Below are 72,089 nucleotides of genomic sequence, written 5' to 3' on the forward strand. Positions count from 1 at the left end.
AACAGAGTTAAACCATACTTTTGATTGCGCAGTTCTGAACACTCTTTCTGTAGAAAATGCAAGTGGACATTCGGAGCGCTAAGAGGGTAATAGTGGAAAAAGGAATATATTCAAATATAAACTACACAGTAGCATTCTGTGAAAATTCTTTCTGTTCTGTGCATTCAACTAACAGAGTTGAACCTTACTTTTGATTGAGCCGTTCTGAAACACTCTTTCTGTAGAAACTGCAATTGGACATGCTAAGCACTAAGAGGCTTACATTGGGAAAATGAATATCTTCAAATAAAAACTACACAGATGCATTCTGTGAAACTTATTTCTGAGCTGTAAATTCAGTTAACAGAGATAAAACATATTTTTGATTGAGCAGTTATGAAACACTCTTTCTGTAGAAAATGCAAGTGGAGATTCGGAGCGCTAAGAGGGTAATAGTGGAAAAATGAATGTCTCCAAATATAAACTACACAGAATCATTCGGTGAAACTTCTTTCTGATCTGTGCATTCAGCTAACAGAGTTAAACCATACTTTTGATTGAGCAGATCTGAACACTCTTTCTGTAGAAAATGCAACTGGACATTTGGAGCGCTAAGAGAGTAGTAGTGGAAAAAGTAATATATTCAAATATAAACTACACAGAAGCATTCTGTGAAACTTCTTTCCGATCTGAGCATTCAGCTAACAGAGTTAAACCATACTTTTGATTGAGCAGTTTTGAAACACTCTGTCTGTAGAAAATGCAACTGGACATTCGTAGCGCTAAGTGGGTAATAGTGGAAAAAAGAATATATTCAAATATAAACTACACAGAAGCATTGTATGAAACTTCTTTCTGTTCTGTGCATTCAACTAACAGAGTTGAACCTTACTTTTGATTGAGCCTTTCTGAAACACTCTTTCTGTAGAAACTGCAATTGGACATTCTGAGCGCTAAGAGGCCTATATTGGGAAAAATAATATCTTCAAATAAAAACTACACAGAAGCATTGTGTGAAACTTATTTCTGATATGTTCATTAAGCTAACAGAGTTAAACCACACTTTTGATTGCGCAGTTCTGAACACTCTTCTGTAGAAAATGCAAGTGGACATTCGGAGCGCTAAGAGGGTAATAGTGGAAAAAGGAATATATTCAAATATAAACTACACAGTAGCATTCTGTGAAAATTCTTTCTGTTCTGTGCATTCAACTAACAGAGTTGAACCTTACTTTTGATTGAGCCGTTCTGAAACACTCTTTCTGTAGAAACTGCAATTGGACATGCTAAGCGCTAAGAGGCCTATATTGGGAAAAAGAATATCTTCAAACAGAAACTAAACAGATGCATTCTGTGAAACTTATTTCTGATCTGTAAATTCAGTTAACAGAGATAAAACATATTTTTGATTGAGCAGTTATGAAACACTGTTTTTGTAGAAAATGCAAGTGGAGATTCGGAACACTAAGGGGGTAATAGTGGAAAAAGGAATGTCTTCAAATATAAACTACACAGAATCATTCGGTGAAACTTCTTTCTGATCTGTACATTCAGCTAACAGAGTTAAACCATACTTTTGATTGAGCAGATCTGAACACTCTTTCTGTAGAAAATGCAACTGGACATTTGGAGCGCTAAGAGCGTAGTAGTGGAAAAAGGAATATATTCAAATATAAACTACACAGAAGCATTCTGTGAAACTTCTTTCTGATCTGAGCATTCAGCTAACAGAGTTAAGCCATACTTTTGATTGAGCAGTTTTGAAACACTCTGTCTGTAGAAAATGCAACTGGACATTCGTAGCGCTAAGAGGGTAATAGTGGAAAAAAGGTTATGTTCAAATATAAACTACACAGAAGCATTGTATGAAACTTCTTTCTGTTCTGTGCATTCAACTAACAGAGTTGAACCTTACTTTTGATTGAGCCGTTCTGAAACACTCTTTCTGTAGAAACTGCAATTGGACATTCTCAGCGCTAAGAGGCGAATATTGGGAAAAAGAATGTCTACAAATAAAAACTACACAGAAGAATTGTGTGAAACTTCTTTCTGTTCTGTTTGTTCAACTAAAAGAGTTGAACCTTAGTTTTGATTCAGCCGTTCTGAAACACTCTTTCTGTAGAAAATGCAAGTGGAGATTCGGAGTGCTAAGAGGGTAATAGTGGAAAAAGGAATGTCTCCAAATATAAACTACAAAGAATCATTCTGTGAAACTTCTTTCTGTTCTGTGCATTCAGCTAACAGAGTTAAACCATACTTTTGATTGAGCAGATCTGAACACTCTTTCTGTAGAAAATGCAACTGGACATTTGGAGCGCTAAGAGAGTAGTAGTGGAAAAAGGAATATATTCAAATACAAACTTCACAGAAGCATTCTGTGAAACTTCTTTCTGATCTGAACATTCAGCTAACATAGTTAAACCATACCTTTGATTGAGCAGTTTTGAAACACTCTGTCTGTAGAAAATGCAACTGGACATTCGTAGCGCTAAGTGAGTAATAGTGGAAAAAAGAATATGTTCAAATATAAACTACACAGAAGCATTGTATGAAACTACTTTCTGTTCTGTGCATTCAACTAACAGAGTTGAACCTTACTTTTGATTGAGCCTTTCTGAAACACTCTTTCTGTAGAAACTGCAATTGGACATTCTGAGCGCTAAGAGGCCTATATTGGGAAAAATAATATCTTCAAATAAAAACTACACAGAAGCATTGTGTGAAACTTATTTCTGATATGTTCATTAAGCTAACAGAATTAAACCATACTTTTGATTGCGCAGTTCTGAACACTCTTTCTGTAGAAAATGCAAGTGGACATTCGGAGCGCTAAGAGGGTAATAGTGGAAAAAGGAATATATTCAAATATAAAATACACAGTAGCATTCTGTGAAAATTCTTTCTGTTCTGTGCATTCAACTAACAGAGTTGAACCTTTCTTTTGATTGAGCCGTTCTGAAACACTCTTTCTGTAGAAACTGCAATTGGACATGCTAAGCGCTAAGAGGCCTACATTGGAAAAAAGAATATCTTCAAATAAAAACTACACAGATGCATTCTGTGAAACTTATTTCTGATCTGTAAATTCAGTTAACAGAGATAAAACATATTTTTGATTGAGCAGTTATGAAACACTCTTTTTGTAGAAAATGCAAGTGGAGATTCCGAGCGCTAAGTGGGTAATAGTGGAAAAAGGAATGTCTTCAAATATAAACTACACAGAATCATTCGGTGAAACTTCTTTCTGATCTGTGCATTCAGCTAACAGAGTTAAACCATACTTTTGATTGAGCAGATCTGAACACTCTTTCTGTAGAAAATGCAACTGGACATTTGGAGCGCTAAGAGCGTAGTAGTGGAAGAAGGAATATATTCAAATATAAACTACACAGAAGCATTCTGTGAAACTTCTTTCTGATCTGAGCATTCAGCTAACAGAGTTAAACCATACTTTTGATTGAGCAGTTTTGAAACACTCTGTCTGTAGAAAATGCAACTGGACATTCGTAGCGCTAAGTGGGTAATAGTGGAAAAAAGAATATGTTCAAATATAAACTACACAGAAGCATTTTATGAAACTTCTTTCTGTTCTGTGCATTCAACTAACAGAGTTGAACCTTACTTTTGATTGAGCCTTTCTGAAACACTCTTTCTGTAGAAACTGCAATTGGACATTCTGAGCGCTAAGAGGCCTATATTGGGAAAAATAATATCTTCAAATAAAAACTACACAGAAGCATTGTGTGAAAGTTATTTCTGATATGTTCATTAAGCTAACAGAGTTAAACCATACTTATGATTGCGCAGTTCTGAACACTCTTTCTGTAGAAAATGCAAGTGGACATTCGGAGCGCTAAGAGGGTAATAGTGGAAAAAGGAATATATTCAAATATAAACTACACAGTAGCATTCTGTGAAAATTCTTTCTGTTCTGTGCATTCAACTAACAGAGTTGAACCTTACTTTTGATTGAGCCGTTCTGAAACACTCTTTCTGTAGAAACTGCAATTGGACATGCTAAGCGCTAAGAGGCCTACATTGGGAAAAAGAATATCTTCAAATAAAAACTACACAGATGCATTCTGTGAAACTTATTTCTGATCTGTAAATTCAGTTAACAGAGATAAAACATATTTTTGATTGAGCAGTTATGAAACACTCTTTCTGTAGAAAATGCAAGTGGAGATTCGGAGCGCTAAGAGGGTAATAGTGGAAAAAGGAATGTCTTCAAATATAAACTACACAGAATCATTCTGTGAAACTTCTTTCTGATCTGTGCATTCAGCTAACAGAGTTAAACCATACTTTTGATTGAGCAGATCTGAACACTCTTTCTGTAGAAAATGCAACTGGACATTTGGAGCCCTAAGAGACTAGTAGTGGAAAAAGGAATATATTCAAATATAAACTACACAGAAGCATTCTGTGAAACTTCTTTCTGATCTGAGCATTCAGCTAACAGAGTTAAACCATACTTTTGATTGAGCAGTTTTGAAACACTCTGTCTGTAGAAAATGCAACTGGACATTCGTAGCGCTAAGTGGGTAATACTGGAAAAAAGAATATGTTCAAATATAAACTACACAGAATCATTGTATGAAACTTCTTTCTGTTCTGTGCATTCAACTAACAGAGTTGAACCTTATTTTTGATTGAGCCGTTCTGAAACACTCTTTCTGTAGAAACTGCAATTGGACATTCTGAGCGCTAAGAGGCCTCTATTGGAAAAATAATATCTTCAAATAAAAACTACACAGAAGCATTGTGTGAAACTTATTTCTGATATGTTCATTAAGATAACAGAGTTAAACCATACTTTTGATTGCGCAGTTCTGAACACTCTTTCTGTAGAAAATGCAAGTGGACATTCGGAGCGCTAAGAGGGTAATAGTGGAAAAAGGAATATATTCAAATATAAACTACACAGTAGCATTCTGTGAAAATTCTTTCTGTTCTGTGCATTCAACTAACAGAGTTGAACCTTACTTTTGATTGAGCCGTTCTGAAACACTCTTTCTGTAGAAACTGCAATTGGACATGCTAAGCACTAAGAGGCTTACATTGGAAAAAGAATATCTTCAAATAAAAACTACACAGATGCATTCTGTGAAACTTATTTCTGAGCTGTAAATTCAGTTAACAGAGATAAAACATATTTTTGATTGAGCAGTTATGAAACACTCTTTCTGTAGAAAATGCAAGTGGAGATTCGGAGCGCTAAGAGGGTAATAGTGGAAAAATGAATGTCTCCAAATATAAACTACACAGAATCATTCGGTGAAACTTCTTTCTGATCTGTGCATTCAGCTAACAGAGTTAAACCATACTTTTGATTGAGCAGATCTGAACACTCTTTCTGTAGAAAATGCAACTGGACATTTGGAGCGCTAAGAGAGTAGTAGTGGAAAAAGTAATATATTCAAATATAAACTACACAGAAGCATTCTGTGAAACTTTTTTCCGATCTGAGCATTCAGCTAACAGAGTTAAACCATACTTTTGATTGAGCAGTTTTGAAACACTCTGTCTGTAGAAAATGCAACTGGACATTCGTAGCGCTAAGTGGGTAATAGTGGAAAAAAGAATATATTCAAATATAAACTACACAGAAGCATTGTATGAAACTTCTTTCTGTTCTGTGCATTCAACTAACAGAGTTGAACCTTACTTTTGATTGAGCCTTTCTGAAACACTCTTTCTGTAGAAACTGCAATTGGACATTCTGAGCGCTAAGAGGCCTATATTGGGAAAAATAATATCTTCAAATAAAAACTACACAGAAGCATTGTGTGAAACTTATTTCTGATATGTTCATTAAGCTAACAGAGTTAAACCACACTTTTGATTGCGCAGTTCTGAACACTCTTTCTGTAGAAAATGCAAGTGGACATTCGGAGCGCTAAGAGGGTAATAGTGGAAAAAGGAATATATTCAAATATAAACTACACAGTAGCATTCTGTGAAAATTCTTTCTGTTCTGTGCATTCAACTAACAGAGTTGAACCTTACTTTTGATTGAGCCGTTCTGAAACACTCTTTCTGTAGAAACTGCAATTGGACATGCTAAGCGCTAAGAGGCCTATATTGGGAAAAAGAATATCTTCAAACAAAAACTACACAGATGCATTCTGTGAAACTTATTTCTGATCTGTAAATTCAGTTAACAGAGATAAAACATATTTTTGATTGAGCAGTTATGAAACACTGTTTTTGTAGAAAATGCAAGTGGAGATTCGGAACACTAAGGGGGTAATAGTGGAAAAAGGAATGTCTTCAAATATAAACTACACAGAATCATTCGGTGAAACTTCTTTCTGATCTGCACATTCAGCTAACAGAGTTAAACCATACTTTTGATTGAGCAGATCTGAACACTCTTTCTGTAGAAAATGCAACTGGACATTTGGAGCGCTAAGAGCGTAGTAGTGGAAAAAGGAATATATTCAAATATAAACTACACAGAAGCATTCTGTGAAACTTCTTTCTGATCTGAGCATTCAGCTAACAGAGTTAAGCCATACTTTTGATTGAGCAGTTTTGAAACACTCTGTCTGTAGAAAATGCAACTGGACATTCGTAGCGCTAAGTGGGTAATAGTGGAAAAAAGGATATGTTCAAATATAAACTACACAGAAGCATTGTATGAAACTTCTTTCTGTTCTGTGCATTCAACTAACAGAGTTGAACCTTACTTTTGATTGAGCCGTTCTGAAACACTCTTTCTGTAGAAACTGCAATTGGACATTCTCAGCGCTAAGAGGCGAATATTGGGAAAAAGAATGTCTAAAAATAAAAACTACACAGAAGAATTGTGTGAAACTTCTTTCTGTTCTGTTTGTTCAACTAAAAGAGTTGAACCTTAGTTTTGATTCAGCCGTTCTGAAACACTCTTTCTGTAGAAAATGCAAGTGGAGATTCGGAGTGCTAAGAGGGTAATAGTGGAAAAAGGAATGTCTCCAAATATAAACTACAAAGAATCATTCTGTGAAACTTCTTTCTGTTCTGTGCATTCAGCTAACAGAGTTAAACCATACTTTTGATTGAGCAGATCTGAACACTCTTTCTGTAGAAAATGCAACTGGACATTTGGAGCGCTAAGAGAGTAGTAGTGGAAAAAGGAATATATTCAAATACAAACTTCACAGAAGCATTCTGTGAAACTTCTTTCTGATCTGAACATTCAGCTAACATAGTTAAACCATACCTTTGATTGAGCAGTTTTGAAACACTCTGTCTGTAGAAAATGCAACTGGACATTCGTAGCGCTAAGTGAGTAATAGTGGAAAAAAGAATATGTTCAAATATAAACTACACAGAAGCATTGTATGAAACTTCTTTCTGTTCTGTGCATTCAACTAACAGAGTTGAACCTTACTTTTGATTGAGCCTTTCTGAAACACTCTTTCTGTAGAAACTGCAATTGGACATTCTGAGCGCTAAGAGGCCTATATTGGGAAAAATAATATCTTCAAATAAAAACTACACAGAAGCATTGTGTGAAACTTATTTCTGATATGTTCATTAAGCTAACAGAATTAAACCATACTTTTGATTGCGCAGTTCTGAACACTCTTTCTGTAGAAAATGCAAGTGGACATTCGGAGCGCTAAGAGGGTAATAGTGGAAAAAGGAATATATTCAAATATAAAATACACAGTAGCATTCTGTGAAAATTCTTTCTGTTCTGTGCATTCAACTAACAGAGTTGAACCTTTCTTTTGATTGAGCCGTTCTGAAACACTCTTTCTGTAGAAACTGCAATTGGACATGCTAAGCTCTAAGAGGCCTACATTGGGAAAAAGAATATCTTCAAATAAAAACTACACAGATGCATTCTGTGAAACTTATTTCTGATCTGTAAATTCAGTTAACAGAGATAAAACATATTTTTGATTGAGCAGTTATGAAACACTCTTTCTGTAGAAAATGCAAGTGGAGATTCGGAGCGCTAAGAGGGTAATAGTGGAAAAAGGAATGTCTTCAAATATAAACTACACAGAATCATTCTGTGAAACTTCTTTCTGATCTGTGCATTCAGCTAACAGAGTTAAACCATACTTTTGATTGAGCAGATCTGAACACTCTTTCTGTAGAAAATGCAACTGGACATTTGGAGCCCTAAGAGACTAGTAGTGGAAAAAGGAATATATTCAAATATAAACTACACAGAAGCATTCTGTGAAACTTCTTTCTGATCTGAGCATTCAGCTAACAGAGTTAAACCATACTTTTGATTGAGCAGTTTTGAAACACTCTGTCTGTAGAAAATGCAACTGGACATTCGTAGCGCTAAGTGGGTAATACTGGAAAAAAGAATATGTTCAAATATAAACTACACAGAATCATTGTATGAAACTTCTTTCTGTTCTGTGCATTCAACTAACAGAGTTGAACCTTATTTTTGATTGAGCCGTTCTGAAACACTCTTTCTGTAGAAACTGCAATTGGACATTCTGAGCGCTAAGAGGCCTCTATTGGAAAAATAATATCTTCAAATAAAAACTACACAGAAGCATTGTGTGAAACTTATTTCTGATATGTTCATTAAGATAACAGAGTTAAACCATACTTTTGATTGCGCAGTTCTGAACACTCTTTCTGTAGAAAATGCAAGTGGACATTCGGAGCGCTAAGAGGGTAATAGTGGAAAAAGGAATATATTCAAATATAAACTACACAGTAGCATTCTGTGAAAATTCTTTCTGTTCTGTGCATTCAACTAACAGAGTTGAACCTTACTTTTGATTGAGCCGTTCTGAAACACTCTTTCTGTAGAAACTGCAATTGGACATGCTAAGCACTAAGAGGCTTACATTGGGAAAAAGAATATCTTCAAATAAAAACTACACAGATGCATTCTGTGAAACTTATTTCTGAGCTGTAAATTCAGTTAACAGAGATAAAACATATTTTTGATTGAGCAGTTATGAAACACTCTTTCTGTAGAAAATGCAAGTGGAGATTCGGAGCGCTAAGAGGGTAATAGTGGAAAAATGAATGTCTCCAAATATAAACTACACAGAATCATTCGGTGAAACTTCTTTCTGATCTGTGCATTCAGCTAACAGAGTTAAACCATACTTTTGATTGAGCAGATCTGAACACTCTTTCTGTAGAAAATGCAACTGGACATTTGGAGCGCTAAGAGCGTAGTAGTGGAAAAAGGAATATATTCAAATATAAACTACACAGAAGCATTCTGTGAAACTTCTTTCTGATCTGAGCATTCAGCTAACAGAGTTAAGCCATACTTTTGATTGAGCAGTTTTGAAACACTCTGTCTGTAGAAAATGCAACTGGACATTCGTAGCGCTAAGTGGGTAATAGTGGAAAAAAGGATATGTTCAAATATAAACTACACAGAAGCATTGTATGAAACTTCTTTCTGTTCTGTGCATTCAACTAACAGAGTTGAACCTTACTTTTGATTGAGCCGTTCTGAAACACTCTTTCTGTAGAAACTGCAATTGGACATTCTCAGCGCTAAGAGGCGAATATTGGGAAAAAGAATGTCTACAAATAAAAACTACACAGAAGAATTGTGTGAAACTTCTTTCTGTTCTGTTTGTTCAACTAAAAGAGTTGAACCTTAGTTTTGATTCAGCCGTTCTGAAACACTCTTTCTGTAGAAAATGCAAGTGGAGATTCGGAGTGCTAAGAGGGTAATAGTGGAAAAAGGAATGTCTCCAAATATAAACTACAAAGAATCATTCTGTGAAACTTCTTTCTGTTCTGTGCATTCAGCTAACAGAGTTAAACCATACTTTTGATTGAGCAGATCTGAACACTCTTTCTGTAGAAAATGCAACTGGACATTTGGAGCGCTAAGAGAGTAGTAGTGGAAAAAGGAATATATTCAAATACAAACTTCACAGAAGCATTCTGTGAAACTTCTTTCTGATCTGAACATTCAGCTAACATAGTTAAACCATACCTTTGATTGAGCAGTTTTGAAACACTCTGTCTGTAGAAAATGCAACTGGACATTCGTAGCGCTAAGTGAGTAATAGTGGAAAAAAGAATATGTTCAAATATAAACTACACAGAAGCATTGTATGAAACTACTTTCTGTTCTGTGCATTCAACTAACAGAGTTGAACCTTACTTTTGATTGAGCCTTTCTGAAACACTCTTTCTGTAGAAACTGCAATTGGACATTCTGAGCGCTAAGAGGCCTATATTGGGAAAAATAATATCTTCAAATAAAAACTACACAGAAGCATTGTGTGAAACTTATTTCTGATATGTTCATTAAGCTAACAGAATTAAACCATACTTTTGATTGCGCAGTTCTGAACACTCTTTCTGTAGAAAATGCAAGTGGACATTCGGAGCGCTAAGAGGGTAATAGTGGAAAAAGGAATATATTCAAATATAAAATACACAGTAGCATTCTGTGAAAATTCTTTCTGTTCTGTGCATTCAACTAACAGAGTTGAACCTTTCTTTTGATTGAGCCGTTCTGAAACACTCTTTCTGTAGAAACTGCAATTGAACATGCTAAGCGCTAAGAGGCCTACATTGGGAAAAAGAATATCTTCAAATAAAAACTACACAGATGCATTCTGTGAAACTTATTTCTGATCTGTAAATTCAGTTAACAGAGATAAAACATATTTTTGATTGAGCAGTTATGAAACACTCTTTTTGTAGAAAATGCAAGTGGAGATTCTGAGCGCTAAGTGGGTAATAGTGGAAAAAGGAATGTCTTCAAATATAAACTACACAGAATCATTCGGTGAAACTTCTTTCTGATCTGTGCATTCAGCTAACAGAGTTAAACCATACTTTTGATTGAGCAGATCTGAACACTCTTTCTGTAGAAAATGCAACTGGACATTTGGAGCGCTAAGAGCGTAGTAGTGGAAAAAGGAATATATTCAAATATAAACTACACAGAAGCATTCTGTGAAACTTCTTTCTGATCTGAGCATTCAGCTAACAGAGTTAAACCATACTTTTGATTGAGCAGTTTTGAAACACTCTGTCTGTAGAAAATGCAACTGGACATTCGTAGCGCTAAGTGGGTAATAGTGGAAAAAAGAATATGTTCAAATATAAACTACACAGAAGCATTTTATGAAACTTCTTTCTGTTCTGTGCATTCAACTAACAGAGTTGAACCTTACTTTTGATTGAGCCTTTCTGAAACACTCTTTCTGTAGAAACTGCAATTGGACATTCTGAGCGCTAAGAGGCCTATATTGGGAAAAATAATATCTTCAAATAAAAACTACACAGAAGCATTGTGTGAAAGTTATTTCTGATATGTTCATTAAGCTAACAGAGTTAAACCATACTTATGATTGCGCAGTTCTGAACACTCTTTCTGTAGAAAATGCAAGTGGACATTCGGAGCGCTAAGAGGGTAATAGTGGAAAAAGGAATATATTCAAATATAAACTACACAGTAGCATTCTGTGAAAATTCTTTCTGTTCTGTGCATTCAACTAACAGAGTTGAACCTTACTTTTGATTGAGCCGTTCTGAAACACTCTTTCTGTAGAAACTGCAATTGGACATGCTAAGCGCTAAGAGGCCTACATTGGGAAAAAGAATATCTTCAAATAAAAACTACACAGATGCATTCTGTGAAACTTATTTCTGATCTGTAAATTCAGTTAACAGAGATAAAACATATTTTTGATTGAGCAGTTATGAAACACTCTTTCTGTAGAAAATGCAAGTGGAGATTCGGAGCGCTAAGAGGGTAATAGTGGAAAAAGGAATGTCTTCAAATATAAACTACACAGAATCATTCTGTGAAACTTCTTTCTGATCTGTGCATTCAGCTAACAGAGTTAAACCATACTTTTGATTGAGCAGATCTGAACACTCTTTCTGTAGAAAATGCAACTGGACATTTGGAGCCCTAAGAGACTAGTAGTGGAAAAAGGAATATATTCAAATATAAACTACACAGAAGCATTCTGTGAAACTTCTTTCTGATCTGAGCATTCAGCTAACAGAGTTAAACCATACTTTTGATTGAGCAGTTTTGAAACACTCTGTCTGTAGAAAATGCAACTGGACATTCGTAGCGCTAAGTGGGTAATACTGGAAAAAAGAATATGTTCAAATATAAACTACACAGAATCATTGTATGAAACTTCTTTCTGTTCTGTGCATTCAACTAACAGAGTTGAACCTTATTTTTGATTGAGCCGTTCTGAAACACTCTTTCTGTAGAAACTGCAATTGGACATTCTGAGCGCTAAGAGGCCTCTATTGGAAAAATAATATCTTCAAATAAAAACTACACAGAAGCATTGTGTGAAACTTATTTCTGATATGTTCATTAAGATAACAGAGTTAAACCATACTTTTGATTGCGCAGTTCTGAACACTCTTTCTGTAGAAAATGCAAGTGGACATTCGGAGCGCTAAGAGGGTAATAGTGGAAAAAGGAATATATTCAAATATAAACTACACAGTAGCATTCTGTGAAAATTCTTTCTGTTCTGTGCATTCAACTAACAGAGTTGAACCTTACTTTTGATTGAGCCGTTCTGAAACACTCTTTCTGTAGAAACTGCAATTGGACATGCTAAGCACTAAGAGGCTTACGTTGGAAAAAGAATATCTTCAAATAAAAACTACACAGATGCATTCTGTGAAACTTATTTCTGAGCTGTAAATTCAGTTAACAGAGATAAAACATATTTTTGATTGAGCAGTTATGAAACACTCTTTCTGTAGAAAATGCAAGTGGAGATTCGGAGCGCTAAGAGGGTAATAGTGGAAAAATGAATGTCTCCAAATATAAACTACACAGAATCATTCGCTGAAACTTCTTTCTGATCTGTGCATTCAGCTAACAGAGTTAAACCATACTTTTGATTGAGCAGATCTGAACACTCTTTCTGTAGAAAATGCAACTGGACATTTGGAGCGCTAAGAGAGTAGTAGTGGAAAAAGTAATATATTCAAATATAAACTACACAGAAGCATTCTGTGAAACTTTTTTCCGATCTGAGCATTCAGCTAACAGAGTTAAACCATACTTTTGATTGAGCAGTTTTGAAACACTCTGTCTGTAGAAAATGCAACTGGACATTCGTAGCGCTAAGTGGGTAATAGTGGAAAAAAGAATATATTCAAATATAAACTACACAGAAGCATTGTATGAAACTTCTTTCTGTTCTGTGCATTCAACTAACAGAGTTGAACCTTACTTTTGATTGAGCCTTTCTGAAACACTCTTTCTGTAGAAACTGCAATTGGACATTCTGAGCGCTAAGAGGCCTATATTGGGAAAAATAATATCTTCAAATAAAAACTACACAGAAGCATTGTGTGAAACTTATTTCTGATATGTTCATTAAGCTAACAGAGTTAAACCACACTTTTGATTGCGCAGTTCTGAACACTCTTCTGTAGAAAATGCAAGTGGACATTCGGAGCGCTAAGAGGGTAATAGTGGAAAAAGGAATATATTCAAATATAAACTACACAGTAGCATTCTGTGAAAATTCTTTCTGTTCTGTGCATTCAACTAACAGAGTTGAACCTTACTTTTGATTGAGCCGTTCTGAAACACTCTTTCTGTAGAAACTGCAATTGGACATGCTAAGCGCTAAGAGGCCTATATTGGGAAAAAGAATATCTTCAAACAGAAACTAAACAGATGCATTCTGTGAAACTTATTTCTGATCTGTAAATTCAGTTAACAGAGATAAAACATATTTTTGATTGAGCAGTTATGAAACACTGTTTTTGTAGAAAATGCAAGTGGAGATTCGGAACACTAAGGGGGTAATAGTGGAAAAAGGAATGTCTTCAAATATAAACTACACAGAATCATTCGGTGAAACTTCTTTCTGATCTGTACATTCAGCTAACAGAGTTAAACCATACTTTTGATTGAGCAGATCTGAACACTCTTTCTGTAGAAAATGCAACTGGACATTTGGAGCGCTAAGAGCGTAGTAGTGGAAAAAGGAATATATTCAAATATAAACTACACAGAAGCATTCTGTGAAACTTCTTTCTGATCTGAGCATTCAGCTAACAGAGTTAAGCCATACTTTTGATTGAGCAGTTTTGAAACACTCTGTCTGTAGAAAATGCAACTGGACATTCGTAGCGCTAAGTGGGTAATAGTGGAAAAAAGAATATGTTCAAATATAAACTACACAGAAGCATTGTATGAAACTTCTTTCTGTTCTGTGCATTCAACTAACAGAGTTGAACCTTACTTTTGATTGAGCCGTTCTGAAACACTCTTTCTGTAGAAACTGCAATTGGACATTCTCAGCGCTAAGAGGCGAATATTGGGAAAAAGAATGTCTACAAATAAAAACTACACAGAAGAATTGTGTGAAACTTCTTTCTGTTCTGTTTGTTCAACTAAAAGAGTTGAACCTTAGTTTTGATTCAGCCGTTCTGAAACACTCTTTCTGTAGAAAATGCAAGTGGAGATTCGGAGCGCTAAGAGGGTAATAGTGGAAAAAGGAATGTCTCCAAATATAAACTACAAAGAATCATTCTGTGAAACTTCTTTCTGTTCTGTGCATTCAGCTAACAGAGTTAAAACATACTTTTGATTGAGCAGATCTGAACACTCTTTCTGTAGAAAATGCAACTGGACATTTGGAGCGCTAAGAGATTAGTAGTGGAAAAAGGAATATATTCAAATACAAACTTCACAGAAGCATTCTGTGAAACTTCTTTCTGATCTGAGCATTCAGCTAACAGAGTTAAACCATACCTTTGATTGAGCAGTTTTGAAACACTCTGTCTGTAGAAAATGCAACTGGACATTCGTAGCGCTAAGTGAATAATAGTGGAAAAAAGAATATGTTCAAATATAAACTACACAGAAGCATTGTATGAAACTTCTTTCTGTTCTGTGCATTTAACTAACAGAGTTGAACCTTACTTTTGATTGAGCCTTTCTGAAACACTCTTTCTGTAGAAACTGCAATTGGACATTCTGAGCGCTAAGAGGCCTATATTGGGAAAAATAATATCTTCAAATAAAAACTACACAGAAGCATTGTGTGAAACTTATTTCTGATATGTTCATTAAGCTAACAGAATTAAACCATACTTTTGATTGCGCAGTTCTGAACACTCTTTCTGTAGAAAATGCAAGTGGACATTCGGAGCGCTAAGAGGGTAATAGTGGAAAAAGGAATATATTCAAATATAAACTACACAGTAGCATTCTGTGAAAATTCTTTCTGTTCTGTGCATTCAACTAACAGAGTTGAACCTTTCTTTTGATTGAGCCGTTCTGAAACACTCTTTCTGTAGAAACTGCAATTGGACATGCTAAGCGCTAAGAGGCCTACATTGGGAAAAAGAATATCTTCAAATAAAAACTACACAGATGCATTCTGTGAAACTTATTTCTGATCTGTAAATTCAGTTAACAGAGATAAAACATATTTTTGATTGAGCAGTTATGAAACACTCTTTTTGTAGAAAATGCAAGTGGAGATTTGGAGCGCTAAGTGGGTAATAGTGGAAAAAGGAATGTCTTCAAATATAAACTACACAGAATCATTCGGTGAAACTTCTTTCTGATCTGTGCATTCAGCTAACAGAGTTAAACCATACTTTTGATTGAGCAGATCTGAACACTCTTTCTGTAGAAAATGCAACTGGACATTTGGAGCGCTAAGAGCGTAGTAGTGGAAAAAGGAATATATTCAAATATAAACTACACAGAAGCATTCTGTGAAACTTCTTTCTGATCTGAGCATTCAGCTAACAGAGTTAAACCATACTTTTGATTGAGCAGTTTTGAAACACTCTGTCTGTAGAAAATGCAACTGGACATTCGTAGCGCTAAGTGGGTAATAGTGGAAAAAAGAATATGTTCAAATATAAACTACACAGAAGCATTTTATGAAACTTCTTTCTGTTCTGTGCATTCAACTAACAGAGTTGAACCTTACTTTTGATTGAGCCTTTCTGAAACACTCTTTCTGTAGAAACTGCAATTGGACATTCTGAGCGCTAAGAGGCCTATATTGGGAAAAATAATATCTTCAAATAAAAACTACACAGAAGCATTGTGTGAAAGTTATTTCTGATATGTTCATTAAGCTAACAGAGTTAAACCATACTTATGATTGCGCAGTTCTGAACACTCTTTCTGTAGAAAATGCAAGTGGACATTCGGAGCGCTAAGAGGGTAATAGTGGAAAAAGGAATATATTCAAATATAAACTACACAGTAGCATTCTGTGAAAATTCTTTCTGTTCTGTGCATTCAACTAACAGAGTTGAACCTTACTTTTGATTGAGCCGTTCTGAAACACTCTTTCTGTAGAAACTGCAATTGGACATGCTAAGCGCTAAGAGGCCTACATTGGGAAAAAGAATATCTTCAAATAAAAACTACACAGATGCATTCTGTGAAACTTATTTCTGATCTGTAAATTCAGTTAACAGAGATAAAACATATTTTTGATTGAGCAGTTATGAAACACTCTTTCTGTAGAAAATGCAAGTGGAGATTCGGAGCGCTAAGAGGGTAATAGTGGAAAAAGGAATGTCTTTAAATATAAACTACACAGAATCATTCTGTGAAACTTCTTTCTGATCTGTGCATTCAGCTAACAGAGTTAAACCATACTTTTGATTGAGCAGATCTGAACACTCTTTCTGTAGAAAATGCAACTGGACATTTGGAGCCCTAAGAGACTACTAGTGGAAAAAGGAATATATTCAAATATAAACTACACAGAAGCATTCTGTGAAACTTCTTTCTGATCTGAGCATTCAACTAACAGAGTTAAACCATACTTTTGATTGAGCAGTTTTGAAACACTCTGTCTGTAGAAAATGCAACTGGACATTCGTAGCGCTAAGTGGGTAATACTGGAAAAAAGAATATGTTCAAATATAAACTACACAGAAGCATTGTATGAAACTTCTTTCTGTTCTGTGCATTCAACTAACAGAGTTGAACCTTACTTTTGATTGAGCCGTTCTGAAACACTCTTCCTGTAGAAAATGCAATTGGACATTCTGAGCGCTAAGAGGCCTATATTGGGAAAAAGAATATCTACAAATAAAAACTACACAGAAGAATTGTGTGAAACTTCTTTCTGTTCTGTTTGTTCAACTAAAAGAGTTGAACCTTAGTTTTGATTGAGCCGTTCTGAAACACTCTTTCTGTAGAAAATGCAAGTGGAGATTCGGAGCGCTAAGATGGTAATAGTGGAAAAAGGAATGTCTTCAAATATAAACTACACAGAATCATTCGGTGAAAATTCCTTCTGATCTGTGCATTCTGCTAACAGAGTTAAACCATACTTTTGATTGAGCAGATCTGAACACTCTTTCTGTAGAAAATGCAACTGGACATTTGGAGCGCTAAGAGCGTAGTAGTGGAAAAAGGAATATATTCAAATATAAACTACACCGAAGCATTCTGTGAAACTTCTATCTGATCTGAGCATTCAGCTAACAGAGTTAAACCATACTTTTGATTGAGAAGTTTTGAAACACTCTGTCTGTAGAAAATGCAGCTGGACATTCGTAGCGCTAAGTGGGTAATAGTGGAAAAAAGAATACGTTCAAATATAAACTACACAGAAGAATTGTATGAAACTTCTTTCTGTTCTGTGCATTCAACTAACAGAGTTGAACCTTACTTTTGATTGAGCCGTTCTGAAACACTCTTTCTGTAGAAACTGCAATTGGACATTCTGACCGCTAGGAGGCCTATATTGGGAAAAAGAATGTCTACAAATAAAAACCACACAGAAGAATTGTGCGAAACTTCTTTCTGTTCTGTTTGTTCAACTAAAAGAGTTGAACCATAGTTTTGATTGAGCCGTTCTGAAACACTCTTTCTGTAGAAAATGCAAGTGGAGATTCGGAGCGCTTAGAGGGTAATAGTGGAAAAAGGAATGTCTCCAAATATAAACTACACAGAATCATTCTGTGAAACTTCTTTCTGATCTGTGCATTCAGCTAACAGAGTTAAACCATACTTTTGATTGAGCAGATCTGAACACTCTTTCTGTAGAAAATGCAACTGGACATTTGGAGCGCTAAGAGAGTAGTAGTGGAAAAAGTAATATATTCAAATATAAACTACACAGAAGCATTCTGTGGAACTTCTTTCTGATCAGAGCATTCAGCTAACAGAGTTAAACCATACTTTGATTGAGCAGTTTTGAAACACTCTGTCTGTAGAAAATGCAACTGGACATTCGTAGCGCTAAGTGGGTAATAGTGGAAAAAAGAATATGTTCAAATATAAACTACACAGAAGCATTGTATGAAACTTCTTTCTGTTCTGTGCATTCAACTAACAGTGTTAAACCTTACTTTTGATTGAGCCTTTCTGAAACACTCTTTCTGTAGAAACTGCAATTGGACATTCTGAGCCCTAAGAGGCCTCTATTGGCATAAATAATATCTTCAAATAAAAACTACACAGAAGCATTGTGTGAAACTTATTTCTGATATGTTCATTAAGCTAACAGAGTTAAACCATACTTTTGATTGCGCAGTTCTGAACACTCTTTCTGTAGAAAATGCAAGTGTACATTCGGAGCGCTAAGAGGGTAATAGTGGAAAAAGGAATATATTCAAATATAAACTACACAGTAGCATTCTGTGAAACCCCTTTCTGTTCTGTGCATTCAACTAACAGAGTTGAACCTTACTTTTGATTGAGCCGTTCTGAAACACTCTTTCTATAGAAACTGCAATTGGATATGCTAAGCGCTAAGAGGCCTAAATTGGGAAAAAGAATATCTTCAAATAAAAACTACACAGATGCATTCTGTGAAACTTATTTCTGATCTGCAAAATTCAGTTAACAGAGATAAAACATATTTTTGATTGAGCAGTTATGAAACACTCTTTTTGTAGAAAATGCAAGTGGAGATTCGGAGCGCTAAGAGGGTAATAGTGGAAAAAGGAATGTCTTCAAATATAAACTACACAGAATCATTCGGTGAAACTTCTTTCTGACCTGTGCATTCAGCTAACAGAGTTAAACCATACTTTTGATTGAGCAGATCTGAACACTCCTTCTGTAGAAAATGCAACTGGACATTTGGAGCGCTAAGAGCGTAGTAGTGGAAAAAGGAATATATTCAAATATAAACTACACAGAAGCATTCTGTGAAACTTCTTTCTGATCTGAGCATTGAGCTAACAGAGTTAAACCATAGTTTTGATTGAGCAGTTTTGAAACACTCTGTCTGTAGAAAATGCAACTGGACATTCGTAGCGCTAAGTGGGTAATAGTGGAAAAAAGAATATGTTCAAATATAAACTACACAGAAGCATTGTATGAAACTTCTTTCTGTTCTGTGCATTCAACTAACAGAGTTGAACCTTACTTTTGATTGAGCCGTTCTGAAACACTCTTTCTGTAGAAACTGCAATTGGACATTCTGAGCGCTAAGAGGCCTATATTGGGAAAAAGAATGTCTACGAATAAAAACTACACAGAAGAATTGTGTGAAACTTCTTTCTGTTCTGTTTGTTCAACTAAAAGAGTTGAACCTTAGTTTTGATTGAGCCGTTCTGAAACACTCTTTCTGTAGAAAATGCAAGTGGAGATTCGGAGCGCTAAGAGGGTAATAGTGGAAAAAGGAATGTCTCCAAATATAAACTACACAGAATCATTCTGTGAAACTTCTTTCTGATCTGTGCATTCAGCTAACAGAGTTAAACCATACTTTTGATTGAGCAGATCTGAACACTCTTTCTGTAGAAAATGCAACTGGACATTTGGAGCGCTAAGAGAGTAGTAGTGGAAAAAGGAATATATTCAAATATAAACTACACAGAAGCATTCTGTGAAACTTTTTATGATCTGAGCATTCAGCTAACAGAGTTAAACCATACTTTTGATTGAGCAGTTTTGAAACACTCTGTCTGTAGAAAATGCAACTGGACATTCGTAGCGCTAAGTGGGTAATAGTGGAAAAAAGAATATGTTCAAATATAAACTACACAGAAGCATTGTATGAAACTTCTTTCTGTTCTGTGCATTCAACTAACAGAGTTGAACCTTACTTTTGATTGAGCCTTTCTGAAACACTCTTTCTGTAGAAACTGCAATTGGACATTCTGAGCGCTAAGAGGCGTATATTGGGAAAAATAATATCTTCAAATAAAAACTACACAGAAGCATTGTGTGAAACTTATTTCTGATATGTTCATTAAGCTAACAGAGTTAAACCATACTTTTGATTGCGCAGTTCTGAACACTCTTTCTGTAGAAAATGCAAGTGGACATTCGGAGCGCTAAGTGGGTAATAGTGGAAAAGGGAATATATTCAAATATAAACTACACAGTAGCATTCTGTGAAAATTCTTTCTGTTCTGTGCATTCAACTAACAGAGTTGAACCTTACTTTTGATTGAGCCGTTCTGAAACACTCTTTCTGTACAAACTGCAATTGGACATGCTAAGCGCTAAGAGGCCTACATTGGGATAAAGAATATCTTCAAATAAAAACTACACAGATGCATTCTGTGAAACTTATTTCTGATCTGTAAATTCAGTTAACAGAGATAAAACATATTTTCGATTGAGCAGTTATGAAACACTCTTTTTGTAGAAAATGCAAGTGGAGATTCGGAGCGCTAAGATGGTAATAGTGGAAAAAGGAATGTCTTCAAATATAAACTACACAGAATCATTCGGTGAAAATTCCTTCTGATCTGTGCATTCTGCTAACAGAGTTAAACCATACTTTTGATTGAGCAGATCTGAACACTCTTTCTGTAGAAAATGCAACTGGACATTTGGAGCGCTAAGAGCGTAGTAGTGGAAAAAGGAATATATTCAAATATAAACTACACCGAAGCATTCTGTGAAACTTCTATCTGATCTGAGCATTCAGCTAACAGAGTTAAACCATACTTTTGATTGAGAAGTTTTGAAACACTCTGTCTGTAGAAAATGCAGCTGGACATTCGTAGCGCTAAGTGGGTAATAGTGGAAAAAAGAATACGTTCAAATATAAACTACACAGAAGAATTGTATGAAACTTCTTTCTGTTCTGTGCATTCAACTAACAGAGTTGAACCTTACTTTTGATTGAGCCGTTCTGAAACACTCTTTCTGTAGAAACTGCAATTGGACATTCTGACCGCTAGGAGGCCTATATTGGGAAAAAGAATGTCTACAAATAAAAACCACACAGAAGAATTGTGCGAAACTTCTTTCTGTTCTGTTTGTTCAACTAAAAGAGTTGAACCATAGTTTTGATTGAGCCGTTCTGAAACACTCTTTCTGTAGAAAATGCAAGTGGAGATTCGGAGCGCTTAGAGGGTAATAGTGGAAAAAGGAATGTCTCCAAATATAAACTACACAGAATCATTCTGTGAAACTTCTTTCTGATCTGTGCATTCAGCTAACAGAGTTAAACCATACTTTTGATTGAGCAGATCTGAACACTCTTTCTGTAGAAAATGCAACTGGACATTTGGAGCGCTAAGAGAGTAGTAGTGGAAAAAGTAATATATTCAAATATAAACTACACAGAAGCATTCTGTGGAACTTCTTTCTGATCAGAGCATTCAGCTAACAGAGTTAAACCATACTTTGATTGAGCAGTTTTGAAACACTCTGTCTGTAGAAAATGCAACTGGACATTCGTAGCGCTAAGTGGGTAATAGTGGAAAAAAGAATATGTTCAAATATAAACTACACAGAAGCATTGTATGAAACTTCTTTCTGTTCTGTGCATTCAACTAACAGTGTTAAACCTTACTTTTGATTGAGCCTTTCTGAAACACTCTTTCTGTAGAAACTGCAATTGGACATTCTGAGCCCTAAGAGGCCTCTATTGGCATAAATAATATCTTCAAATAAAAACTACACAGAAGCATTGTGTGAAACTTATTTCTGATATGTTCATTAAGCTAACAGAGTTAAACCATACTTTTGATTGCGCAGTTCTGAACACTCTTTCTGTAGAAAATGCAAGTGTACATTCGGAGCGCTAAGAGGGTAATAGTGGAAAAAGGAATATATTCAAATATAAACTACACAGTAGCATTCTGTGAAACCCCTTTCTGTTCTGTGCATTCAACTAACAGAGTTGAACCTTACTTTTGATTGAGCCGTTCTGAAACACTCTTTCTATAGAAACTGCAATTGGATATGCTAAGCGCTAAGAGGCCTAAATTGGGAAAAAGAATATCTTCAAATAAAAACTACACAGATGCATTCTGTGAAACTTATTTCTGATCTGCAAAATTCAGTTAACAGAGATAAAACATATTTTTGATTGAGCAGTTATGAAACACTCTTTTTGTAGAAAATGCAAGTGGAGATTCGGAGCGCTAAGAGGGTAATAGTGGAAAAAGGAATGTCTTCAAATATAAACTACACAGAATCATTCGGTGAAACTTCTTTCTGACCTGTGCATTCAGCTAACAGAGTTAAACCATACTTTTGATTGAGCAGATCTGAACACTCCTTCTGTAGAAAATGCAACTGGACATTTGGAGCGCTAAGAGCGTAGTAGTGGAAAAAGGAATATATTCAAATATAAACTACACAGAAGCATTCTGTGAAACTTCTTTCTGATCTGAGCATTGAGCTAACAGAGTTAAACCATAGTTTTGATTGAGCAGTTTTGAAACACTCTGTCTGTAGAAAATGCAACTGGACATTCGTAGCGCTAAGTGGGTAATAGTGGAAAAAAGAATATGTTCAAATATAAACTACACAGAAGCATTGTATGAAACTTCTTTCTGTTCTGTGCATTCAACTAACAGAGTTGAACCTTACTTTTGATTGAGCCGTTCTGAAACACTCTTTCTGTAGAAACTGCAATTGGACATTCTGAGCGCTAAGAGGCCTATATTGGGAAAAAGAATGTCTACGAATAAAAACTACACAGAAGAATTGTGTGAAACTTCTTTCTGTTCTGTTTGTTCAACTAAAAGAGTTGAACCTTAGTTTTGATTGAGCCGTTCTGAAACACTCTTTCTGTAGAAAATGCAAGTGGAGATTCGGAGCGCTAAGAGGGTAATAGTGGAAAAAGGAATGTCTCCAAATATAAACTACACAGAATCATTCTGTGAAACTTCTTTCTGATCTGTGCATTCAGCTAACAGAGTTAAACCATACTTTTGATTGAGCAGATCTGAACACTCTTTCTGTAGAAAATGCAACTGGACATTTGGAGCGCTAAGAGAGTAGTAGTGGAAAAAGGAATATATTCAAATATAAACTACACAGAAGCATTCTGTGAAACTTTTTATGATCTGAGCATTCAGCTAACAGAGTTAAACCATACTTTTGATTGAGCAGTTTTGAAACACTCTGTCTGTAGAAAATGCAACTGGACATTCGTAGCGCTAAGTGGGTAATAGTGGAAAAAAGAATATGTTCAAATATAAACTACACAGAAGCATTGTATGAAACTTCTTTCTGTTCTGTGCATTCAACTAACAGAGTTGAACCTTACTTTTGATTGAGCCTTTCTGAAACACTCTTTCTGTAGAAACTGCAATTGGACATTCTGAGCGCTAAGAGGCGTATATTGGGAAAAATAATATCTTCAAATAAAAACTACACAGAAGCATTGTGTGAAACTTATTTCTGATATGTTCATTAAGCTAACAGAGTTAAACCATACTTTTGATTGCGCAGTTCTGAACACTCTTTCTGTAGAAAATGCAAGTGGACATTCGGAGCGCTAAGTGGGTAATAGTGGAAAAGGGAATATATTCAAATATAAACTACACAGTAGCATTCTGTGAAAATTCTTTCTGTTCTGTGCATTCAACTAACAGAGTTGAACCTTACTTTTGATTGAGCCGTTCTGAAACACTCTTTCTGTACAAACTGCAATTGGACATGCTAAGCGCTAAGAGGCCTACATTGGGATAAAGAATATCTTCAAATAAAAACTACACAGATGCATTCTGTGAAACTTATTTCTGATCTGTAAATTCAGTTAACAGAGATAAAACATATTTTCGATTGAGCAGTTATGAAACACTCTTTTTGTAGAAAATGCAAGTGGAGATTCGGAGCGCTAAGATGGTAATAGTGGAAAAAGGAATGTCTTCAAATATAAACTACACAGAATCATTCGGTGAAAATTCCTTCTGATCTGTGCATTCTGCTAACAGAGTTAAACCATACTTTTGATTGAGCAGATCTGAACACTCTTTCTGTAGAAAATGCAACTGGACATTTGGAGCGCTAAGAGCGTAGTAGTGGAAAAAGGAATATATTCAAATATAAACTACACCGAAGCATTCTGTGAAACTTCTATCTGATCTGAGCATTCAGCTAACAGAGTTAAACCATACTTTTGATTGAGAAGTTTTGAAACACTCTGTCTGTAGAAAATGCAGCTGGACATTCGTAGCGCTAAGTGGGTAATAGTGGAAAAAAGAATACGTTCAAATATAAACTACACAGAAGAATTGTATGAAACTTCTTTCTGTTCTGTGCATTCAACTAACAGAGTTGAACCTTACTTTTGATTGAGCCGTTCTGAAACACTCTTTCTGTAGAAACTGCAATTGGACATTCTGACCGCTAGGAGGCCTATATTGGGAAAAAGAATGTCTACAAATAAAAACCACACAGAAGAATTGTGCGAAACTTCTTTCTGTTCTGTTTGTTCAACTAAAAGAGTTGAACCATAGTTTTGATTGAGCCGTTCTGAAACACTCTTTCTGTAGAAAATGCAAGTGGAGATTCGGAGCGCTTAGAGGGTAATAGTGGAAAAAGGAATGTCTCCAAATATAAACTACACAGAATCATTCTGTGAAACTTCTTTCTGATCTGTGCATTCAGCTAACAGAGTTAAACCATACTTTTGATTGAGCAGATCTGAACACTCTTTCTGTAGAAAATGCAACTGGACATTTGGAGCGCTAAGAGAGTAGTAGTGGAAAAAGTAATATATTCAAATATAAACTACACAGAAGCATTCTGTGGAACTTCTTTCTGATCAGAGCATTCAGCTAACAGAGTTAAACCATACTTTGATTGAGCAGTTTTGAAACACTCTGTCTGTAGAAAATGCAACTGGACATTCGTAGCGCTAAGTGGGTAATAGTGGAAAAAAGAATATGTTCAAATATAAACTACACAGAAGCATTGTATGAAACTTCTTTCTGTTCTGTGCATTCAACTAACAGTGTTAAACCTTACTTTTGATTGAGCCTTTCTGAAACACTCTTTCTGTAGAAACTGCAATTGGACATTCTGAGCCCTAAGAGGCCTCTATTGGCATAAATAATATCTTCAAATAAAAACTACACAGAAGCATTGTGTGAAACTTATTTCTGATATGTTCATTAAGCTAACAGAGTTAAACCATACTTTTGATTGCGCAGTTCTGAACACTCTTTCTGTAGAAAATGCAAGTGTACATTCGGAGCGCTAAGAGGGTAATAGTGGAAAAAGGAATATATTCAAATATAAACTACACAGTAGCATTCTGTGAAACCCCTTTCTGTTCTGTGCATTCAACTAACAGAGTTGAACCTTACTTTTGATTGAGCCGTTCTGAAACACTCTTTCTATAGAAACTGCAATTGGATATGCTAAGCGCTAAGAGGCCTAAATTGGGAAAAAGAATATCTTCAAATAAAAACTACACAGATGCATTCTGTGAAACTTATTTCTGATCTGCAAAATTCAGTTAACAGAGATAAAACATATTTTTGATTGAGCAGTTATGAAACACTCTTTTTGTAGAAAATGCAAGTGGAGATTCGGAGCGCTAAGAGGGTAATAGTGGAAAAAGGAATGTCTTCAAATATAAACTACACAGAATCATTCGGTGAAACTTCTTTCTGACCTGTGCATTCAGCTAACAGAGTTAAACCATACTTTTGATTGAGCAGATCTGAACACTCCTTCTGTAGAAAATGCAACTGGACATTTGGAGCGCTAAGAGCGTAGTAGTGGAAAAAGGAATATATTCAAATATAAACTACACAGAAGCATTCTGTGAAACTTCTTTCTGATCTGAGCATTGAGCTAACAGAGTTAAACCATAGTTTTGATTGAGCAGTTTTGAAACACTCTGTCTGTAGAAAATGCAACTGGACATTCGTAGCGCTAAGTGGGTAATAGTGGAAAAAAGAATATGTTCAAATATAAACTACACAGAAGCATTGTATGAAACTTCTTTCTGTTCTGTGCATTCAACTAACAGAGTTGAACCTTACTTTTGATTGAGCCGTTCTGAAACACTCTTTCTGTAGAAACTGCAATTGGACATTCTGAGCGCTAAGAGGCCTATATTGGGAAAAAGAATGTCTACGAATAAAAACTACACAGAAGAATTGTGTGAAACTTCTTTCTGTTCTGTTTGTTCAACTAAAAGAGTTGAACCTTAGTTTTGATTGAGCCGTTCTGAAACACTCTTTCTGTAGAAAATGCAAGTGGAGATTCGGAGCGCTAAGAGGGTAATAGTGGAAAAAGGAATGTCTCCAAATATAAACTACACAGAATCATTCTGTGAAACTTCTTTCTGATCTGTGCATTCAGCTAACAGAGTTAAACCATACTTTTGATTGAGCAGATCTGAACACTCTTTCTGTAGAAAATGCAACTGGACATTTGGAGCGCTAAGAGAGTAGTAGTGGAAAAAGGAATATATTCAAATATAAACTACACAGAAGCATTCTGTGAAACTTTTTATGATCTGAGCATTCAGCTAACAGAGTTAAACCATACTTTTGATTGAGCAGTTTTGAAACACTCTGTCTGTAGAAAATGCAACTGGACATTCGTAGCGCTAAGTGGGTAATAGTGGAAAAAAGAATATGTTCAAATATAAACTACACAGAAGCATTGTATGAAACTTCTTTCTGTTCTGTGCATTCAACTAACAGAGTTGAACCTTACTTTTGATTGAGCCTTTCTGAAACACTCTTTCTGTAGAAACTGCAATTGGACATTCTGAGCGCTAAGAGGCGTATATTGGGAAAAATAATATCTTCAAATAAAAACTACACAGAAGCATTGTGTGAAACTTATTTCTGATATGTTCATTAAGCTAACAGAGTTAAACCATACTTTTGATTGCGCAGTTCTGAACACTCTTTCTGTAGAAAATGCAAGTGGACATTCGGAGCGCTAAGTGGGTAATAGTGGAAAAGGGAATATATTCAAATATAAACTACACAGTAGCATTCTGTGAAAATTCTTTCTGTTCTGTGCATTCAACTAACAGAGTTGAACCTTACTTTTGATTGAGCCGTTCTGAAACACTCTTTCTGTACAAACTGCAATTGGACATGCTAAGCGCTAAGAGGCCTACATTGGGATAAAGAATATCTTCAAATAAAAACTACACAGATGCATTCTGTGAAACTTATTTCTGATCTGTAAATTCAGTTAACAGAGATAAAACATATTTTCGATTGAGCAGTTATGAAACACTCTTTTTGTAGAAAATGCAAGTGGAGATTCGGAGCGCTAAGATGGTAATAGTGGAAAAAGGAATGTCTTCAAATATAAACTACACAGAATCATTCGGTGAAAATTCCTTCTGATCTGTGCATTCTGCTAACAGAGTTAAACCATACTTTTGATTGAGCAGATCTGAACACTCTTTCTGTAGAAAATGCAACTGGACATTTGGAGCGCTAAGAGCGTAGTAGTGGAAAAAGGAATATATTCAAATATAAACTACACCGAAGCATTCTGTGAAACTTCTATCTGATCTGAGCATTCAGCTAACAGAGTTAAACCATACTTTTGATTGAGAAGTTTTGAAACACTCTGTCTGTAGAAAATGCAGCTGGACATTCGTAGCGCTAAGTGGGTAATAGTGGAAAAAAGAATACGTTCAAATATAAACTACACAGAAGAATTGTATGAAACTTCTTTCTGTTCTGTGCATTCAACTAACAGAGTTGAACCTTACTTTTGATTGAGCCGTTCTGAAACACTCTTTCTGTAGAAACTGCAATTGGACATTCTGACCGCTAGGAGGCCTATATTGGGAAAAAGAATGTCTACAAATAAAAACCACACAGAAGAATTGTGCGAAACTTCTTTCTGTTCTGTTTGTTCAACTAAAAGAGTTGAACCATAGTTTTGATTGAGCCGTTCTGAAACACTCTTTCTGTAGAAAATGCAAGTGGAGATTCGGAGCGCTTAGAGGGTAATAGTGGAAAAAGGAATGTCTCCAAATATAAACTACACAGAATCATTCTGTGAAACTTCTTTCTGATCTGTGCATTCAGCTAACAGAGTTAAACCATACTTTTGATTGAGCAGATCTGAACACTCTTTCTGTAGAAAATGCAACTGGACATTTGGAGCGCTAAGAGAGTAGTAGTGGAAAAAGTAATATATTCAAATATAAACTACACAGAAGCATTCTGTGGAACTTCTTTCTGATCAGAGCATTCAGCTAACAGAGTTAAACCATACTTTGATTGAGCAGTTTTGAAACACTCTGTCTGTAGAAAATGCAACTGGACATTCGTAGCGCTAAGTGGGTAATAGTGGAAAAAAGAATATGTTCAAATATAAACTACACAGAAGCATTGTATGAAACTTCTTTCTGTTCTGTGCATTCAACTAACAGTGTTAAACCTTACTTTTGATTGAGCCTTTCTGAAACACTCTTTCTGTAGAAACTGCAATTGGACATTCTGAGCCCTAAGAGGCCTCTATTGGCATAAATAATATCTTCAAATAAAAACTACACAGAAGCATTGTGTGAAACTTATTTCTGATATGTTCATTAAGCTAACAGAGTTAAACCATACTTTTGATTGCACAGTTCTGAACACTCTTTCTGTAGAAAATGCAAGTGTACATTCGGAGCGCTAAGAGGGTAATAGTGGAAAAAGGAATATATTCAAATATAAACTACACAGTAGCATTCTGTGAAACCCCTTTCTGTTCTGTGCATTCAACTAACAGAGTTGAACCTTACTTTTGATTGAGCCGTTCTGAAACACTCTTTCTATAGAAACTGCAATTGGATATGCTAAGCGCTAAGAGGCCTAAATTGGGAAAAAGAATATCTTCAAATAAAAACTACACAGATGCATTCTGTGAAACTTATTTCTGATCTGCAAAATTCAGTTAACAGAGATAAAACATATTTTTGATTGAGCAGTTATGAAACACTCTTTTTGTAGAAAATGCAAGTGGAGATTCGGAGCGCTAAGAGGGTAATAGTGGAAAAAGGAATGTCTTCAAATATAAACTACACAGAATCATTCGGTGAAACTTCTTTCTGACCTGTGCATTCAGCTAACAGAGTTAAACCATACTTTTGATTGAGCAGATCTGAACACTCCTTCTGTAGAAAATGCAACTGGACATTTGGAGCGCTAAGAGCGTAGTAGTGGAAAAAGGAATATATTCAAATATAAACTACACAGAAGCATTCTGTGAAACTTCTTTCTGATCTGAGCATTGAGCTAACAGAGTTAAACCATAGTTTTGATTGAGCAGTTTTGAAACACTCTGTCTGTAGAAAATGCAACTGGACATTCGTAGCGCTAAGTGGGTAATAGTGGAAAAAAGAATATGTTCAAATATAAACTACACAGAAGCATTGTATGAAACTTCTTTCTGTTCTGTGCATTCAACTAACAGAGTTGAACCTTACTTTTGATTGAGCCGTTCTGAAACACTCTTTCTGTAGAAACTGCAATTGGACATTCTGAGCGCTAAGAGGCCTATATTGGGAAAAAGAATGTCTACGAATAAAAACTACACAGAAGAATTGTGTGAAACTTCTTTCTGTTCTGTTTGTTCAACTAAAAGAGTTGAACCTTAGTTTTGATTGAGCCGTTCTGAAACACTCTTTCTGTAGAAAATGCAAGTGGAGATTCGGAGCGCTAAGAGGGTAATAGTGGAAAAAGGAATGTCTCCAAATATAAACTACACAGAATCATTCTGTGAAACTTCTTTCTGATCTGTGCATTCAGCTAACAGAGTTAAACCATACTTTTGATTGAGCAGATCTGAACACTCTTTCTGTAGAAAATGCAACTGGACATTTGGAGCGCTAAGAGAGTAGTAGTGGAAAAAGGAATATATTCAAATATAAACTACACAGAAGCATTCTGTGAAACTTTTTATGATCTGAGCATTCAGCTAACAGAGTTAAACCATACTTTTGATTGAGCAGTTTTGAAACACTCTGTCTGTAGAAAATGCAACTGGACATTCGTAGCGCTAAGTGGGTAATAGTGGAAAAAAGAATATGTTCAAATATAAACTACACAGAAGCATTGTATGAAACTTCTTTCTGTTCTGTGCATTCAACTAACAGAGTTGAACCTTACTTTTGATTGAGCCTTTCTGAAACACTCTTTCTGTAGAAACTGCAATTGGACATTCTGAGCGCTAAGAGGCGTATATTGGGAAAAATAATATCTTCAAATAAAAACTACACAGAAGCATTGTGTGAAACTTATTTCTGATATGTTCATTAAGCTAACAGAGTTAAACCATACTTTTGATTGCGCAGTTCTGAACACTCTTTCTGTAGAAAATGCAAGTGGACATTCGGAGCGCTAAGTGGGTAATAGTGGAAAAGGGAATATATTCAAATATAAACTACACAGTAGCATTCTGTGAAAATTCTTTCTGTTCTGTGCATTCAACTAACAGAGTTGAACCTTACTTTTGATTGAGCCGTTCTGAAACACTCTTTCTGTACAAACTGCAATTGGACATGCTAAGCGCTAAGAGGCCTACATTGGGATAAAGAATATCTTCAAATAAAAACTACACAGATGCATTCTGTGAAACTTATTTCTGATCTGTAAATTCAGTTAACAGAGATAAAACATATTTTCGATTGAGCAGTTATGAAACACTCTTTTTGTAGAAAATGCAAGTGGAGATTCGGAGCGCTAAGATGGTAATAGTGGAAAAAGGAATGTCTTCAAATATAAACTACACAGAATCATTCGGTGAAAATTCCTTCTGATCTGTGCATTCTGCTAACAGAGTTAAACCATACTTTTGATTGAGCAGATCTGAACACTCTTTCTGTAGAAAATGCAACTGGACATTTGGAGCGCTAAGAGCGTAGTAGTGGAAAAAGGAATATATTCAAATATAAACTACACCGAAGCATTCTGTGAAACTTCTATCTGATCTGAGCATTCAGCTAACAGAGTTAAACCATACTTTTGATTGAGAAGTTTTGAAACACTCTGTCTGTAGAAAATGCAGCTGGACATTCGTAGCGCTAAGTGGGTAATAGTGGAAAAAAGAATACGTTCAAATATAAACTACACAGAAGAATTGTATGAAACTTCTTTCTGTTCTGTGCATTCAACTAACAGAGTTGAACCTTACTTTTGATTGAGCCGTTCTGAAACACTCTTTCTGTAGAAACTGCAATTGGACATTCTGACCGCTAGGAGGCCTATATTGGGAAAAAGAATGTCTACAAATAAAAACCACACAGAAGAATTGTGCGAAACTTCTTTCTGTTCTGTTTGTTCAACTAAAAGAGTTGAACCATAGTTTTGATTGAGCCGTTCTGAAACACTCTTTCTGTAGAAAATGCAAGTGGAGATTCGGAGCGCTTAGAGGGTAATAGTGGAAAAAGGAATGTCTCCAAATATAAACTACACAGAATCATTCTGTGAAACTTCTTTCTGATCTGTGCATTCAGCTAACAGAGTTAAACCATACTTTTGATTGAGCAGATCTGAACACTCTTTCTGTAGAAAATGCAACTGGACATTTGGAGCGCTAAGAGAGTAGTAGTGGAAAAAGTAATATATTCAAATATAAACTACACAGAAGCATTCTGTGGAACTTCTTTCTGATCAGAGCATTCAGCTAACAGAGTTAAACCATACTTTGATTGAGCAGTTTTGAAACACTCTGTCTGTAGAAAATGCAACTGGACATTCGTAGCGCTAAGTGGGTAATAGTGGAAAAAAGAATATGTTCAAATATAAACTACACAGAAGCATTGTATGAAACTTCTTTCTGTTCTGTGCATTCAACTAACAGTGTTAAACCTTACTTTTGATTGAGCCTTTCTGAAACACTCTTTCTGTAGAAACTGCAATTGGACATTCTGAGCCCTAAGAGGCCTCTATTGGCATAAATAATATCTTCAAATAAAAACTACACAGAAGCATTGTGTGAAACTTATTTCTGATATGTTCATTAAGCTAACAGAGTTAAACCATACTTTTGATTGCGCAGTTCTGAACACTCTTTCTGTAGAAAATGCAAGTGTACATTCGGAGCGCTAAGAGGGTAATAGTGGAAAAAGGAATATATTCAAATATAAACTACACAGTAGCATTCTGTGAAACCCCTTTCTGTTCTGTGCATTCAACTAACAGAGTTGAACCTTACTTTTGATTGAGCCGTTCTGAAACACTCTTTCTATAGAAACTGCAATTGGATATGCTAAGCGCTAAGAGGCCTAAATTGGGAAAAAGAATATCTTCAAATAAAAACTACACAGATGCATTCTGTGAAACTTATTTCTGATCTGCAAAATTCAGTTAACAGAGATAAAACATATTTTTGATTGAGCAGTTATGAAACACTCTTTTTGTAGAAAATGCAAGTGGAGATTCGGAGCGCTAAGAGGGTAATAGTGGAAAAAGGAATGTCTTCAAATATAAACTACACAGAATCATTCGGTGAAACTTCTTTCTGACCTGTGCATTCAGCTAACAGAGTTAAACCATACTTTTGATTGAGCAGATCTGAACACTCCTTCTGTAGAAAATGCAACTGGACATTTGGAGCGCTAAGAGCGTAGTAGTGGAAAAAGGAATATATTCAAATATAAACTACACAGAAGCATTCTGTGAAACTTCTTTCTGATCTGAGCATTGAGCTAACAGAGTTAAACCATAGTTTTGATTGAGCAGTTTTGAAACACTCTGTCTGTAGAAAATGCAACTGGACATTCGTAGCGCTAAGTGGGTAATAGTGGAAAAAAGAATATGTTCAAATATAAACTACACAGAAGCATTGTATGAAACTTCTTTCTGTTCTGTGCATTCAACTAACAGAGTTGAACCTTACTTTTGATTGAGCCGTTCTGAAACACTCTTTCTGTAGAAACTGCAATTGGACATTCTGAGCGCTAAGAGGCCTATATTGGGAAAAAGAATGTCTACGAATAAAAACTACACAGAAGAATTGTGTGAAACTTCTTTCTGTTCTGTTTGTTCAACTAAAAGAGTTGAACCTTAGTTTTGATTGAGCCGTTCTGAAACACTCTTTCTGTAGAAAATGCAAGTGGAGATTCGGAGCGCTAAGAGGGTAATAGTGGAAAAAGGAATGTCTCCAAATATAAACTACACAGAATCATTCTGTGAAACTTCTTTCTGATCTGTGCATTCAGCTAACAGAGTTAAACCATACTTTTGATTGAGCAGATCTGAACACTCTTTCTGTAGAAAATGCAACTGGACATTTGGAGCGCTAAGAGAGTAGTAGTGGAAAAAGGAATATATTCAAATATAAACTACACAGAAGCATTCTGTGAAACTTTTTATGATCTGAGCATTCAGCTAACAGAGTTAAACCATACTTTTGATTGAGCAGTTTTGAAACACTCTGTCTGTAGAAAATGCAACTGGACATTCGTAGCGCTAAGTGGGTAATAGTGGAAAAAAGAATATGTTCAAATATAAACTACACAGAAGCATTGTATGAAACTTCTTTCTGTTCTGTGCATTCAACTAACAGAGTTGAACCTTACTTTTGATTGAGCCTTTCTGAAACACTCTTTCTGTAGAAACTGCAATTGGACATTCTGAGCGCTAAGAGGCGTATATTGGGAAAAATAATATCTTCAAATAAAAACTACACAGAAGCATTGTGTGAAACTTATTTCTGATATGTTCATTAAGCTAACAGAGTTAAACCATACTTTTGATTGCGCAGTTCTGAACACTCTTTCTGTAGAAAATGCAAGTGGACATTCGGAGCGCTAAGTGGGTAATAGTGGAAAAGGGAATATATTCAAATATAAACTACACAGTAGCATTCTGTGAAAATTCTTTCTGTTCTGTGCATTCAACTAACAGAGTTGAACCTTACTTTTGATTGAGCCGTTCTGAAACACTCTTTCTGTACAAACTGCAATTGGACATGCTAAGCGCTAAGAGGCCTACATTGGGATAAAGAATATCTTCAAATAAAAACTACACAGATGCATTCTGTGAAACTTATTTCTGATCTGTAAATTCAGTTAACAGAGATAAAACATATTTTCGATTGAGCAGTTATGAAACACTCTTTTTGTAGAAAATGCAAGTGGAGATTCGGAGCGCTAAGATGGTAATAGTGGAAAAAGGAATGTCTTCAAATATAAACTACACAGAATCATTCGGTGAAAATTCCTTCTGATCTGTGCATTCTGCTAACAGAGTTAAACCATACTTTTGATTGAGCAGATCTGAACACTCTTTCTGTAGAAAATGCAACTGGACATTTGGAGCGCTAAGAGCGTAGTAGTGGAAAAAGGAATATATTCAAATATAAACTACACCGAAGCATTCTGTGAAACTTCTATCTGATCTGAGCATTCAGCTAACAGAGTTAAACCATACTTTTGATTGAGAAGTTTTGAAACACTCTGTCTGTAGAAAATGCAGCTGGACATTCGTAGCGCTAAGTGGGTAATAGTGGAAAAAAGAATACGTTCAAATATAAACTACACAGAAGAATTGTATGAAACTTCTTTCTGTTCTGTGCATTCAACTAACAGAGTTGAACCTTACTTTTGATTGAGCCGTTCTGAAACACTCTTTCTGTAGAAACTGCAATTGGACATTCTGACCGCTAGGAGGCCTATATTGGGAAAAAGAATGTCTACAAATAAAAACCACACAGAAGAATTGTGCGAAACTTCTTTCTGTTCTGTTTGTTCAACTAAAAGAGTTGAACCATAGTTTTGATTGAGCCGTTCTGAAACACTCTTTCTGTAGAAAATGCAAGTGGAGATTCGGAGCGCTTAGAGGGTAATAGTGGAAAAAGGAATGTCTCCAAATATAAACTACACAGAATCATTCTGTGAAACTTCTTTCTGATCTGTGCATTCAGCTAACAGAGTTAAACCATACTTTTGATTGAGCAGATCTGAACACTCTTTCTGTAGAAAATGCAACTGGACATTTGGAGCGCTAAGAGAGTAGTAGTGGAAAAAGTAATATATTCAAATATAAACTACACAGAAGCATTCTGTGGAACTTCTTTCTGATCAGAGCATTCAGCTAACAGAGTTAAACCATACTTTGATTGAGCAGTTTTGAAACACTCTGTCTGTAGAAAATGCAACTGGACATTCGTAGCGCTAAGTGGGTAATAGTGGAAAAAAGAATATGTTCAAATATAAACTACACAGAAGCATTGTATGAAACTTCTTTCTGTTCTGTGCATTCAACTAACAGTGTTAAACCTTACTTTTGATTGAGCCTTTCTGAAACACTCTTTCTGTAGAAACTGCAATTGGACATTCTGAGCCCTAAGAGGCCTCTATTGGCATAAATAATATCTTCAAATAAAAACTACACAGAAGCATTGTGTGAAACTTATTTCTGATATGTTCATTAAGCTAACAGAGTTAAACCATACTTTTGATTGCGCAGTTCTGAACACTCTTTCTGTAGAAAATGCAAGTGTACATTCGGAGCGCTAAGAGGGTAATAGTGGAAAAAGGAATATATTCAAATATAAACTACACAGTAGCATTCTGTGAAACCCCTTTCTGTTCTGTGCATTCAACTAACAGAGTTGAACCTTACTTTTGATTGAGCCGTTCTGAAACACTCTTTCTATAGAAACTGCAATTGGATATGCTAAGCGCTAAGAGGCCTAAATTGGGAAAAAGAATATCTTCAAATAAAAACTACACAGATGCATTCTGTGAAACTTATTTCTGATCTGCAAAATTCAGTTAACAGAGATAAAACATATTTTTGATTGAGCAGTTATGAAACACTCTTTTTGTAGAAAATGCAAGTGGAGATTCGGAGCGCTAAGAGGGTAATAGTGGAAAAAGGAATGTCTTCAAATATAAACTACACAGAATCATTCGGTGAAACTTCTTTCTGACCTGTGCATTCAGCTAACAGAGTTAAACCATACTTTTGATTGAGCAGATCTGAACACTCCTTCTGTAGAAAATGCAACTGGACATTTGGAGCGCTAAGAGCGTAGTAGTGGAAAAAGGAATATATTCAAATATAAACTACACAGAAGCATTCTGTGAAACTTCTTTCTGATCTGAGCATTGAGCTAACAGAGTTAAACCACAGTTTTGATTGAGCAGTTTTGAAACACTCTGTCTGTAGAAAATGCAACTGGACATTCGTAGCGCTAAGTGGGTAATAGTGGAAAAAAGAATATGTTCAAATATAAACTACACAGAAGCATTGTATGAAACTTCTTTCTGTTCTGTGCATTCAACTAACAGAGTTGAACCTTACTTTTGATTGAGCCGTTCTGAAACACTCTTTCTGTAGAAACTGCAATTGGACATTCTGAGCGCTAAGAGGCCTATATTGGGAAAAAGAATGTCTACGAATAAAAACTACACAGAAGAATTGTGTGAAACTTCTTTCTGTTCTGTTTGTTCAACTAAAAGAGTTGAACCTTAGTTTTGATTGAGCCGTTCTGAAACACTCTTTCTGTAGAAAATGAAAGTGGAGATTCGGAGCGCTAAGAGGGTAATAGTGGAAAAAGGAATGTCTCCAAATATAAACTACACAGAATCATTCTGTGAAACTTCTTTCTGATCTGTGCATTCAGCTAACAGAGTTAAACCATACTTTTGATTGAGCAGATCTGAACACTCTTTCTGTAGAAAATGCAACTGGACATTTGGAGCGCTAAGAGAGTAGTAGTGGAAAAAGGAATATATTCAAATATAAACTACACAGAAGCATTCTGTGAAACTTTTTATGATCTGAGCATTCAGCTAACAGAGTTAAACCATACTTTTGATTGAGCAGTTTTGAAACACTCTGTCTGTAGAAAATGCAACTGGACATTCGTAGCGCTAAGTGGGTAATAGTGGAAAAAAGAATATGTTCAAATATAAACTACACAGAAGCATTGTATGAAACTTCTTTCTGTTCTGTGCATTCAACTAACAAAGTTGAACCTTACTTTTGATTGAGCCTTTCTGAAACACTCTTTCTGTAGAAACTGCAATTGGACATTCTGAGCGCTAAGAGGCGTATATTGGGAAAAATAATATCTTCAAATAAAAACTACACAGAAGCATTGTGTGAAACTTATTTCTGATATGTTCATTAAGCTAACAGAGTTAAACCATACTTTTGATTGCGCAGTTCTGAACACTCTTTCTGTAGAAAATGCAAGTGGACATTCGGAGCGCTAAGTGGGTAATAGTGGAAAAGGGAATATATTCAAATATAAACTACACAGTAGCATTCTGTGAAAATTCTTTCTGTTCTGTGCATTCAACTAACAGAGTTGAACCTTACTTTTGATTGAGCCGTTCTGAAACACTCTTTCTGTACAAACTGCAATTGGACATGCTAAGCGCTAAGAGGCCTACATTGGGATAAAGAATATCTTCAAATAAAAACTACACAGATGCATTCTGTGAAACTTATTTCTGATCTGTAAATTCAGTTAACAGAGATAAAACATATTTTCGATTGAGCAGTTATGAAACACTCTTTTTGTAGAAAATGCAAGTGGAGATTCGGAGCGCTAAGATGGTAATAGTGGAAAAAGGAATGTCTTCAAATATAAACTACACAGAATCATTCGGTGAAAATTCCTTCTGATCTGTGCATTCTGCTAACAGAGTTAAACCATACTTTTGATTGAGCAGATCTGAACACTCTTTCTGTAGAAAATGCAACTGGACATTTGGAGCGCTAAGAGCGTAGTAGTGGAAAAAGGAATATATTCAAATATAAACTACACCGAAGCATTCTGTGAAACTTCTATCTGATCTGAGCATTCAGCTAACAGAGTTAAACCATACTTTTGATTGAGAAGTTTTGAAACACTCTGTCTGTAGAAAATGCAGCTGGACATTCGTAGCGCTAAGTGGGTAATAGTGGAAAAAAGAATACGTTCAAATATAAACTACACAGAAGAATTGTATGAAACTTCTTTCTGTTCTGTGCATTCAACTAACAGAGTTGAACCTTACTTTTGATTGAGCCTTTCTGAAACACTCTTTCTGTAGAAACTGCAATTGGACATTCTGAGCGCTAAGAGGCGTATATTGGGAAAAATAATATCTTCAAATAAAAACTACACAGAAGCATTGTGTGAAACTTATTTCTGATATGTTCATTAAGCTAACAGAGTTAAACCATACTTTTGATTGCGCAGTTCTGAACACTCTTTCTGTAGAAAATGCAAGTGGACATTCGGAGCGCTAAGTGGGTAATAGTGGAAAAGGGAATATATTCAAATATAAACTACACAGTAGCATTCTGTGAAAATTCTTTCTGTTCTGTGCATTCAACTAACAGAGTTGAACCTTACTTTTGATTGAGCCGTTCTGAAACACTCTTTCTGTACAAACTGCAATTGGACATGCTAAGCGCTAAGAGGCCTACATTGGGATAAAGAATATCTTCAAATAAAAACTACACAGATGCATTCTGTGAAACTTATTTCTGATCTGTAAATTCAGTTAACAGAGATAAAACATATTTTCGATTGAGCAGTTATGAAACACTCTTTTTGTAGAAAATGCAAGTGGAGATTCGGAGCGCTAAGATGGTAATAGTGGAAAAAGGAATGTCTTCAAATATAAACTACACAGAATCATTCGGTGAAAATTCCTTCTGATCTGTGCATTCTGCTAACAGAGTTAAACCATACTTTTGATTGAGCAGATCTGAACACTCTTTCTGTAGAAAATGCAACTGGACATTTGGAGCGCTAAGAGCGTAGTAGTGGAAAAAGGAATATATTCAAATATAAACTACACCGAAGCATTCTGTGAAACTTCTATCTGATCTGAGCATTCAGCTAACAGAGTTAAACCATACTTTTGATTGAGAAGTTTTGAAACACTCTGTCTGTAGAAAATGCAGCTGGACATTCGTAGCGCTAAGTGGGTAATAGTGGAAAAAAGAATACGTTCAAATATAAACTACACAGAAGAATTGTATGAAACTTCTTTCTGTTCTGTGCATTCAACTAACAGAGTTGAACCTTACTTTTGATTGAGCCGTTCTGAAACACTCTTTCTGTAGAAACTGCAATTGGACATTCTGACCGCTAGGAGGCCTATATTGGGAAAAAGAATGTCTACAAATAAAAACCACACAGAAGAATTGTGCGAAACTTCTTTCTGTTCTGTTTGTTCAACTAAAAGAGTTGAACCATAGTTTTGATTGAGCCGTTCTGAAACACTCTTTCTGTAGAAAATGCAAGTGGAGATTCGGAGCGCTTAGAGGGTAATAGTGGAAAAAGGAATGTCTCCAAATATAAACTACACAGAATCATTCTGTGAAACTTCTTTCTGATCTGTGCATTCAGCTAACAGAGTTAAACCATACTTTTGATTGAGCAGATCTGAACACTCTTTCTGTAGAAAATGCAACTGGACATTTGGAGCGCTAAGAGAGTAGTAGTGGAAAAAGTAATATATTCAAATATAAACTACACAGAAGCATTCTGTGGAACTTCTTTCTGATCAGAGCATTCAGCTAACAGAGTTAAACCATACTTTGATTGAGCAGTTTTGAAACACTCTGTCTGTAGAAAATGCAACTGGACATTCGTAGCGCTAAGTGGGTAATAGTGGAAAAAAGAATATGTTCAAATATAAACTACACAGAAGCATTGTATGAAACTTCTTTCTGTTCTGTGCATTCAACTAACAGTGTTAAACCTTACTTTTGATTGAGCCTTTCTGAAACACTCTTTCTGTAGAAACTGCAATTGGACATTCTGAGCCCTAAGAGGCCTCTATTGGCATAAATAATATCTTCAAATAAAAACTACACAGAAGCATTGTGTGAAACTTATTTCTGATATGTTCATTAAGCTAACAGAGTTAAACCATACTTTTGATTGCGCAGTTCTGAACACTCTTTCTGTAGAAAATGCAAGTGTACATTCGGAGCGCTAAGAGGGTAATAGTGGAAAAAGGAATATATTCAAATATAAACTACACAGTAGCATTCTGTGAAACCCCTTTCTGTTCTGTGCATTCAACTAACAGAGTTGAACCTTACTTTTGATTGAGCCGTTCTGAAACACTCTTTCTATAGAAACTGCAATTGGATATGCTAAGCGCTAAGAGGCCTAAATTGGGAAAAAGAATATCTTCAAATAAAAACTACACAGATGCATTCTGTGAAACTTATTTCTGATCTGCAAAATTCAGTTAACAGAGATAAAACATATTTTTGATTGAGCAGTTATGAAACACTCTTTTTGTAGAAAATGCAAGTGGAGATTCGGAGCGCTAAGAGGGTAATAGTGGAAAAAGGAATGTCTTCAAATATAAACTACACAGAATCATTCGGTGAAACTTCTTTCTGACCTGTGCATTCAGCTAACAGAGTTAAACCATACTTTTGATTGAGCAGATCTGAACACTCCTTCTGTAGAAAATGCAACTGGACATTTGGAGCGCTAAGAGCGTAGTAGTGGAAAAAGGAATATATTCAAATATAAACTACACAGAAGCATTCTGTGAAACTTCTTTCTGATCTGAGCATTGAGCTAACAGAGTTAAACCATAGTTTTGATTGAGCAGTTTTGAAACACTCTGTCTGTAGAAAATGCAACTGGACATTCGTAGCGCTAAGTGGGTAATAGTGGAAAAAAGAATATGTTCAAATATAAACTACACAGAAGCATTGTATGAAACTTCTTTCTGTTCTGTGCATTCAACTAACAGAGTTGAACCTTACTTTTGATTGAGCCGTTCTGAAACACTCTTTCTGTAGAAACTGCAATTGGACATTCTGAGCGCTAAGAGGCCTATATTGGGAAAAAGAATGTCTACGAATAAAAACTACACAGAAGAATTGTGTGAAACTTCTTTCTGTTCTGTTTGTTCAACTAAAAGAGTTGAACCTTAGTTTTGATTGAGCCGTTCTGAAACACTCTTTCTGTAGAAAATGCAAGTGGAGATTCGGAGCGCTAAGAGGGTAATAGTGGAAAAAGGAATGTCTCCAAATATAAACTACACAGAATCATTCTGTGAAACTTCTTTCTGATCTGTGCATTCAGCTAACAGAGTTAAACCATACTTTTGATTGAGCAGATCTGAACACTCTTTCTGTAGAAAATGCAACTGGACATTTGGAGCGCTAAGAGAGTAGTAGTGGAAAAAGGAATATATTCAAATATAAACTACACAGAAGCATTCTGTGAAACTTTTTATGATCTGAGCATTCAGCTAACAGAGTTAAACCATACTTTTGATTGAGCAGTTTTGAAACACTCTGTCTGTAGAAAATGCAACTGGACATTCGTAGCGCTAAGTGGGTAATAGTGGAAAAAAGAATATGTTCAAATATAAACTACACAGAAGCATTGTATGAAACTTCTTTCTGTTCTGTGCATTCAACTAACAGAGTTGAACCTTACTTTTGATTGAGCCTTTCTGAAACACTCTTTCTGTAGAAACTGCAATTGGACATTCTGAGCGCTAAGAGGCGTATATTGGGAAAAATAATATCTTCAAATAAAAACTACACAGAAGCATTGTGTGAAACTTATTTCTGATATGTTCATTAAGCTAACAGAGTTAAACCATACTTTTGATTGCGCAGTTCTGAACACTCTTTCTGTAGAAAATGCAAGTGGACATTCGGAGCGCTAAGTGGGTAATAGTGGAAAAGGGAATATATTCAAATATAAACTACACAGTAGCATTCTGTGAAAATTCTTTCTGTTCTGTGCATTCAACTAACAGAGTTGAACCTTACTTTTGATTGAGCCGTTCTGAAACACTCTTTCTGTACAAACTGCAATTGGACATGCTAAGCGCTAAGAGGCCTACATTGGGATAAAGAATATCTTCAAATAAAAACTACACAGATGCATTCTGTGAAACTTATTTCTGATCTGTAAATTCAGTTAACAGAGATAAAACATATTTTCGATTGAGCAGTTATGAAACACTCTTTTTGTAGAAAATGCAAGTGGAGATTCGGAGCGCTAAGATGGTAATAGTGGAAAAAGGAATGTCTTCAAATATAAACTACACAGAATCATTCGGTGAAAATTCCTTCTGATCTGTGCATTCTGCTAACAGAGTTAAACCATACTTTTGATTGAGCAGATCTGAACACTCTTTCTGTAGAAAATGCAACTGGACATTTGGAGCGCTAAGAGCGTAGTAGTGGAAAAAGGAATATATTCAAATATAAACTACACCGAAGCATTCTGTGAAACTTCTATCTGATCTGAGCATTCAGCTAACAGAGTTAAACCATACTTTTGATTGAGAAGTTTTGAAACACTCTGTCTGTAGAAAATGCAGCTGGACATTCGTAGCGCTAAGTGGGTAATAGTGGAAAAAAGAATACGTTCAAATATAAACTACACAGAAGAATTGTATGAAACTTCTTTCTGTTCTGTGCATTCAACTAACAGAGTTGAACCTTACTTTTGATTGAGCCGTTCTGAAACACTCTTTCTGTAGAAACTGCAATTGGACATTCTGACCGCTAGGAGGCCTATATTGGGAAAAAGAATGTCTACAAATAAAAACCACACAGAAGAATTGTGCGAAACTTCTTTCTGTTCTGTTTGTTCAACTAAAAGAGTTGAACCATAGTTTTGATTGAGCCGTTCTGAAACACTCTTTCTGTAGAAAATGCAAGTGGAGATTCGGAGCGCTTAGAGGGTAATAGTGGAAAAAGGAATGTCTCCAAATATAAACTACACAGAATCATTCTGTGAAACTTCTTTCTGATCTGTGCATTCAGCTAACAGAGTTAAACCATACTTTTGATTGAGCAGATCTGAACACTCTTTCTGTAGAAAATGCAACTGGACATTTGGAGCGCTAAGAGAGTAGTAGTGGAAAAAGTAATATATTCAAATATAAACTACACAGAAGCATTCTGTGGAACTTCTTTCTGATCAGAGCATTCAGCTAACAGAGTTAAACCATACTTTGATTGAGCAGTTTTGAAACACTCTGTCTGTAGAAAATGCAACTGGACATTCGTAGCGCTAAGTGGGTAATAGTGGAAAAAAGAATATGTTCAAATATAAACTACACAGAAGCATTGTATGAAACTTCTTTCTGTTCTGTGCATTCAACTAACAGTGTTAAACCTTACTTTTGATTGAGCCTTTCTGAAACACTCTTTCTGTAGAAACTGCAATTGGACATTCTGAGCCCTAAGAGGCCTCTATTGGCATAAATAATATCTTCAAATAAAAACTACACAGAAGCATTGTGTGAAACTTATTTCTGATATGTTCATTAAGCTAACAGAGTTAAACCATACTTTTGATTGCGCAGTTCTGAACACTCTTTCTGTAGAAAATGCAAGTGTACATTCGGAGCGCTAAGAGGGTAATAGTGGAAAAAGGAATATATTCAAATATAAACTACACAGTAGCATTCTGTGAAACCCCTTTCTGTTCTGTGCATTCAACTAACAGAGTTGAACCTTACTTTTGATTGAGCCGTTCTGAAACACTCTTTCTATAGAAACTGCAATTGGATATGCTAAGCGCTAAGAGGCCTAAATTGGGAAAAAGAATATCTTCAAATAAAAACTACACAGATGCATTCTGTGAAACTTATTTCTGATCTGCAAAATTCAGTTAACAGAGATAAAACATATTTTTGATTGAGCAGTTATGAAACACTCTTTTTGTAGAAAATGCAAGTGGAGATTCGGAGCGCTAAGAGGGTAATAGTGGAAAAAGGAATGTCTTCAAATATAAACTACACAGAATCATTCGGTGAAACTTCTTTCTGACCTGTGCATTCAGCTAACAGAGTTAAACCATACTTTTGATTGAGCAGATCTGAACACTCCTTCTGTAGAAAATGCAACTGGACATTTGGAGCGCTAAGAGCGTAGTAGTGGAAAAAGGAATATATTCAAATATAAACTACACAGAAGCATTCTGTGAAACTTCTTTCTGATCTGAGCATTGAGCTAACAGAGTTAAACCATAGTTTTGATTGAGCAGTTTTGAAACACTCTGTCTGTAGAAAATGCAACTGGACATTCGTAGCGCTAAGTGGGTAATAGTGGAAAAAAGAATATGTTCAAATATAAACTACACAGAAGCATTGTATGAAACTTCTTTCTGTTCTGTGCATTCAACTAACAGAGTTGAACCTTACTTTTGATTGAGCCGTTCTGAAACACTCTTTCTGTAGAAACTGCAATTGGACATTCTGAGCGCTAAGAGGCCTATATTGGGAAAAAGAATGTCTACGAATAAAAACTACACAGAAGAATTGTGTGAAACTTCTTTCTGTTCTGTTTGTTCAACTAAAAGAGTTGAACCTTAGTTTTGATTGAGCCGTTCTGAAACACTCTTTCTGTAGAAAATGCAAGTGGAGATTCGGAGCGCTAAGAGGGTAATAGTGGAAAAAGGAATGTCTCCAAATATAAACTACACAGAATCATTCTGTGAAACTTCTTTCTGATCTGTGCATTCAGCTAACAGAGTTAAACCATACTTTTGATTGAGCAGATCTGAACACTCTTTCTGTAGAAAATGCAACTGGACATTTGGAGCGCTAAGAGAGTAGTAGTGGAAAAAGGAATATATTCAAATATAAACTACACAGAAGCATTCTGTGAAACTTTTTATGATCTGAGCATTCAGCTAACAGAGTTAAACCATACTTTTGATTGAGCAGTTTTGAAACACTCTGTCTGTAGAAAATGCAACTGGACATTCGTAGCGCTAAGTGGGTAATAGTGGAAAAAAGAATATGTTCAAATATAAACTACACAGAAGCATTGTATGAAACTTCTTTCTGTTCTGTGCATTCAACTAACAGAGTTGAACCTTACTTTTGATTGAGCCTTTCTGAAACACTCTTTCTGTAGAAACTGCAATTGGACATTCTGAGCGCTAAGAGGCGTATATTGGGAAAAATAATATCTTCAAATAAAAACTACACAGAAGCATTGTGTGAAACTTATTTCTGATATGTTCATTAAGCTAACAGAGTTAAACCATACTTTTGATTGCGCAGTTCTGAACACTCTTTCTGTAGAAAATGCAAGTGGACATTCGGAGCGCTAAGTGGGTAATAGTGGAAAAGGGAATATATTCAAATATAAACTACACAGTAGCATTCTGTGAAAATTCTTTCTGTTCTGTGCATTCAACTAACAGAGTTGAACCTTACTTTTGATTGAGCCGTTCTGAAACACTCTTTCTGTACAAACTGCAATTGGACATGCTAAGCGCTAAGAGGCCTACATTGGGATAAAGAATATCTTCAAATAAAAACTACACAGATGCATTCTGTGAAACTTATTTCTGATCTGTAAATTCAGTTAACAGAGATAAAACATATTTTCGATTGAGCAGTTATGAAACACTCTTTTTGTAGAAAATGCAAGTGGAGATTCGGAGCGCTAAGATGGTAATAGTGGAAAAAGGAATGTCTTCAAATATAAACTACACAGAATCATTCGGTGAAAATTCCTTCTGATCTGTGCATTCTGCTAACAGAGTTAAACCATACTTTTGATTGAGCAGATCTGAACACTCTTTCTGTAGAAAATGCAACTGGACATTTGGAGCGCTAAGAGCGTAGTAGTGGAAAAAGGAATATATTCAAATATAAACTACACCGAAGCATTCTGTGAAACTTCTATCTGATCTGAGCATTCAGCTAACAGAGTTAAACCATACTTTTGATTGAGAAGTTTTGAAACACTCTGTCTGTAGAAAATGCAGCTGGACATTCGTAGCGCTAAGTGGGTAATAGTGGAAAAAAGAATACGTTCAAATATAAACTACACAGAAGAATTGTATGAAACTTCTTTCTGTTCTGTGCATTCAACTAACAGAGTTGAACCTTACTTTTGATTGAGCCGTTCTGAAACACTCTTTCTGTAGAAACTGCAATTGGACATTCTGACCGCTAGGAGGCCTATATTGGGAAAAAGAATGTCTACAAATAAAAACCACACAGAAGAATTGTGCGAAACTTCTTTCTGTTCTGTTTGTTCAACTAAAAGAGTTGAACCATAGTTTTGATTGAGCCGTTCTGAAACACTCTTTCTGTAGAAAATGCAAGTGGAGATTCGGAGCGCTTAGAGGGTAATAGTGGAAAAAGGAATGTCTCCAAATATAAACTACACAGAATCATTCTGTGAAACTTCTTTCTGATCTGTGCATTCAGCTAACAGAGTTAAACCATACTTTTGATTGAGCAGATCTGAACACTCTTTCTGTAGAAAATGCAACTGGACATTTGGAGCGCTAAGAGAGTAGTAGTGGAAAAAGTAATATATTCAAATATAAACTACACAGAAGCATTCTGTGGAACTTCTTTCTGATCAGAGCATTCAGCTAACAGAGTTAAACCATACTTTGATTGAGCAGTTTTGAAACACTCTGTCTGTAGAAAATGCAACTGGACATTCGTAGCGCTAAGTGGGTAATAGTGGAAAAAAGAATATGTTCAAATATAAACTACACAGAAGCATTGTATGAAACTTCTTTCTGTTCTGTGCATTCAACTAACAGTGTTAAACCTTACTTTTGATTGAGCCTTTCTGAAACACTCTTTCTGTAGAAACTGCAATTGGACATTCTGAGCCCTAAGAGGCCTCTATTGGCATAAATAATATCTTCAAATAAAAACTACACAGAAGCATTGTGTGAAACTTATTTCTGATATGTTCATTAAGCTAACAGAGTTAAACCATACTTTTGATTGCGCAGTTCTGAACACTCTTTCTGTAGAAAATGCAAGTGTACATTCGGAGCGCTAAGAGGGTAATAGTGGAAAAAGGAATATATTCAAATATAAACTACACAGTAGCATTCTGTGAAACCCCTTTCTGTTCTGTGCATTCAACTAACAGAGTTGAACCTTACTTTTGATTGAGCCGTTCTGAAACACTCTTTCTATAGAAACTGCAATTGGATATGCTAAGCGCTAAGAGGCCTAAATTGGGAAAAAGAATATCTTCAAATAAAAACTACACAGATGCATTCTGTGAAACTTATTTCTGATCTGCAAAATTCAGTTAACAGAGATAAAACATATTTTTGATTGAGCAGTTATGAAACACTCTTTTTGTAGAAAATGCAAGTGGAGATTCGGAGCGCTAAGAGGGTAATAGTGGAAAAAGGAATGTCTTCAAATATAAACTACACAGAATCATTCGGTGAAACTTCTTTCTGACCTGTGCATTCAGCTAACAGAGTTAAACCATACTTTTGATTGAGCAGATCTGAACACTCCTTCTGTAGAAAATGCAACTGGACATTTGGAGCGCTAAGAGCGTAGTAGTGGAAAAAGGAATATATTCAAATATAAACTACACAGAAGCATTCTGTGAAACTTCTTTCTGATCTGAGCATTGAGCTAACAGAGTTAAACCATAGTTTTGATTGAGCAGTTTTGAAACACTCTGTCTGTAGAAAATGCAACTGGACATTCGTAGCGCTAAGTGGGTAATAGTGGAAAAAAGAATATGTTCAAATATAAACTACACAGAAGCATTGTATGAAACTTCTTTCTGTTCTGTGCATTCAACTAACAGAGTTGAACCTTACTTTTGATTGAGCCGTTCTGAAACACTCTTTCTGTAGAAACTGCAATTGGACATTCTGAGCGCTAAGAGGCCTATATTGGGAAAAAGAATGTCTACGAATAAAAACTACACAGAAGAATTGTGTGAAACTTCTTTCTGTTCTGTTTGTTCAACTAAAAGAGTTGAACCTTAGTTTTGATTGAGCCGTTCTGAAACACTCTTTCTGTAGAAAATGCAAGTGGAGATTCGGAGCGCTAAGAGGGTAATAGTGGAAAAAGGAATGTCTCCAAATATAAACTACACAGAATCATTCTGTGAAACTTCTTTCTGATCTGTGCATTCAGCTAACAGAGTTAAACCATACTTTTGATTGAGCAGATCTGAACACTCTTTCTGTAGAAAATGCAACTGGACATTTGGAGCGCTAAGAGAGTAGTAGTGGAAAAAGGAATATATTCAAATATAAACTACACAGAAGCATTCTGTGAAACTTTTTATGATCTGAGCATTCAGCTAACAGAGTTAAACCATACTTTTGATTGAGCAGTTTTGAAACACTCTGTCTGTAGAAAATGCAACTGGACATTCGTAGCGCTAAGTGGGTAATAGTGGAAAAAAGAATATGTTCAAATATAAACTACACAGAAGCATTGTATGAAACTTCTTTCTGTTCTGTGCATTCAACTAACAGAGTTGAACCTTACTTTTGATTGAGCCTTTCTGAAACACTCTTTCTGTAGAAACTGCAATTGGACATTCTGAGCGCTAAGAGGCGTATATTGGGAAAAATAATATCTTCAAATAAAAACTACACAGAAGCATTGTGTGAAACTTATTTCTGATATGTTCATTAAGCTAACAGAGTTAAACCATACTTTTGATTGCGCAGTTCTGAACACTCTTTCTGTAGAAAATGCAAGTGGACATTCGGAGCGCTAAGTGGGTAATAGTGGAAAAGGGAATATATTCAAATATAAACTACACAGTAGCATTCTGTGAAAATTCTTTCTGTTCTGTGCATTCAACTAACAGAGTTGAACCTTACTTTTGATTGAGCCGTTCTGAAACACTCTTTCTGTACAAACTGCAATTGGACATGCTAAGCGCTAAGAGGCCTACATTGGGATAAAGAATATCTTCAAATAAAAACTACACAGATGCATTCTGTGAAACTTATTTCTGATCTGTAAATTCAGTTAACAGAGATAAAACATATTTTCGATTGAGCAGTTATGAAACACTCTTTTTGTAGAAAATGCAAGTGGAGATTCGGAGCGCTAAGATGGTAATAGTGGAAAAAGGAATGTCTTCAAATATAAACTACACAGAATCATTCGGTGAAAATTCCTTCTGATCTGTGCATTCTGCTAACAGAGTTAAACCATACTTTTGATTGAGCAGATCTGAACACTCTTTCTGTAGAAAATGCAACTGGACATTTGGAGCGCTAAGAGCGTAGTAGTGGAAAAAGGAATATATTCAAATATAAACTACACCGAAGCATTCTGTGAAACTTCTATCTGATCTGAGCATTCAGCTAACAGAGTTAAACCATACTTTTGATTGAGAAGTTTTGAAACACTCTGTCTGTAGAAAATGCAGCTGGACATTCGTAGCGCTAAGTGGGTAATAGTGGAAAAAAGAATACGTTCAAATATAAACTACACAGAAGAATTGTATGAAACTTCTTTCTGTTCTGTGCATTCAACTAACAGAGTTGAACCTTACTTTTGATTGAGCCGTTCTGAAACACTCTTTCTGTAGAAACTGCAATTGGACATTCTGACCGCTAGGAGGCCTATATTGGGAAAAAGAATGTCTACAAATAAAAACCACACAGAAGAATTGTGCGAAACTTCTTTCTGTTCTGTTTGTTCAACTAAAAGAGTTGAACCATAGTTTTGATTGAGCCGTTCTGAAACACTCTTTCTGTAGAAAATGCAAGTGGAGATTCGGAGCGCTTAGAGGGTAATAGTGGAAAAAGGAATGTCTCCAAATATAAACTACACAGAATCATTCTGTGAAACTTCTTTCTGATCTGTGCATTCAGCTAACAGAGTTAAACCATACTTTTGATTGAGCAGATCTGAACACTCTTTCTGTAGAAAATGCAACTGGACATTTGGAGCGCTAAGAGAGTAGTAGTGGAAAAAGTAATATATTCAAATATAAACTACACAGAAGCATTCTGTGGAACTTCTTTCTGATCAGAGCATTCAGCTAACAGAGTTAAACCATACTTTGATTGAGCAGTTTTGAAACACTCTGTCTGTAGAAAATGCAACTGGACATTCGTAGCGCTAAGTGGGTAATAGTGGAAAAAAGAATATGTTCAAATATAAACTACACAGAAGCATTGTATGAAACTTCTTTCTGTTCTGTGCATTCAACTAACAGTGTTAAACCTTACTTTTGATTGAGCCTTTCTGAAACACTCTTTCTGTAGAAACTGCAATTGGACATTCTGAGCCCTAAGAGGCCTCTATTGGCATAAATAATATCTTCAAATAAAAACTACACAGAAGCATTGTGTGAAACTTATTTCTGATATGTTCATTAAGCTAACAGAGTTAAACCATACTTTTGATTGCGCAGTTCTGAACACTCTTTCTGTAGAAAATGCAAGTGTACATTCGGAGCGCTAAGAGGGTAATAGTGGAAAAAGGAATATATTCAAATATAAACTACACAGTAGCATTCTGTGAAACCCCTTTCTGTTCTGTGCATTCAACTAACAGAGTTGAACCTTACTTTTGATTGAGCCGTTCTGAAACACTCTTTCTATAGAAACTGCAATTGGATATGCTAAGCGCTAAGAGGCCTAAATTGGGAAAAAGAATATCTTCAAATAAAAACTACACAGATGCATTCTGTGAAACTTATTTCTGATCTGCAAAATTCAGTTAACAGAGATAAAACATATTTTTGATTGAGCAGTTATGAAACACTCTTTTTGTAGAAAATGCAAGTGGAGATTCGGAGCGCTAAGAGGGTAATAGTGGAAAAAGGAATGTCTTCAAATATAAACTACACAGAATCATTCGGTGAAACTTCTTTCTGACCTGTGCATTCAGCTAACAGAGTTAAACCATACTTTTGATTGAGCAGATCTGAACACTCCTTCTGTAGAAAATGCAACTGGACATTTGGAGCGCTAAGAGCGTAGTAGTGGAAAAAGGAATATATTCAAATATAAACTACACAGAAGCATTCTGTGAAACTTCTTTCTGATCTGAGCATTGAGCTAACAGAGTTAAACCATAGTTTTGATTGAGCAGTTTTGAAACACTCTGTCTGTAGAAAATGCAACTGGACATTCGTAGCGCTAAGTGGGTAATAGTGGAAAAAAGAATATGTTCAAATATAAACTACACAGAAGCATTGTATGAAACTTCTTTCTGTTCTGTGCATTCAACTAACAGAGTTGAACCTTACTTTTGATTGAGCCGTTCTGAAACACTCTTTCTGTAGAAACTGCAATTGGACATTCTGAGCGCTAAGAGGCCTATATTGGGAAAAAGAATGTCTACGAATAAAAACTACACAGAAGAATTGTGTGAAACTTCTTTCTGTTCTGTTTGTTCAACTAAAAGAGTTGAACCTTAGTTTTGATTGAGCCGTTCTGAAACACTCTTTCTGTAGAAAATGCAAGTGGAGATTCGGAGCGCTAAGAGGGTAATAGTGGAAAAAGGAATGTCTCCAAATATAAACTACACAGAATCATTCTGTGAAACTTCTTTCTGATCTGTGCATTCAGCTAACAGAGTTAAACCATACTTTTGATTGAGCAGATCTGAACACTCTTTCTGTAGAAAATGCAACTGGACATTTGGAGCGCTAAGAGAGTAGTAGTGGAAAAAGGAATATATTCAAATATAAACTACACAGAAGCATTCTGTGAAACTTTTTATGATCTGAGCATTCAGCTAACAGAGTTAAACCATACTTTTGATTGAGCAGTTTTGAAACACTCTGTCTGTAGAAAATGCAACTGGACATTCGTAGCGCTAAGTGGGTAATAGTGGAAAAAAGAATATGTTCAAATATAAACTACACAGAAGCATTGTATGAAACTTCTTTCTGTTCTGTGCATTCAACTAACAGAGTTGAACCTTACTTTTGATTGAGCCTTTCTGAAACACTCTTTCTGTAGAAACTGCAATTGGACATTCTGAGCGCTAAGAGGCGTATATTGGGAAAAATAATATCTTCAAATAAAAACTACACAGAAGCATTGTGTGAAACTTATTTCTGATATGTTCATTAAGCTAACAGAGTTAAACCATACTTTTGATTGCGCAGTTCTGAACACTCTTTCTGTAGAAAATGCAAGTGGACATTCGGAGCGCTAAGTGGGTAATAGTGGAAAAGGGAATATATTCAAATATAAACTACACAGTAGCATTCTGTGAAAATTCTTTCTGTTCTGTGCATTCAACTAACAGAGTTGAACCTTACTTTTGATTGAGCCGTTCTGAAACACTCTTTCTGTACAAACTGCAATTGGACATGCTAAGCGCTAAGAGGCCTACATTGGGATAAAGAATATCTTCAAATAAAAACTACACAGATGCATTCTGTGAAACTTATTTCTGATCTGTAAATTCAGTTAACAGAGATAAAACATATTTTCGATTGAGCAGTTATGAAACACTCTTTTTGTAGAAAATGCAAGTGGAGATTCGGAGCGCTAAGATGGTAATAGTGGAAAAAGGAATGTCTTCAAATATAAACTACACAGAATCATTCGGTGAAAATTCCTTCTGATCTGTGCATTCTGCTAACAGAGTTAAACCATACTTTTGATTGAGCAGATCTGAACACTCTTTCTGTAGAAAATGCAACTGGACATTTGGAGCGCTAAGAGCGTAGTAGTGGAAAAAGGAATATATTCAAATATAAACTACACCGAAGCATTCTGTGAAACTTCTATCTGATCTGAGCATTCAGCTAACAGAGTTAAACCATACTTTTGATTGAGAAGTTTTGAAACACTCTGTCTGTAGAAAATGCAGCTGGACATTCGTAGCGCTAAGTGGGTAATAGTGGAAAAAAGAATACGTTCAAATATAAACTACACAGAAGAATTGTATGAAACTTCTTTCTGTTCTGTGCATTCAACTAACAGAGTTGAACCTTACTTTTGATTGAGCCGTTCTGAAACACTCTTTCTGTAGAAACTGCAATTGGACATTCTGACCGCTAGGAGGCCTATATTGGGAAAAAGAATGTCTACAAATAAAAACCACACAGAAGAATTGTGCGAAACTTCTTTCTGTTCTGTTTGTTCAACTAAAAGAGTTGAACCATAGTTTTGATTGAGCCGTTCTGAAACACTCTTTCTGTAGAAAATGCAAGTGGAGATTCGGAGCGCTTAGAGGGTAATAGTGGAAAAAGGAATGTCTCCAAATATAAACTACACAGAATCATTCTGTGAAACTTCTTTCTGATCTGTGCATTCAGCTAACAGAGTTAAACCATACTTTTGATTGAGCAGATCTGAACACTCTTTCTGTAGAAAATGCAACTGGACATTTGGAGCGCTAAGAGAGTAGTAGTGGAAAAAGTAATATATTCAAATATAAACTACACAGAAGCATTCTGTGGAACTTCTTTCTGATCAGAGCATTCAGCTAACAGAGTTAAACCATACTTTGATTGAGCAGTTTTGAAACACTCTGTCTGTAGAAAATGCAACTGGACATTCGTAGCGCTAAGTGGGTAATAGTGGAAAAAAGAATATGTTCAAATATAAACTACACAGAAGCATTGTATGAAACTTCTTTCTGTTCTGTGCATTCAACTAACAGTGTTAAACCTTACTTTTGATTGAGCCTTTCTGAAACACTCTTTCTGTAGAAACTGCAATTGGACATTCTGAGCCCTAAGAGGCCTCTATTGGCATAAATAATATCTTCAAATAAAAACTACACAGAAGCATTGTGTGAAACTTATTTCTGATATGTTCATTAAGCTAACAGAGTTAAACCATACTTTTGATTGCGCAGTTCTGAACACTCTTTCTGTAGAAAATGCAAGTGTACATTCGGAGCGCTAAGAGGGTAATAGTGGAAAAAGGAATATATTCAAATATAAACTACACAGTAGCATTCTGTGAAACCCCTTTCTGTTCTGTGCATTCAACTAACAGAGTTGAACCTTACTTTTGATTGAGCCGTTCTGAAACACTCTTTCTATAGAAACTGCAATTGGATATGCTAAGCGCTAAGAGGCCTAAATTGGGAAAAAGAATATCTTCAAATAAAAACTACACAGATGCATTCTGTGAAACTTATTTCTGATCTGCAAAATTCAGTTAACAGAGATAAAACATATTTTTGATTGAGCAGTTATGAAACACTCTTTTTGTAGAAAATGCAAGTGGAGATTCGGAGCGCTAAGAGGGTAATAGTGGAAAAAGGAATGTCTTCAAATATAAACTACACAGAATCATTCGGTGAAACTTCTTTCTGACCTGTGCATTCAGCTAACAGAGTTAAACCATACTTTTGATTGAGCAGATCTGAACACTCCTTCTGTAGAAAATGCAACTGGACATTTGGAGCGCTAAGAGCGTAGTAGTGGAAAAAGGAATATATTCAAATATAAACTACACAGAAGCATTCTGTGAAACTTCTTTCTGATCTGAGCATTGAGCTAACAGAGTTAAACCATAGTTTTGATTGAGCAGTTTTGAAACACTCTGTCTGTAGAAAATGCAACTGGACATTCGTAGCGCTAAGTGGGTAATAGTGGAAAAAAGAATATGTTCAAATATAAACTACACAGAAGCATTGTATGAAACTTCTTTCTGTTCTGTGCATTCAACTAACAGAGTTGAACCTTACTTTTGATTGAGCCGTTCTGAAACACTCTTTCTGTAGAAACTGCAATTGGACATTCTGAGCGCTAAGAGGCCTATATTGGGAAAAAGAATGTCTACGAATAAAAACTACACAGAAGAATTGTGTGAAACTTCTTTCTGTTCTGTTTGTTCAACTAAAAGAGTTGAACCTTAGTTTTGATTGAGCCGTTCTGAAACACTCTTTCTGTAGAAAATGCAAGTGGAGATTCGGAGCGCTAAGAGGGTAATAGTGGAAAAAGGAATGTCTCCAAATATAAACTACACAGAATCATTCTGTGAAACTTCTTTCTGATCTGTGCATTCAGCTAACAGAGTTAAACCATACTTTTGATTGAGCAGATCTGAACACTCTTTCTGTAGAAAATGCAACTGGACATTTGGAGCGCTAAGAGAGTAGTAGTGGAAAAAGGAATATATTCAAATATAAACTACACAGAAGCATTCTGTGAAACTTTTTATGATCTGAGCATTCAGCTAACAGAGTTAAACCATACTTTTGATTGAGCAGTTTTGAAACACTCTGTCTGTAGAAAATGCAACTGGACATTCGTAGCGCTAAGTGGGTAATAGTGGAAAAAAGAATATGTTCAAATATAAACTACACAGAAGCATTGTATGAAACTTCTTTCTGTTCTGTGCATTCAACTAACAGAGTTGAACCTTACTTTTGATTGAGCCTTTCTGAAACACTCTTTCTGTAGAAACTGCAATTGGACATTCTGAGCGCTAAGAGGCGTATATTGGGAAAAATAATATCTTCAAATAAAAACTACACAGAAGCATTGTGTGAAACTTATTTCTGATATGTTCATTAAGCTAACAGAGTTAAACCATACTTTTGATTGCGCAGTTCTGAACACTCTTTCTGTAGAAAATGCAAGTGGACATTCGGAGCGCTAAGTGGGTAATAGTGGAAAAGGGAATATATTCAAATATAAACTACACAGTAGCATTCTGTGAAAATTCTTTCTGTTCTGTGCATTCAACTAACAGAGTTGAACCTTACTTTTGATTGAGCCGTTCTGAAACACTCTTTCTGTACAAACTGCAATTGGACATGCTAAGCGCTAAGAGGCCTACATTGGGATAAAGAATATCTTCAAATAAAAACTACACAGATGCATTCTGTGAAACTTATTTCTGATCTGTAAATTCAGTTAACAGAGATAAAACATATTTTCGATTGAGCAGTTATGAAACACTCTTTTTGTAGAAAATGCAAGTGGAGATTCGGAGCGCTAAGATGGTAATAGTGGAAAAAGGAATGTCTTCAAATATAAACTACACAGAATCATTCGGTGAAAATTCCTTCTGATCTGTGCATTCTGCTAACAGAGTTAAACCATACTTTTGATTGAGCAGATCTGAACACTCTTTCTGTAGAAAATGCAACTGGACATTTGGAGCGCTAAGAGCGTAGTAGTGGAAAAAGGAATATATTCAAATATAAACTACACCGAAGCATTCTGTGAAACTTCTATCTGATCTGAGCATTCAGCTAACAGAGTTAAACCATACTTTTGATTGAGAAGTTTTGAAACACTCTGTCTGTAGAAAATGCAGCTGGACATTCGTAGCGCTAAGTGGGTAATAGTGGAAAAAAGAATACGTTCAAATATAAACTACACAGAAGAATTGTATGAAACTTCTTTCTGTTCTGTGCATTCAACTAACAGAGTTGAACCTTACTTTTGATTGAGCCGTTCTGAAACACTCTTTCTGTAGAAACTGCAATTGGACATTCTGACCGCTAGGAGGCCTATATTGGGAAAAAGAATGTCTACAAATAAAAACCACACAGAAGAATTGTGCGAAACTTCTTTCTGTTCTGTTTGTTCAACTAAAAGAGTTGAACCATAGTTTTGATTGAGCCGTTCTGAAACACTCTTTCTGTAGAAAATGCAAGTGGAGATTCGGAGCGCTTAGAGGGTAATAGTGGAAAAAGGAATGTCTCCAAATATAAACTACACAGAATCATTCTGTGAAACTTCTTTCTGATCTGTGCATTCAGCTAACAGAGTTAAACCATACTTTTGATTGAGCAGATCTGAACACTCTTTCTGTAGAAAATGCAACTGGACATTTGGAGCGCTAAGAGAGTAGTAGTGGAAAAAGTAATATATTCAAATATAAACTACACAGAAGCATTCTGTGGAACTTCTTTCTGATCAGAGCATTCAGCTAACAGAGTTAAACCATACTTTGATTGAGCAGTTTTGAAACACTCTGTCTGTAGAAAATGCAACTGGACATTCGTAGCGCTAAGTGGGTAATAGTGGAAAAAAGAATATGTTCAAATATAAACTACACAGAAGCATTGTATGAAACTTCTTTCTGTTCTGTGCATTCAACTAACAGTGTTAAACCTTACTTTTGATTGAGCCTTTCTGAAACACTCTTTCTGTAGAAACTGCAATTGGACATTCTGAGCCCTAAGAGGCCTCTATTGGCATAAATAATATCTTCAAATAAAAACTACACAGAAGCATTGTGTGAAACTTATTTCTGATATGTTCATTAAGCTAACAGAGTTAAACCATACTTTTGATTGCGCAGTTCTGAACACTCTTTCTGTAGAAAATGCAAGTGTACATTCGGAGCGCTAAGAGGGTAATAGTGGAAAAAGGAATATATTCAAATATAAACTACACAGTAGCATTCTGTGAAACCCCTTTCTGTTCTGTGCATTCAACTAACAGAGTTGAACCTTACTTTTGATTGAGCCGTTCTGAAACACTCTTTCTATAGAAACTGCAATTGGATATGCTAAGCGCTAAGAGGCCTAAATTGGGAAAAAGAATATCTTCAAATAAAAACTACACAGATGCATTCTGTGAAACTTATTTCTGATCTGCAAAATTCAGTTAACAGAGATAAAACATATTTTTGATTGAGCAGTTATGAAACACTCTTTTTGTAGAAAATGCAAGTGGAGATTCGGAGCGCTAAGAGGGTAATAGTGGAAAAAGGAATGTCTTCAAATATAAACTACACAGAATCATTCGGTGAAACTTCTTTCTGACCTGTGCATTCAGCTAACAGAGTTAAACCATACTTTTGATTGAGCAGATCTGAACACTCCTTCTGTAGAAAATGCAACTGGACATTTGGAGCGCTAAGAGCGTAGTAGTGGAAAAAGGAATATATTCAAATATAAACTACACAGAAGCATTCTGTGAAACTTCTTTCTGATCTGAGCATTGAGCTAACAGAGTTAAACCATAGTTTTGATTGAGCAGTTTTGAAACACTCTGTCTGTAGAAAATGCAACTGGACATTCGTAGCGCTAAGTGGGTAATAGTGGAAAAAAGAATATGTTCAAATATAAACTACACAGAAGCATTGTATGAAACTTCTTTCTGTTCTGTGCATTCAACTAACAGAGTTGAACCTTACTTTTGATTGAGCCGTTCTGAAACACTCTTTCTGTAGAAACTGCAATTGGACATTCTGAGCGCTAAGAGGCCTATATTGGGAAAAAGAATGTCTACGAATAAAAACTACACAGAAGAATTGTGTGAAACTTCTTTCTGTTCTGTTTGTTCAACTAAAAGAGTTGAACCTTAGTTTTGATTGAGCCGTTCTGAAACACTCTTTCTGTAGAAAATGCAAGTGGAGATTCGGAGCGCTAAGAGGGTAATAGTGGAAAAAGGAATGTCTCCAAATATAAACTACACAGAATCATTCTGTGAAACTTCTTTCTGATCTGTGCATTCAGCTAACAGAGTTAAACCATACTTTTGATTGAGCAGATCTGAACACTCTTTCTGTAGAAAATGCAACTGGACATTTGGAGCGCTAAGAGAGTAGTAGTGGAAAAAGGAATATATTCAAATATAAACTACACAGAAGCATTCTGTGAAACTTTTTATGATCTGAGCATTCAGCTAACAGAGTTAAACCATACTTTTGATTGAGCAGTTTTGAAACACTCTGTCTGTAGAAAATGCAACTGGACATTCGTAGCGCTAAGTGGGTAATAGTGGAAAAAAGAATATGTTCAAATATAAACTACACAGAAGCATTGTATGAAACTTCTTTCTGTTCTGTGCATTCAACTAACAGAGTTGAACCTTACTTTTGATTGAGCCTTTCTGAAACACTCTTTCTGTAGAAACTGCAATTGGACATTCTGAGCGCTAAGAGGCGTATATTGGGAAAAATAATATCTTCAAATAAAAACTACACAGAAGCATTGTGTGAAACTTATTTCTGATATGTTCATTAAGCTAACAGAGTTAAACCATACTTTTGATTGCGCAGTTCTGAACACTCTTTCTGTAGAAAATGCAAGTGGACATTCGGAGCGCTAAGTGGGTAATAGTGGAAAAGGGAATATATTCAAATATAAACTACACAGTAGCATTCTGTGAAAATTCTTTCTGTTCTGTGCATTCAACTAACAGAGTTGAACCTTACTTTTGATTGAGCCGTTCTGAAACACTCTTTCTGTACAAACTGCAATTGGACATGCTAAGCGCTAAGAGGCCTACATTGGGATAAAGAATATCTTCAAATAAAAACTACACAGATGCATTCTGTGAAACTTATTTCTGATCTGTAAATTCAGTTAACAGAGATAAAACATATTTTCGATTGAGCAGTTATGAAACACTCTTTTTGTAGAAAATGCAAGTGGAGATTCGGAGCGCTAAGATGGTAATAGTGGAAAAAGGAATGTCTTCAAATATAAACTACACAGAATCATTCGGTGAAAATTCCTTCTGATCTGTGCATTCTGCTAACAGAGTTAAACCATACTTTTGATTGAGCAGATCTGAACACTCTTTCTGTAGAAAATGCAACTGGACATTTGGAGCGCTAAGAGCGTAGTAGTGGAAAAAGGAATATATTCAAATATAAACTACACCGAAGCATTCTGTGAAACTTCTATCTGATCTGAGCATTCAGCTAACAGAGTTAAACCATACTTTTGATTGAGAAGTTTTGAAACACTCTGTCTGTAGAAAATGCAGCTGGACATTCGTAGCGCTAAGTGGGTAATAGTGGAAAAAAGAATACGTTCAAATATAAACTACACAGAAGAATTGTATGAAACTTCTTTCTGTTCTGTGCATTCAACTAACAGAGTTGAACCTTACTTTTGATTGAGCCGTTCTGAAACACTCTTTCTGTAGAAACTGCAATTGGACATTCTGACCGCTAGGAGGCCTATATTGGGAAAAAGAATGTCTACAAATAAAAACCACACAGAAGAATTGTGCGAAACTTCTTTCTGTTCTGTTTGTTCAACTAAAAGAGTTGAACCATAGTTTTGATTGAGCCGTTCTGAAACACTCTTTCTGTAGAAAATGCAAGTGGAGATTCGGAGCGCTTAGAGGGTAATAGTGGAAAAAGGAATGTCTCCAAATATAAACTACACAGAATCATTCTGTGAAACTTCTTTCTGATCTGTGCATTCAGCTAACAGAGTTAAACCATACTTTTGATTGAGCAGATCTGAACACTCTTTCTGTAGAAAATGCAACTGGACATTTGGAGCGCTAAGAGAGTAGTAGTGGAAAAAGTAATATATTCAAATATAAACTACACAGAAGCATTCTGTGGAACTTCTTTCTGATCAGAGCATTCAGCTAACAGAGTTAAACCATACTTTGATTGAGCAGTTTTGAAACACTCTGTCTGTAGAAAATGCAACTGGACATTCGTAGCGCTAAGTGGGTAATAGTGGAAAAAAGAATATGTTCAAATATAAACTACACAGAAGCATTGTATGAAACTTCTTTCTGTTCTGTGCATTCAACTAACAGTGTTAAACCTTACTTTTGATTGAGCCTTTCTGAAACACTCTTTCTGTAGAAACTGCAATTGGACATTCTGAGCCCTAAGAGGCCTCTATTGGCATAAATAATATCTTCAAATAAAAACTACACAGAAGCATTGTGTGAAACTTATTTCTGATATGTTCATTAAGCTAACAGAGTTAAACCATACTTTTGATTGCGCAGTTCTGAACACTCTTTCTGTAGAAAATGCAAGTGTACATTCGGAGCGCTAAGAGGGTAATAGTGGAAAAAGGAATATATTCAAATATAAACTACACAGTAGCATTCTGTGAAACCCCTTTCTGTTCTGTGCATTCAACTAACAGAGTTGAACCTTACTTTTGATTGAGCCGTTCTGAAACACTCTTTCTATAGAAACTGCAATTGGATATGCTAAGCGCTAAGAGGCCTAAATTGGGAAAAAGAATATCTTCAAATAAAAACTACACAGATGCATTCTGTGAAACTTATTTCTGATCTGCAAAATTCAGTTAACAGAGATAAAACATATTTTTGATTGAGCAGTTATGAAACACTCTTTTTGTAGAAAATGCAAGTGGAGATTCGGAGCGCTAAGAGGGTAATAGTGGAAAAAGGAATGTCTTCAAATATAAACTACACAGAATCATTCGGTGAAACTTCTTTCTGACCTGTGCATTCAGCTAACAGAGTTAAACCATACTTTTGATTGAGCAGATCTGAACACTCCTTCTGTAGAAAATGCAACTGGACATTTGGAGCGCTAAGAGCGTAGTAGTGGAAAAAGGAATATATTCAAATATAAACTACACAGAAGCATTCTGTGAAACTTCTTTCTGATCTGAGCATTGAGCTAACAGAGTTAAACCATAGTTTTGATTGAGCAGTTTTGAAACACTCTGTCTGTAGAAAATGCAACTGGACATTCGTAGCGCTAAGTGGGTAATAGTGGAAAAAAGAATATGTTCAAATATAAACTACACAGAAGCATTGTATGAAACTTCTTTCTGTTCTGTGCATTCAACTAACAGAGTTGAACCTTACTTTTGATTGAGCCGTTCTGAAACACTCTTTCTGTAGAAACTGCAATTGGACATTCTGAGCGCTAAGAGGCCTATATTGGGAAAAAGAATGTCTACGAATAAAAACTACACAGAAGAATTGTGTGAAACTTCTTTCTGTTCTGTTTGTTCAACTAAAAGAGTTGAACCTTAGTTTTGATTGAGCCGTTCTGAAACACTCTTTCTGTAGAAAATGCAAGTGGAGATTCGGAGCGCTAAGAGGGTAATAGTGGAAAAAGGAATGTCTCCAAATATAAACTACACAGAATCATTCTGTGAAACTTCTTTCTGATCTGTGCATTCAGCTAACAGAGTTAAACCATACTTTTGATTGAGCAGATCTGAACACTCTTTCTGTAGAAAATGCAACTGGACATTTGGAGCGCTAAGAGAGTAGTAGTGGAAAAAGGAATATATTCAAATATAAACTACACAGAAGCATTCTGTGAAACTTTTTATGATCTGAGCATTCAGCTAACAGAGTTAAACCATACTTTTGATTGAGCAGTTTTGAAACACTCTGTCTGTAGAAAATGCAACTGGACATTCGTAGCGCTAAGTGGGTAATAGTGGAAAAAAGAATATGTTCAAATATAAACTACACAGAAGCATTGTATGAAACTTCTTTCTGTTCTGTGCATTCAACTAACAGAGTTGAACCTTACTTTTGATTGAGCCTTTCTGAAACACTCTTTCTGTAGAAACTGCAATTGGACATTCTGAGCGCTAAGAGGCGTATATTGGGAAAAATAATATCTTCAAATAAAAACTACACAGAAGCATTGTGTGAAACTTATTTCTGATATGTTCATTAAGCTAACAGAGTTAAACCATACTTTTGATTGCGCAGTTCTGAACACTCTTTCTGTAGAAAATGCAAGTGGACATTCGGAGCGCTAAGTGGGTAATAGTGGAAAAGGGAATATATTCAAATATAAACTACACAGTAGCATTCTGTGAAAATTCTTTCTGTTCTGTGCATTCAACTAACAGAGTTGAACCTTACTTTTGATTGAGCCGTTCTGAAACACTCTTTCTGTACAAACTGCAATTGGACATGCTAAGCGCTAAGAGGCCTACATTGGGATAAAGAATATCTTCAAATAAAAACTACACAGATGCATTCTGTGAAACTTATTTCTGATCTGTAAATTCAGTTAACAGAGATAAAACATATTTTCGATTGAGCAGTTATGAAACACTCTTTTTGTAGAAAATGCAAGTGGAGATTCGGAGCGCTAAGATGGTAATAGTGGAAAAAGGAATGTCTTCAAATATAAACTACACAGAATCATTCGGTGAAAATTCCTTCTGATCTGTGCATTCTGCTAACAGAGTTAAACCATACTTTTGATTGAGCAGATCTGAACACTCTTTCTGTAGAAAATGCAACTGGACATTTGGAGCGCTAAGAGCGTAGTAGTGGAAAAAGGAATATATTCAAATATAAACTACACCGAAGCATTCTGTGAAACTTCTATCTGATCTGAGCATTCAGCTAACAGAGTTAAACCATACTTTTGATTGAGAAGTTTTGAAACACTCTGTCTGTAGAAAATGCAGCTGGACATTCGTAGCGCTAAGTGGGTAATAGTGGAAAAAAGAATACGTTCAAATATAAACTACACAGAAGAATTGTATGAAACTTCTTTCTGTTCTGTGCATTCAACTAACAGAGTTGAACCTTACTTTTGATTGAGCCGTTCTGAAACACTCTTTCTGTAGAAACTGCAATTGGACATTCTGACCGCTAGGAGGCCTATATTGGGAAAAAGAATGTCTACAAATAAAAACCACACAGAAGAATTGTGCGAAACTTCTTTCTGTTCTGTTTGTTCAACTAAAAGAGTTGAACCATAGTTTTGATTGAGCCGTTCTGAAACACTCTTTCTGTAGAAAATGCAAGTGGAGATTCGGAGCGCTTAGAGGGTAATAGTGGAAAAAGGAATGTCTCCAAATATAAACTACACAGAATCATTCTGTGAAACTTCTTTCTGATCTGTGCATTCAGCTAACAGAGTTAAACCATACTTTTGATTGAGCAGATCTGAACACTCTTTCTGTAGAAAATGCAACTGGACATTTGGAGCGCTAAGAGAGTAGTAGTGGAAAAAGTAATATATTCAAATATAAACTACACAGAAGCATTCTGTGGAACTTCTTTCTGATCAGAGCATTCAGCTAACAGAGTTAAACCATACTTTGATTGAGCAGTTTTGAAACACTCTGTCTGTAGAAAATGCAACTGGACATTCGTAGCGCTAAGTGGGTAATAGTGGAAAAAAGAATATGTTCAAATATAAACTACACAGAAGCATTGTATGAAACTTCTTTCTGTTCTGTGCATTCAACTAACAGTGTTAAACCTTACTTTTGATTGAGCCTTTCTGAAACACTCTTTCTGTAGAAACTGCAATTGGACATTCTGAGCCCTAAGAGGCCTCTATTGGCATAAATAATATCTTCAAATAAAAACTACACAGAAGCATTGTGTGAAACTTATTTCTGATATGTTCATTAAGCTAACAGAGTTAAACCATACTTTTGATTGCGCAGTTCTGAACACTCTTTCTGTAGAAAATGCAAGTGTACATTCGGAGCGCTAAGAGGGTAATAGTGGAAAAAGGAATATATTCAAATATAAACTACACAGTAGCATTCTGTGAAACCCCTTTCTGTTCTGTGCATTCAACTAACAGAGTTGAACCTTACTTTTGATTGAGCCGTTCTGAAACACTCTTTCTATAGAAACTGCAATTGGATATGCTAAGCGCTAAGAGGCCTAAATTGGGAAAAAGAATATCTTCAAATAAAAACTACACAGATGCATTCTGTGAAACTTATTTCTGATCTGCAAAATTCAGTTAACAGAGATAAAACATATTTTTGATTGAGCAGTTATGAAACACTCTTTTTGTAGAAAATGCAAGTGGAGATTCGGAGCGCTAAGAGGGTAATAGTGGAAAAAGGAATGTCTTCAAATATAAACTACACAGAATCATTCGGTGAAACTTCTTTCTGACCTGTGCATTCAGCTAACAGAGTTAAACCATACTTTTGATTGAGCAGATCTGAACACTCCTTCTGTAGAAAATGCAACTGGACATTTGGAGCGCTAAGAGCGTAGTAGTGGAAAAAGGAATATATTCAAATATAAACTACACAGAAGCATTCTGTGAAACTTCTTTCTGATCTGAGCATTGAGCTAACAGAGTTAAACCATAGTTTTGATTGAGCAGTTTTGAAACACTCTGTCTGTAGAAAATGCAACTGGACATTCGTAGCGCTAAGTGGGTAATAGTGGAAAAAAGAATATGTTCAAATATAAACTACACAGAAGCATTGTATGAAACTTCTTTCTGTTCTGTGCATTCAACTAACAGAGTTGAACCTTACTTTTGATTGAGCCGTTCTGAAACACTCTTTCTGTAGAAACTGCAATTGGACATTCTGAGCGCTAAGAGGCCTATATTGGGAAAAAGAATGTCTACGAATAAAAACTACACAGAAGAATTGTGTGAAACTTCTTTCTGTTCTGTTTGTTCAACTAAAAGAGTTGAACCTTAGTTTTGATTGAGCCGTTCTGAAACACTCTTTCTGTAGAAAATGCAAGTGGAGATTCGGAGCGCTAAGAGGGTAATAGTGGAAAAAGGAATGTCTCCAAATATAAACTACACAGAATCATTCTGTGAAACTTCTTTCTGATCTGTGCATTCAGCTAACAGAGTTAAACCATACTTTTGATTGAGCAGATCTGAACACTCTTTCTGTAGAAAATGCAACTGGACATTTGGAGCGCTAAGAGAGTAGTAGTGGAAAAAGGAATATATTCAAATATAAACTACACAGAAGCATTCTGTGAAACTTTTTATGATCTGAGCATTCAGCTAACAGAGTTAAACCATACTTTTGATTGAGCAGTTTTGAAACACTCTGTCTGTAGAAAATGCAACTGGACATTCGTAGCGCTAAGTGGGTAATAGTGGAAAAAAGAATATGTTCAAATATAAACTACACAGAAGCATTGTATGAAACTTCTTTCTGTTCTGTGCATTCAACTAACAGAGTTGAACCTTACTTTTGATTGAGCCTTTCTGAAACACTCTTTCTGTAGAAACTGCAATTGGACATTCTGAGCGCTAAGAGGCGTATATTGGGAAAAATAATATCTTCAAATAAAAACTACACAGAAGCATTGTGTGAAACTTATTTCTGATATGTTCATTAAGCTAACAGAGTTAAACCATACTTTTGATTGCGCAGTTCTGAACACTCTTTCTGTAGAAAATGCAAGTGGACATTCGGAGCGCTAAGTGGGTAATAGTGGAAAAGGGAATATATTCAAATATAAACTACACAGTAGCATTCTGTGAAAATTCTTTCTGTTCTGTGCATTCAACTAACAGAGTTGAACCTTACTTTTGATTGAGCCGTTCTGAAACACTCTTTCTGTACAAACTGCAATTGGACATGCTAAGCGCTAAGAGGCCTACATTGGGATAAAGAATATCTTCAAATAAAAACTACACAGATGCATTCTGTGAAACTTATTTCTGATCTGTAAATTCAGTTAACAGAGATAAAACATATTTTCGATTGAGCAGTTATGAAACACTCTTTTTGTAGAAAATGCAAGTGGAGATTCGGAGCGCTAAGATGGTAATAGTGGAAAAAGGAATGTCTTCAAATATAAACTACACAGAATCATTCGGTGAAAATTCCTTCTGATCTGTGCATTCTGCTAACAGAGTTAAACCATACTTTTGATTGAGCAGATCTGAACACTCTTTCTGTAGAAAATGCAACTGGACATTTGGAGCGCTAAGAGCGTAGTAGTGGAAAAAGGAATATATTCAAATATAAACTACACCGAAGCATTCTGTGAAACTTCTATCTGATCTGAGCATTCAGCTAACAGAGTTAAACCATACTTTTGATTGAGAAGTTTTGAAACACTCTGTCTGTAGAAAATGCAGCTGGACATTCGTAGCGCTAAGTGGGTAATAGTGGAAAAAAGAATACGTTCAAATATAAACTACACAGAAGAATTGTATGAAACTTCTTTCTGTTCTGTGCATTCAACTAACAGAGTTGAACCTTACTTTTGATTGAGCCGTTCTGAAACACTCTTTCTGTAGAAACTGCAATTGGACATTCTGACCGCTAGGAGGCCTATATTGGGAAAAAGAATGTCTACAAATAAAAACCACACAGAAGAATTGTGCGAAACTTCTTTCTGTTCTGTTTGTTCAACTAAAAGAGTTGAACCATAGTTTTGATTGAGCCGTTCTGAAACACTCTTTCTGTAGAAAATGCAAGTGGAGATTCGGAGCGCTTAGAGGGTAATAGTGGAAAAAGGAATGTCTCCAAATATAAACTACACAGAATCATTCTGTGAAACTTCTTTCTGATCTGTGCATTCAGCTAACAGAGTTAAACCATACTTTTGATTGAGCAGATCTGAACACTCTTTCTGTAGAAAATGCAACTGGACATTTGGAGCGCTAAGAGAGTAGTAGTGGAAAAAGTAATATATTCAAATATAAACTACACAGAAGCATTCTGTGGAACTTCTTTCTGATCAGAGCATTCAGCTAACAGAGTTAAACCATACTTTGATTGAGCAGTTTTGAAACACTCTGTCTGTAGAAAATGCAACTGGACATTCGTAGCGCTAAGTGGGTAATAGTGGAAAAAAGAATATGTTCAAATATAAACTACACAGAAGCATTGTATGAAACTTCTTTCTGTTCTGTGCATTCAACTAACAGTGTTAAACCTTACTTTTGATTGAGCCTTTCTGAAACACTCTTTCTGTAGAAACTGCAATTGGACATTCTGAGCCCTAAGAGGCCTCTATTGGCATAAATAATATCTTCAAATAAAAACTACACAGAAGCATTGTGTGAAACTTATTTCTGATATGTTCATTAAGCTAACAGAGTTAAACCATACTTTTGATTGCGCAGTTCTGAACACTCTTTCTGTAGAAAATGCAAGTGTACATTCGGAGCGCTAAGAGGGTAATAGTGGAAAAAGGAATATATTCAAATATAAACTACACAGTAGCATTCTGTGAAACCCCTTTCTGTTCTGTGCATTCAACTAACAGAGTTGAACCTTACTTTTGATTGAGCCGTTCTGAAACACTCTTTCTATAGAAACTGCAATTGGATATGCTAAGCGCTAAGAGGCCTAAATTGGGAAAAAGAATATCTTCAAATAAAAACTACACAGATGCATTCTGTGAAACTTATTTCTGATCTGCAAAATTCAGTTAACAGAGATAAAACATATTTTTGATTGAGCAGTTATGAAACACTCTTTTTGTAGAAAATGCAAGTGGAGATTCGGAGCGCTAAGAGGGTAATAGTGGAAAAAGGAATGTCTTCAAATATAAACTACACAGAATCATTCGGTGAAACTTCTTTCTGACCTGTGCATTCAGCTAACAGAGTTAAACCATACTTTTGATTGAGCAGATCTGAACACTCCTTCTGTAGAAAATGCAACTGGACATTTGGAGCGCTAAGAGCGTAGTAGTGGAAAAAGGAATATATTCAAATATAAACTACACAGAAGCATTCTGTGAAACTTCTTTCTGATCTGAGCATTGAGCTAACAGAGTTAAACCATAGTTTTGATTGAGCAGTTTTGAAACACTCTGTCTGTAGAAAATGCAACTGGACATTCGTAGCGCTAAGTGGGTAATAGTGGAAAAAAGAATATGTTCAAATATAAACTACACAGAAGCATTGTATGAAACTTCTTTCTGTTCTGTGCATTCAACTAACAGAGTTGAACCTTACTTTTGATTGAGCCGTTCTGAAACACTCTTTCTGTAGAAACTGCAATTGGACATTCTGAGCGCTAAGAGGCCTATATTGGGAAAAAGAATGTCTACGAATAAAAACTACACAGAAGAATTGTGTGAAACTTCTTTCTGTTCTGTTTGTTCAACTAAAAGAGTTGAACCTTAGTTTTGATTGAGCCGTTCTGAAACACTCTTTCTGTAGAAAATGCAAGTGGAGATTCGGAGCGCTAAGAGGGTAATAGTGGAAAAAGGAATGTCTCCAAATATAAACTACACAGAATCATTCTGTGAAACTTCTTTCTGATCTGTGCATTCAGCTAACAGAGTTAAACCATACTTTTGATTGAGCAGATCTGAACACTCTTTCTGTAGAAAATGCAACTGGACATTTGGAGCGCTAAGAGAGTAGTAGTGGAAAAAGGAATATATTCAAATATAAACTACACAGAAGCATTCTGTGAAACTTTTTATGATCTGAGCATTCAGCTAACAGAGTTAAACCATACTTTTGATTGAGCAGTTTTGAAACACTCTGTCTGTAGAAAATGCAACTGGACATTCGTAGCGCTAAGTGGGTAATAGTGGAAAAAAGAATATGTTCAAATATAAACTACACAGAAGCATTGTATGAAACTTCTTTCTGTTCTGTGCATTCAACTAACAGAGTTGAACCTTACTTTTGATTGAGCCTTTCTGAAACACTCTTTCTGTAGAAACTGCAATTGGACATTCTGAGCGCTAAGAGGCCTATATTGGGAAAAATAATATCTTCAAATAAAAACTACACAGAAGCATTGTGTGAAACTTATTTCTGATATGTTCATTAAGCTAACAGAGTTAAACCATACTTTTGATTGCGCAGTTCTGAACACTCTTTCTGTAGAAAATGCAAGTGGACATTCGGAGCGCTAAGTGGGTAATAGTGGAAAAGGGAATATATTCAAATATAAACTACACAGTAGCATTCTGTGAAAATTCTTTCTGTTCTGTGCATTCAACTAACAGAGTTGAACCTTACTTTTGATTGAGCCGTTCTGAAACACTCTTTCTGTACAAACTGCAATTGGACATGCTAAGCGCTAAGAGGCCTACATTGGGATAAAGAATATCTTCAAATAAAAACTACACAGATGCATTCTGTGAAACTTATTTCTGATCTGTAAATTCAGTTAACAGAGATAAAACATATTTTCGATTGAGCAGTTATGAAACACTCTTTTTGTAGAAAATGCAAGTGGAGATTCGGAGCGCTAAGATGGTAATAGTGGAAAAAGGAATGTCTTCAAATATAAACTACACAGAATCATTCGGTGAAAATTCCTTCTGATCTGTGCATTCTGCTAACAGAGTTAAACCATACTTTTGATTGAGCAGATCTGAACACTCTTTCTGTAGAAAATGCAACTGGACATTTGGAGCGCTAAGAGCGTAGTAGTGGAAAAAGGAATATATTCAAATATAAACTACACCGAAGCATTCTGTGAAACTTCTATCTGATCTGAGCATTCAGCTAACAGAGTTAAACCATACTTTTGATTGAGAAGTTTTGAAACACTCTGTCTGTAGAAAATGCAGCTGGACATTCGTAGCGCTAAGTGGGTAATAGTGGAAAAAAGAATACGTTCAAATATAAACTACACAGAAGAATTGTATGAAACTTCTTTCTGTTCTGTGCATTCAACTAACAGAGTTGAACCTTACTTTTGATTGAGCCGTTCTGAAACACTCTTTCTGTAGAAACTGCAATTGGACATTCTGACCGCTAGGAGGCCTATATTGGGAAAAAGAATGTCTACAAATAAAAACCACACAGAAGAATTGTGCGAAACTTCTTTCTGTTCTGTTTGTTCAACTAAAAGAGTTGAACCATAGTTTTGATTGAGCCGTTCTGAAACACTCTTTCTGTAGAAAATGCAAGTGGAGATTCGGAGCGCTTAGAGGGTAATAGTGGAAAAAGGAATGTCTCCAAATATAAACTACACAGAATCATTCTGTGAAACTTCTTTCTGATCTGTGCATTCAGCTAACAGAGTTAAACCATACTTTTGATTGAGCAGATCTGAACACTCTTTCTGTAGAAAATGCAACTGGACATTTGGAGCGCTAAGAGAGTAGTAGTGGAAAAAGTAATATATTCAAATATAAACTACACAGAAGCATTCTGTGGAACTTCTTTCTGATCAGAGCATTCAGCTAACAGAGTTAAACCATACTTTGATTGAGCAGTTTTGAAACACTCTGTCTGTAGAAAATGCAACTGGACATTCGTAGCGCTAAGTGGGTAATAGTGGAAAAAAGAATATGTTCAAATATAAACTACACAGAAGCATTGTATGAAACTTCTTTCTGTTCTGTGCATTCAACTAACAGTGTTAAACCTTACTTTTGATTGAGCCTTTCTGAAACACTCTTTCTGTAGAAACTGCAATTGGACATTCTGAGCCCTAAGAGGCCTCTATTGGCATAAATAATATCTTCAAATAAAAACTACACAGAAGCATTGTGTGAAACTTATTTCTGATATGTTCATTAAGCTAACAGAGTTAAACCATACTTTTGATTGCGCAGTTCTGAACACTCTTTCTGTAGAAAATGCAAGTGTACATTCGGAGCGCTAAGAGGGTAATAGTGGAAAAAGGAATATATTCAAATATAAACTACACAGTAGCATTCTGTGAAACCCCTTTCTGTTCTGTGCATTCAACTAACAGAGTTGAACCTTACTTTTGATTGAGCCGTTCTGAAACACTCTTTCTATAGAAACTGCAATTGGATATGCTAAGCGCTAAGAGGCCTAAATTGGGAAAAAGAATATCTTCAAATAAAAACTACACAGATGCATTCTGTGAAACTTATTTCTGATCTGCAAAATTCAGTTAACAGAGATAAAACATATTTTTGATTGAGCAGTTATGAAACACTCTTTTTGTAGAAAATGCAAGTGGAGATTCGGAGCGCTAAGAGGGTAATAGTGGAAAAAGGAATGTCTTCAAATATAAACTACACAGAATCATTCGGTGAAACTTCTTTCTGACCTGTGCATTCAGCTAACAGAGTTAAACCATACTTTTGATTGAGCAGATCTGAACACTCCTTCTGTAGAAAATGCAACTGGACATTTGGAGCGCTAAGAGCGTAGTAGTGGAAAAAGGAATATATTCAAATATAAACTACACAGAAGCATTCTGTGAAACTTCTTTCTGATCTGAGCATTGAGCTAACAGAGTTAAACCATAGTTTTGATTGAGCAGTTTTGAAACACTCTGTCTGTAGAAAATGCAACTGGACATTCGTAGCGCTAAGTGGGTAATAGTGGAAAAAAGAATATGTTCAAATATAAACTACACAGAAGCATTGTATGAAACTTCTTTCTGTTCTGTGCATTCAACTAACAGAGTTGAACCTTACTTTTGATTGAGCCGTTCTGAAACACTCTTTCTGTAGAAACTGCAATTGGACATTCTGAGCGCTAAGAGGCCTATATTGGGAAAAAGAATGTCTACGAATAAAAACTACACAGAAGAATTGTGTGAAACTTCTTTCTGTTCTGTTTGTTCAACTAAAAGAGTTGAACCTTAGTTTTGATTGAGCCGTTCTGAAACACTCTTTCTGTAGAAAATGCAAGTGGAGATTCGGAGCGCTAAGAGGGTAATAGTGGAAAAAGGAATGTCTCCAAATATAAACTACACAGAATCATTCTGTGAAACTTCTTTCTGATCTGTGCATTCAGCTAACAGAGTTAAACCATACTTTTGATTGAGCAGATCTGAACACTCTTTCTGTAGAAAATGCAACTGGACATTTGGAGCGCTAAGAGAGTAGTAGTGGAAAAAGGAATATATTCAAATATAAACTACACAGAAGCATTCTGTGAAACTTTTTATGATCTGAGCATTCAGCTAACAGAGTTAAACCATACTTTTGATTGAGCAGTTTTGAAACACTCTGTCTGTAGAAAATGCAACTGGACATTCGTAGCG

Source organism: Symphalangus syndactylus, chromosome 11 (assembly GCF_028878055.3).
Source record: "Symphalangus syndactylus isolate Jambi chromosome 11, NHGRI_mSymSyn1-v2.1_pri, whole genome shotgun sequence".
In the NCBI taxonomy this organism is placed as follows: domain Eukaryota; kingdom Metazoa; phylum Chordata; class Mammalia; order Primates; family Hylobatidae; genus Symphalangus; species Symphalangus syndactylus.